The 71,447-nt window shown below is 41.5% G+C and overlaps 4 protein-coding genes across 5 annotated transcripts; 1 reads left to right on the top strand and 3 right to left on the bottom strand.

Annotated features, from left to right (window-relative positions):
- Window positions 1–33,483: 33,483 nt before the first annotated feature.
- On the bottom strand, window positions 33,484–40,513 carry cetn3 (centrin 3). The gene is made up of 5 exons (XM_088911330.1): window positions 40,379–40,513; window positions 39,304–39,439; window positions 38,644–38,758; window positions 38,081–38,272; window positions 33,484–34,457 (listed from the first exon to the last, which is right to left on the bottom strand). The coding sequence occupies exons 1-5, from the start codon at window positions 40,393–40,395 to the stop codon at window positions 34,414–34,416; spliced, it is 504 nt and encodes a 167-aa protein (XP_088767456.1). The 5' UTR covers window positions 40,396–40,513; the 3' UTR covers window positions 33,484–34,413.
- A 2,055-nt stretch (window positions 40,514–42,568) lies between these two features.
- mblac2 (metallo-beta-lactamase domain containing 2) lies at window positions 42,569–51,107 on the bottom strand. Its single transcript, XM_088911805.1, has 2 exons — window positions 50,549–51,107; window positions 42,569–47,238 (listed from the first exon to the last, which is right to left on the bottom strand). Exons 1-2 carry the CDS (start codon window positions 50,988–50,990, stop codon window positions 46,853–46,855), a joined length of 828 nt encoding a protein of 275 aa, XP_088767931.1. The 5' UTR covers window positions 50,991–51,107; the 3' UTR covers window positions 42,569–46,852.
- On the top strand, window positions 50,300–61,422 carry polr3g (polymerase (RNA) III (DNA directed) polypeptide G). The gene is made up of 8 exons (XM_088911806.1): window positions 50,300–50,432; window positions 55,421–55,547; window positions 57,116–57,245; window positions 57,748–57,804; window positions 58,544–58,600; window positions 59,653–59,717; window positions 59,834–59,956; window positions 60,646–61,422. The coding sequence occupies exons 2-8, from the start codon at window positions 55,428–55,430 to the stop codon at window positions 60,730–60,732; spliced, it is 639 nt and encodes a 212-aa protein (XP_088767932.1). The 5' UTR covers window positions 50,300–50,432; window positions 55,421–55,427; the 3' UTR covers window positions 60,733–61,422.
- A 1,771-nt stretch (window positions 61,423–63,193) lies between these two features.
- lysmd3 (LysM, putative peptidoglycan-binding, domain containing 3) lies at window positions 63,194–70,285 on the bottom strand. 2 transcript variants are annotated; one of them, XM_088911328.1, is made up of 3 exons: window positions 70,185–70,285; window positions 65,931–66,190; window positions 63,194–64,492 (listed from the first exon to the last, which is right to left on the bottom strand). In XM_088911328.1, exons 2-3 carry the CDS (start codon window positions 66,180–66,182, stop codon window positions 63,830–63,832), a joined length of 915 nt encoding a protein of 304 aa, XP_088767454.1. In that variant the 5' UTR covers window positions 66,183–66,190; window positions 70,185–70,285; the 3' UTR covers window positions 63,194–63,829. The 2 variants fall into 2 exon arrangements, with proteins under 2 accessions (XP_088767454.1, XP_088767455.1); XM_088911329.1 differs by lacking the exon at window positions 70,185–70,285 and adding an exon at window positions 69,893–69,953 and having other exon boundaries at window positions 63,201–64,492.
- Window positions 70,286–71,447: the final 1,162 nt, after the last annotated feature.

Here is a 71,447-nt window from a genome sequence, read left to right as displayed (position 1 = left end):
AGACAAGCTCCAAGACACCCTCCCGTCAAGCCAATCATCTATTTGATGTTTCAAAGAGGCCCTGTCTTTACATGAAGGCTTGTGTCTAGAGTAAGCCATGTTCTCGTTAGCTTGCTTCTTTCCCAAAATAGGAACAAATGGATTTTGCATGTTACCTTTCTTGAGTTCTTGTGTCGCTCTGTATTTCTGACAGAAAATTACAATTTGAAACAAATCAGACTAAGAGTCCAGCAGCACTGGTTCAGCAGACCCTGGTTAACTAGTTAGTGCACACTCCTATGGGCACATGTAATTCAAATAAAGATATATTCTGGCTAATTAAATAAGACTTATGGTGTGTGAACAAACCTAATGACATTTTTGTAGTGTTATAACTCTATATCATAACCAAAGCCTATCCGCATCCCAGAGGTGCTTTATTGCAACACCCCATACTAAAGATTAATGACATCTTCTTCACAGAGATTAATATCTACAGCTCACAGCTGCAATAAAATAGTGGAGAGCTCAACGCGCACAGTGGTGCGAACTGTGGGAAGCCCAAGGAGGTTTTTGGAAGATTACAGAAGAAAGAGCAATAACACTTATATTTTCTATGTGTTAAATATTAAAGAAGAACTTTGTATTGGCTCCACAGTCTTCTCCACTAAGTGAAATATCAAGACTGAAGAAATGCAAGACCGGATCATAGTTAGAGCTATGCAACAGCCATTAAAAATAATAATAATTAATAACTCCTTACACTTCTATAGCGCTTTTCTGGACACTCCACTCAAAGCAGAGGATCCCCTCCACCACCACCGGTGTGCAGCCCCAGCTGTCACGGAAGCCGTGGAGAGACCGCAAAGCGGCAGGAACGGAGCAAACGCGGGGGGTTGCTCCAGGCTCAAGGTATCAGGCGGAGTCGGGGACGAGACCAGAGCCCTCAGGACGTGGGGCGACCTGGTGAGGCGAGCCTCTCGACATCCGATCCCAATGCCGAGCGAGGAAGAAAGGACAAACCGGAAATAAATAGCAAGACCCCCCACCAGACGCACCGGAAGCACATGATCAGGCACAGGGAGGCTAGGAACAGGACAGAAAGGTGGGGCGCCCTCTAGGGATAGGAACAGGGTTGTGACACCACCTGGATGATGTGACGGCAGCCAAAGCGCTCCAGTACGCTCACCACACACCAGCTCTCAGTGGGGAGGAGAGCAGAGTGATGGAGCCAGTTCAGAGATGGGGATTATTAGGAGGCCATGATTGGTAAAGGCCAAGGGGAAACGTGGTCAGGAGTCTGGGGTAACACCCCTACTCTTTTCGAGAAACACCCTGGGATTTTTAATGACCACAGAGAGTCAAGACCTTTTTTTAGGTCTCATCCAAAGGATGGTGCCTCTTTTGACAGTGTAGTGTGCCCGTCACTATACTAGGACATTAGGACCCACACAGACCGCAGGGTGAGCACCCCCTGCTGGCCCCACTAACACCTCTTCCAGCAGCAACCTTAATTTTCCCAGGAGTCTCCCATCCAGGTACTGGCCAGGCTCACACCTGCTGAGCTTCAGTGGGCTGCCATCTGGGAGTTGCAGGGTGATATGGCTGCTGGCCATAAAGTGCAGACATCATGGCAAGCTGAATGATGATGTGGTTTCCTGGTTCCATGGTTCTGGGTTCGACTCCTGCCTCAAGGGTCTGTCTCTGGAGAGAAGTACTCTGGTTTCCTCCCACCTTGCAAAACATGCTGGCTAGGTTTACTTTTTTACTCGAAATGGTGTCTTTCTCCCCTGGCGTCCTGACCAGGGGGGTCGGTCATGTGCAGTCCCATCTTGTTTCCAGTGCTGGAAAAGAATGTGTGGTTACAATGGCACCGTTATCCACAATTTCACGTGGTCCTTTAAGAATACAAGAATGGTTACCAATGAGACCCATCCAGCCATTGATCATTAGTAATTAACTGACCTGAGCCTCTCATCCAGCAGTTTCTTGAAAGAAGTCAGAGCTTCAACAACATGATATGTATTTTAGTATTGGGGTACTGGTTTCAACTACTCTGCATGGCTGGGTTCATTGTTTCCTCTGGTGTAGATAACCTTTTTAATTTCTAGTCTGGGATAATTGTTTCATTTTTTTTACTTACATGATTAATCCATATAAGCACACGTAATGATGCCTATTAAATCTTTTTTCAAGTTAAATTATATTCAGTGCTGGAAAAATAAGTGTGCTTTACTTCATCACAATTTAGTTTTCCCCACATACTGTAAAACATTTAGCTTTCTTGCAGTTTTGCAATTTACCAAACTCAGCATTGTAGTCTGTCAGCTGCTGGGAAATTAAAAGTATATGCCATTGCAAGAAGCACAGTTACAGTAAGTGTGAAAGCCAAGAAGTGAATCTTCCTGTATACAGTAGATCTTACCTGAAATAACAATTGAGATCCTTAAATGTGGAGCCCAGGTCCCCTTGTTTGCACACTCCCAGTCATGCTCTCTCATCCACATTGCCCTGGGATTAGCATGGGAAGAACAGGGAAGACAGCCTGCCTTGTGAAATGTGCTCGTGGCTGTCTTACAACATTGCACCAGCAGAAACACACTCACAAACCTGAAATGCAAGCATCTGGGATTCCCTGCCCAAACACCGTCAGTGTGTTGATATAAAAGGTACACTGTTCCTGTCTGACCAGTGGACAGCATTGCCAGTGAGCTGCAAGGTCAGCTGAGAGCTACGTTAATACAGTATATCAAGAGGCCCTGAGAGCCCCACTTAGAAGATAGGAATTAAAAAATATATATGGAAGCAGCAAGAAGTATTGAAAATTTAAAGAACACATTTCTTTGTTTTCTTTTTTTCCGTTATCTATTCGAGCCTGTGATAAACCCACCTGCTTGTTAATTCAGTGGTGATCACCGGAGTCATAAAAACATAGGCCCAACAAAGAGATGAAGCAAAAAAGCGTCTGTTAACTAAAATGCTTTGTGCAGAAAAATATTTACTGCATCTGTACTAGCCCTTTGTCACAGACCCATTTGAATTAATATTAGTACTAGTGAAAGAAGCATGAAAAGTGGAAAACGTGGGAAGGATCTTCTATGAAACAGATAATTTAAGTAGGAATCGTTATCTTCTGTATAGATATCAGATTTTTAAATTAAATGCATTGTCACTGATTCATTTGATTCAATATTGTGTGAAACAACCAAAATTTCCTTATTTCCCATTTTAGTTTCCTCTGACTAGCATTTTACTGTTCTTCCCAGAATGGCCAGTAACTGCATGGATTTTAACAAGTTGACCCTTTCTTCTACGGAGTTTGTTAGTTTGCTTGTTAAAGAGGGTCACTCTTAGCCCAGCACTGTTCAGGGGACATTCCTCCCCAATACACTCTAAAGAATGGCGCGTTCTTACTCGGTGACAATGGTTTAAAACACAGCAGCAATACCAGAATTTTCTGATTTAAAAACTGGAGCCATTGCTGATGACTTCTTCTACCATTTAATTTCAGCTCGTCGCGATCACTTGAGCACGGCCGTGGGAAAGGGGTCTCTGAAGACCGTGTGACACACTGTGAGCCCCACTGTGCCACGCAGGAGATGTGTGATTAAATGATTGGAGGACCACTGTTTTTCTCACTGCAATTGAGCACAGAAATGTAACTTTGGGGGCACATTTATATGGGATCCTAAAAGAGCATCGTGTGGCGCCAACACCAGCAGCCAAACCAATCAAGACACAGCATGGTCAGGGATTGCAACAGCTAGGAGCAGGCAGTGGCGTTTCCCTTTAAGAGTGTCTCTGCCACAGTGCTGGTGATAAAAGAGCTTTGCATCTGCACTGGGCATTGTGCCCACTGCTAAATTGTCACTTTATGTTTTCTGGTAGAAGAGGTTAGTTGGACCTCAGCAGCTAGTTATATTTACAGATGTTACAACGCCTGACTGATTGCCGCTTCATTATTCTTAGTAGAAATTCATAGCCAGGAAACAGACATCATGTTAAGTCTATTAACCTCAGTCCGCTGCAAAATAAGTGTTTTGTGATGATTGTGAATAATGCAGTCTAGAAAAAGGTAACATACTGCATTTCTCAAACACTTGCTAAGTGCAATTAACTTCCCTTTCTCACAGAAAAAAAAATCTGTGCGTTTCCTCTGACTTACATCTTTATCAAAATCACTAGGAGACTGAATACTATCAACAAAAGTTTAAAAAACCTGCACAGTGCTATTGTAAGTATCTCATTTTCGTTCCAATTGAATCAAAGTATAATCATTTTCATTATTAGTTTTGCAGCTTCCTAATGAGGGTAATTATAAAATAATCTGACTTTTGTTATCAGTGATTCAAAGATCTAGAGGTACAATTTGGCTTCCAACTTCAAATGCAGTGTAGGTCTCTGTTATCTTCCGCCTTTCAAATGCCACCCTTGCTTTAGAAACACACAGTTCTGAAAGCATAATAATCCTTCCAAAATTACATTAGCAACAGATTTTTTATCTCTCATTGAGTAGGTGGAATCTATTTCCACTAAATCAGAAGTCTCGGTAGGGTGCTAAGAACATTGTGGGAAATATGTGTGACAGTAATACTGTATGTAATTTGATTAAAGGAAGTTTAAATATGTGCTTCTTATGGATGTACCACAAAGGCAGTTAAAAACTGTAAGTTCTACTGTACATGTGGTATATTGTCTGTGAGCTCCAGAACATCCAAAAGGTAATAAAGCATTTTCATTTCACAGCCACATTATTATTCCATTTTCAGACTGTACATTTCAGTGCATCACACTAAAAATCCTGCTTATGTCAGCAGAGATCATGACAAGAACTCTTGCCAATCGCAGATCTCAATGTGGTGCTTGATGACAGCTTCACACTTGACACAGGCTTGTTGCTTGTTCTTCACTGAAGGTTGCTGTCAAGTCTTGGGTTCAGGATAGGCAACTGGTAGTAAAACTCCAGGCATGAAGAGAGTCTCTCCCTTTCAACAGGGTGGCATGATTGCACAGAACTCATAGGTGTCTGCAACTGGATTATTTCTATCTCCATGTGTGATGAGAGAGCCTGCCCCGACTGTCGCTTCGTTGTTACACTGCTGGTACCCTCAGGACTAAGAGAGAAGGACAACTGCAACCAGACAGTGGGAGTGAACAGAAGAGCAGGTGTCTTACTTGTCTGCAAATTTCGGGACTTGCTTGGCGATTGCAATGTGCTTTACAGGAGCTGAATTGCAGAGAACAGAGAACGCAGAAGCAAAATATTCCAGCCTCCAGTGCTTTCCCTCTCCTCCAATTGTCTATCCAGTTTTCTGCTTGTTTGACTCCATAACTGGGACATCTTTCAGCGTTTTCCTTTTCTGTACTTTTCAATGTAGTCTATCGCATCTTTTTGATGAAGGGGCCAACTTGCTGAATACTTGAAGACTTATTATATTGTACTGCTTATATTATATATTATATATTATATATTAAAATCTGCCTTGTAGAAGTTTATAAAGCACAGTGTATCTCCTTTCTTTTGTTTATTGGGTGTGCTGTATGAATTATTCTTATTTCTGCTGGAGTGGATGAAAATATAACCTCAGAAGTGTTGCTGATTTAGCCTAGGGTTTGCATAACAGCCTGCATCAAATCTTGAGCGTTTGAATATAAGAACTTATAGTATTTTTTCTTGTGTGTATTGATTACATGTCCCGCTACAGCAAAGTTATTTAGAATATGAGGCATTATGATAAGTGCATTTAAAAAGTGTTTACAGCTGAAAGCAGAGGCTCTGTATCTCATTTTTTATCTCTGGCAACAACATCAATCTTCTGTAAGAAAAGAAACCTTTGACCTATGATTTACAATTTTTTTCTGCATGGAATTTCTAATATTTCACATGAGGGAAACTAAGACTTATTGTTTTGAGTAAAGCATCTTAATAATGCCGCATTTAAACTGTGCTTGGCCAAGATGAAAAATTTAAAACTAATGAGAAACATCACAAATTATAAGAGAAACATAAACAAATCCTTCATTAACCCTTAACAGATAATGAATACTTGATATATTAACTATCAATAAACTAGTTATTAACACAGTTCTTAACATCTAATCATGTAACCTCCATATTGTGTCACTTATCATCAGGATTTATACAATTTTAACATAGCATCTCTCATTTAATGTCTCAATCATTGTCTTTTTATTGCTTCCTTATCTTGTACAGAAGATTTAAGTGCTGTGTTATTATAGAAGATGTAAATGTTGTGTCATCATAAACACCCTAGTCTTCCTCATTAATAGCCTCTTCCCATTTTTTATGTTTCCCATTTTGTATTTAGAATTTGCATTTTGCTACCTGCGTACGATGCTTTTCACTTGTCTACTTTAATTGACATCTGCCAGGTGTTTGCCCAGTCTTGAATTGAGGGTAAAACACTTCAATGATTTTAGTTTCTGCATCTATTTGCTCAGCCTTCAAATTAGGTACTGTATCATCTGCAAACCTCACTAGTTTCTAGATAGAAACTAATTGTTCCAGACTACAAATTAAGAATAGCAGTGGTCTTAGTACAGATCCCTGCAGAACTCCACTAATTCCAACACACCAATTTGGGTATTCATCCCTTATCTGTACCCTCTGTTTTCTACTAAATAATGAATTCTCAGTCCAGACATTCATTGTTTCCCTACTTACCTCTTGTAGTTTAAGAATTAATCATTTCTGAGGAACATTATCAGTTAATATATTTCTATAAAACCTGTATAAATCATATCGTAATCCATTTCTGTTGCTGTTTTGCTCAAAGAACTCTAACAAGCTGTTAGATTCAAACAGTTCCACTAAGCATCAATTACAGGAATTTCTATACACTGTGTATATGCATTTTATTGTGTTTTTTTTAAGTAGTAGAGTTAACTTGTACAGCCTTTAAACATTAAATTAAGATTTTTTGTTTGTTGAAATGGAACTAAATGCCTATTCTTAAGACAGTTTTTGATATACAGTACAGTATAAACCAACAAGCAGTTATTCTTTCTTTCTTATTTTTAAATATACTGTACAGTTTTGTTTCTTTTCCTTTTCATCACTCTGCCTTTTCAGCAAAATCATCTGAAATGATTTTATTTGTACACGCAACCCATAGCTGTTACCAACAATCAATGATTTTTTGAGCAGCATTTTGCAATTTGTCTTCTGTGTTGCTGGGGGGTTCAACCCACCATTTTCCACAGGAGAAAAAATACTCAAAAGCCTCACCGTTTACAGAACCACTGCCGCTGAGCCAGATTAAACAAAAGAAGAAAATCAAATCAAGTTTGAGTAAATGCTCTTTGGAAGCAGACATGACATTTATGACATGCATCTCTGTCTGGAGCAGAAGAGATTGCGAGGGGACTGGGCTCATATGTCCCGGGTCCTGCAGGGCAGTAACACAGCCAGCCTAGTGCACTTGTTCAGAGTGTGCACCGAAACACAAGCCAGAAGACACAGGCGGAGGTGAATTTAAAACAGAGCACAGGAGGGGCTTCTTTTCACAGCACAGAACAAGTTTCCCTGCCACTTTGTTGAACCCAGTAACTTGGCTTCTTTCATCCAACGGCTGGATGAGATCTCCAGATTTCATGGGCAGCTTATTATCAAATGAGTGGGAAAGCTAAATGGCCTCTGATTTGTCACTGTCCTTCTGTTCTTCTTTATGTTCACGTTTCATCTGATTTATCCATTACCATTACCTGATGAGGGTCACAGCAGTCCTGCAACACGGGGTTCACGGCAGGACCAGGGAAAAAGGGCCAATTTAGAGCAGCAATTACATACTTGACCAGCAAGTGGTGGAAAAGGCTCTATTGAAAGTCCACATGCAGGCACTGCAAGAACTGCCCCCTGGTTCAGAAGAAATGGTAGGAACAGGAATGCTTGGTGCTCTGTTTGCTGCACTCAGCATATCAGACGTCCCTCCACATGGTGCTGTGGGGTTAGCACCTTCACGCTGCAAATTTATTTTTTGTCTCTTTAGAGGTGGAAGGATACAAATGAACACTAATGCACCTAAAGCCATTTTCTGTAAAGAAGCTCGCAGAAGCCTTTCTTTTGCCAGAGCCTTGTGAAAAAAACCTTAAGTCTCATTCTGTAGCTTTGATTCTTCCTTTTCCAGCTTCACATTGAATGTGACAGTAGGCAATGAAAAGGAGCCACTTGTATTTTCCTCTTGTAAGAACAGCGTTATTCACTGTGCTAAAACATCAAAAGCACTCAAGTCTTGAAACTTTTTTCCCCCCCTGTGGCTATAATGAAAGGGTATGCAGTCAATTCTGTGAAACTGGTACACAAAATTTAAGAAATGTATTTTCTTGTTACTTTGCCAGCCATTAAAATAACACCGAAAGAGAAAGGCTCCTATTGCGACTTCCTACTTGCTCAGCGGGGTATCCCTGCCGGATTGTCAGAGTGGAGAACGTCTGGTGAAAGGGGGCCTGTTTCTCAGCTGCAGAGAGTTTGTGTTAACAAGATGTAATGCCTCTATAGGCTCGCCCGTTATTAATATATATTAACAGATAATTCATCTAGGCTTTTAACTTTATGAACTGCACCCATAAGACGGGTTACCAACGAGAGCATTCAAACCATCTGGCTCATTTGGTGGTTAGTAGTTACTTGATCCAAGGATTGTATCCAGGTGTCTCTTGAAAAAGGTCTTGGTGTCTGTTTCAACATGGCTGGGCAGTTTGTTCCACACTCCCACAGCTCTCTGTGTGCAGAAGTGCCTCCCATTCTCAACTTTACATGCACTCCCATTCACTTTTCATCTGCATTGTCTAGTTCGTGTCTCACAGTTCATTCAGAAGAAATCCACTGGGTTTCCTTTGTCAGTGCCTTTGAGGATTTGAATACTTGAAGCAGGTCCCCTCTATCCTTCTCTGTTCAAGACCAAAATGGTTCAGTTTCTTCATCTTGTCAGTGGCCATCTTGCTCAAACAATGCACCTTTTTTCAGCACATTCTTCCTTTGCTACTTTCCCCATTCCTGCCAGGGGTCTGGTCTTGTGTCTGGTTGGGGGCAGCCAATGGAAGATTGGGCTTTAAGAAAACAGTTCTATTTGAATAACATCTGCCCATGACAGCATGGAATTAATGCTAGGCTGATGCCATTCTGTTACAGTAATCTTGTAAAAACAATGTATCCTTTAAGAGGGCAGCACAGTGGACCAGTGGGTAGCATTGCTGTCTCATAGGGGCCCTGGGTTCATCCCAGTTCATCCCAGGTAGCTTTTTGCATGGAGTCAGCATGTTCTCCCCTTGCTCAAGGGGTGTCCTCTCACACGTCAAAGACATACTGCTAGGTTGATTGGCGTCTGTAAAATTGACCCTGGTATAAGTGTGTGTGCGTTTCTGTCCGTGTGTGTCCTGCGATGAACTGGCATCTCATCCCACCTTGCTCCTGTTGCTGCTGGGCAGGATAGGCTTTGGCTCCCCTGCAGTCCTGTACTGGATAAAGCAGCTAGAAGATGGGTGGAGATTCTTCAAGGATCATTCACTCAGACATTTGCTACAAATTTGAAATCCACTCTTCTTCCTCTGGGATTTCCGTCCTAGATGCACATTCCAGTAGGATACCTTGCATACCTTTGAAACGTTACAAAAAAAATTACTGACTGTAATTTGTGTTTCTGTTTTCTTCTTAATTTTTGTATTCCTATTTTAGGACAGACTCCAAAGATCTATTAAGATTTTGTACATGTTTACAAACAGTTCTGTGTGTCAAGGCTATTGCTCTGGAGAAATATGGAAGTTTGAATTGTCATTGCACTCTGCTGAAATATTTACATTTTTGAGCTGTGTGTTTTCGCTCCAGTTTTGCAAGCTATTGACACAAGCATAATCAATATAAAATCACAAATCTGTGCATATTTGGTAGTACAGAAAATGTTTCCCTTTGGCCACATTCGGCAAGGATCGGTTAGCTGAGAGGCTCCAATGGAAGATGTCTGCTTTGCAATGATACTTTAATTAACCCTTTATATACATATTCACCAACCACTGTCTCTCTCAATGCATTACAACACATACACATTGGCATGTTTTGGGAAAAAGTGAGATCAGATTATAAGGAGGACAATTAAGGTATGAACATGAACAAATAGTTCTTGAAACTATAATTTTCTGACAGAAATACAGGATTCTGTATTGCTAACTGTAACCACATCTTTCTGATGTTCCTCGTTTTTCTACTAAAATAGCTGTTCCCTTCCTTGGCTAATTATACAAGTAATTATTTAAATAAGTACTTTAAGATTATTTGATTTTGTTTTTTGTTCACTCCCACCAGCTTTCTTTTTGATAATATTTAAATATATTTCAGAATCACACATCCACACTTCAGAATTAAACAGACTTTTGACACAGACAGCTTTAAGCCCAAGGCCTTGTTCTGTTATTAAGAATCTGAGACTTTGCAGCACTGTATCACTTAAAATTCAAAATCATTTAAATACTTAACTTTATTACTGAGGCAGCAAAACTAAGATGATCTTTTGCTTTTACAGTATTTCTGTTTTTATAAAATGAGTTTTCAAATGCTACATCATTTTACCTCTTTAATCAGTTCTATATTATATTTCCTGTATTGCAGTCTATATAGTCTCAGTTTTGTAGAGCACAGTGCCTGTGTGATTTGAAATGAGTGATTACAAGAAGCTGCAGACTGGGCCTTATTTCATATATACACATAAATTAATTGAATCTTCCTTTTTTTAACTTGGATCATTAAACCAATTTTTTTAAGCAAAACATTTCACAAATTTAAAATACTTAACCAGATCACTTGTTAAAATACACTGCATTAGCAAAATATGTAACTTAACTAGTTCACTTAAACAGTTGCTTTAGCAACTCCCAAATAGGAGAGAGTTTGTTCATGAGTAAAAGAAAATAATAAAAGAGAGCTGCCATGCATCTGCTGTTTAGCGTGCAGCGCTTAAGGAAGGAAACTGAATGTGCGCTGTTGCCAACTGGCTTGTCTAATAATACACAGACTAAGCTATTTAACTCCCACTTGAAGCCAACTTCAGGCTGGAATAGGCAACACAAAGCATTACGTGGGAGAGTTTCTCCCAGCTATGTGTTTGAAAATTACAGACAGAGCAGCAAAGTGCTTATGTCTGGTCCACTAAATAGAGAGGCTGGAGGGCCTGATTTGAGTGCGATGTTTAGCCTCTCCAAACTCTGACAAGTTATTTCTCTCTCTTATACTGAAGCTTTCAGTTTCAGGAGAGCTCCATGGCTGTGACACTGCCTAAGGTTGAGAGAGTAAAACCCAGTGCTGATCGCTTACCTAAGTGATTCTGGTATTCAAGGAAATGCTTGTCTTCTGTTTTTTCTGCTTTTCGTTAATTCCTTCATGAGCCATTTCTTTTTTAAAAAAAAGAAGCACCAGGAGCAGTCTTTCCAATAACATATGCTAGTTCTAAATTAAATACATTGAATGGATCAGTTATCATCATGTATCATTGCATAAAGATCGAAAGAAATCATTCGGATGGTTTTAATTGTGTATTCTGCAAAAAACAAACCGGGGCCAGCATGGAATCAGTGCTCCCAATATGGTTTGGACTCGTTTTAAGTCTTCTTGTACTTAATTTCCATCTTGTAGTCCGTGTGTTTAATTTGATGGACGCAACTTGTCCAGTTGGTTATTTGTAAGCAAAAGTTTGAATTTCCGAAAAGTCGCCTTTGCTCCAGATCTGACTGATTTTAGTGGAAGGACTGCAGGTGTGGCCAACAGGAAGCAGAGATGGAAGAAACTGTGCCTCAGTGGCCCTGATACAGGGCAGGGACACTGCAAATGACTGAGACAGATCAACACCTTGGTGTTATGAAGATAAAATGACAAACGTTTCTCTCTGAACAGCTGCAAAATGTTCAGTATAAGGAATCCTTTTCATTGAGAATGATCTAGATTTCACCCTAGGACTGGAGGGACATTTGCAACAGCGACCCCTACAGGCCAATAGTGTAACTGCTCCAAGCATGGTGTGACAATTTAAAGAACAAGTGATCCTCTGCCAAGGTGGCTGCTGTCTTCCTGGTTGAGTGAGAGAGCCCAGTTTCAAATCAATGCTGTGTGGTCACTCCATCATGTGCCTGCATAGGAACTCACTTCAACACAGCCTCAAGACATTGCCTTTCACCTCTCGAACAGGAACGTGACGAAAAGCCACGTTTCTTGTACATACAAGTGCATACCTTTTACAACATTTTTTTTTTTTACAAATCACCTGGGTCACTGTACTAATCCTCATTTCTACGGATTTCTGTGTTGAGTCTTGTAAGGAGATGGAGGAGAAATGGATTCACGGCATGGAAGAGACAGGGAACCGAGTCTCTTTAATCAGCCCGTTTCTCCACAAGACCGAAGCTGTTGCCTGGCCGGGGCCAGGAAAGCACAGGGGAGGTTAAACAGTCCCAGACAGCTATTCTTTCCAGTCTCTGGTGGGACCACAAAGGAAACCCAGCGTTCGTCTCGATGTGTTAAAAAGCATTTCAGCACTATCAAGATTGCACTCTTGCCTGCCAGATTTTAATTTAGTTTCATTCTTACATTTCACTTTCTACCATACCCATCAGCGAGCTAAACATCAGCGCAAACTTTTCTAATTAAAGCTGAATGGGACTGCGTCATTATCAGCCTCTGGCGGGCTTGCCTTTTCAGGACTTTGAGGAAACCTGTAGAGTCCAGCTGCCGAAGAGCCCGTTTCAGGGGGAGCCGTCAAACTCTGCCACCAAAACGGCTGGCGAGGGACTAAGTCCATTGGAAAGCACTAACCCTTGAGCTGTGCAAGTGTCACTCAGGAGCAAATGAACTCCCACTGACCTCCTGCGACGGGGGGCTCGTGGGTTTCTCGAGACAGCGATTCTCGGAATGAAGGCCTGGCAGCTCCCTAACAGCTCGCGCTCCAGAATCCGGTCTGCTCCGAGAGCGGCACAGATAATCCGCGGCCTTATCAGCGCAGGGGCAGCACCAGCACTGCTCTCGAGTGACAGGTCAGAAAGTCCAGGAGGAGACGCGGCAGTGATAACCGGCTGGAGCAGAGGAAGGGGCCTGAGGAAGGAGGGGTGGTGGGGGGGGAGGACAAGTGGAGAAGCCTGATCACTGTGTGGTGGAAGCAACTGCTCCGGCCTATCAGCACCGCCAGGAGCCCCCCGCTGAGCAACAGCATAAATTCACATGACAAACGCGGCTCGCGAGGCAGGGACCCCCTTCCATTTGCTAAGGCTCGAGTGCTGTAGTTAGACTAAAAACCGGCAGTGTCACAGTGCAGGGTGTTAGTCTGAACAACTGATGGGGGGGGCGAAAATAAAAAAAAAAGATTGCAGCCATCTTCTGCGCGTGTTTATTTTGTTTCATGGCTGTTGTTTTCATCTGCTCCTCGCAGCGCGGTGGGGTGACTGCGCACTCCTATTATACTGTATGATCAAATGGAACAATAGCGTGAGTCAGCCAGCCTATAGACAAGGCTTGGCATGTGTTCTCCTGTTTTACACCGTAGTGTCAGGCCAGCAGAGCCCTCTGTCATGTGCTCCTCCACAGAAAGCTCATATGTCAGCAAGTCTGTGAAAGGCTAAGGGTGCCTCCTAGTGGCATAAAGAAGAAATGCACTTCAACAGTAACGCACCTTTTATTCCGAGGCTGAAACAGCAGTAAGTACTGTATAAGGGTTGTGTTCTTGAGCTTATAAGGAGACAAAGAGAAGAATGGCACTTTGGTAAAAAAAGTATTATGAAAATGGTGAATGCTAGACATTCTCCATATTCCTGTGCAGATGTTTATAAATGTGTCTTTGCCTTAGATTGAGTTAGCCACTAGTTCTGGAAAGTTTGGTGAAAAATATTTATCCTGTGAGAACCTTTCCTCACAAAAAGTCTTTTGCATTCTTGTTTTTCATTACAAAAAAAAACTTCCTATCCATGTCTTTGATGAGTTTATTCACAACTTTGTAGAGCAAAAGCCAGGATATCAGTGCATTGAAGACTTCTGATATACCACACGCCATTATTTGTTTTATAATGGTGCTAAAAACGGACTTTAACAGAGAGTATTGTGGATATAATGACAGTGCGCGTGAAGCTGCATACAATAAAGAATTTTAATCCCAGGGCGCATCTAGAAAACAGTTAAGAGAGTTATTTTGGGAAAAGGCTAAATAAAGCTCAGAATATATGTGTGTGCTTGATGGAAGAAAGAGGCTGGAAATGGAAGCTAAAGGAAATAAGAGGGAATCCTTAAGATCCCGACTTTTCTTCCTACTCAGACTGGGTGGAACAGCCCAGCCCATCTAAAATCCTGCAGCACCTGGAATAGAACTTACTTATTTTCGTCACAGCGTGCAGATCTTTTCTGGGGACTTTTTGTCCAGGCTCTGGAGTCTGCAGGGTAAAAAGCTCCACTGTGAGGTTTTCTTCATTCCGCAGGAAAGCACAGAAAGCTGTACCTTTGCAGTCTAACCTCTCACAGAGTTATTGCTCAATTACAAAATGTAGTATTGTTCTACTGTATCTCAATCAGAAAGCCATCTTACTACATCTTTGTTTTACTGTCGGTATGATTCAAAATTCTGACAGTCTCTGGCATTTTCTTCCTAGTTGTTCATGGAGCTTGGACGTTCGGGGTACTCTCCTCATCTGAAGAAAGCTCTCTGGCAGTAGGTGCTACTCAGGTGCATTGCTTCCCTGTTTCAGCTGATGTTATGGTAGGGAAGATGTAGCAAGATGTGCAGATTGGCCGAATGGCCTCCTGTTGTCTGTAGCCATCTTTGTGTTCTTATGTTCTAACCTTGCACATTCAAAAATTCATTCTTTGTTCTCTTTTAGTCTTATACCAATATTATTTTTGTCTTGACCACTTTTGTTTGCCTGGCTACCGGTGTTTTTCTTTCTCATGTTTTCAGCACACAGACAGGATCCTGTCCACCTTTCCTTGGAGTCCTGGCAGCTCGCTGACTGTGCAGCCAGCATTCTGCTCTCTCTCTCGGGCTCCTTTAAAAAGATTCGCCATCAGTCTGTCCCCTCTGACCCAGACTGCTGGCTTCTCCCAGGTCGTCACGTGGCTGTGTTGTTTTCAATAGTTCAAGTTCTGAAAGTTGCCTGAAGTTCCATTTATACACTCTATGGCATAAGAACAAATTTCGATAGCAAACCAGAGAACCTCATTCATCCCCTTCCTTCTCAGTTTGGTTGCCAGTAATTTATACATCTGAAGATCTCATCCTGCTGTTTCTTGACATTTCCTAGAGAATTGTCTTCAATGACATGACTTACCCTGTTTGTTCCAGACACCCACCACCCTCTGTGTAAAGAAGTGCCTCCTATTCTCAAGCCTTCAGCTGATTTGTTGCTGAAATTAAAAGTAATCTATTGAGTTGACTTTCTTGATACCTTTCAGGATTTTCAATGCTTCTTTCAAGTGCTCTCAAAGTCTCAAAGTCACTCTGCTCAAGACTAAAGTTCTTTTACCCTTTGTTTACATTGGGAATATTTTCTTTGATTTTTTTAGCTCGTTTTAGGGCTGCCATGTTCTTTTTATAGTGGTAACCAGAACTGTGCGTGTATACTCTACGTTGTATGCTAGATAAGGGTTAATTGTTTCAGGAGAACAGGAGCATGTAAAACACAACAGTCATTTCATTTTCTTTCGAAAGGGATTTTAGATTGAATCATCAGCATGTGCACCAGATTGATAACTTACTATAATCATAGAACAATTCATATTTTCCACAAAGCTTTGACCAAAAGGGTTACTGTACATATTGAAGGCATATTGTTTTAAATTAAAATTATTCCCAAATTTGATAAAGTAAATGAAACGTTCCTGTAAGGAACTGCAAGAATATTGTGTAACAGGGTGGAATTCTGGAAAGTGGTGACTATGAATTGAACTGGGACATCTGTCTGTTCTAAAGCAGGCAGGCTGTCACTTCAGTCAAAAGCATTTGGCTGACAGACCTACATGTTGTCATCTAGCTGACTTCTGAAGTATTCTGCTGTATTATAATGTAACAAACAACACGTAGGAGGGGAAGATTAGATTAGTAGTTTATATACTGAACTGCTGATGAAGTTTTAACCAGAAAAGCAAGTCTTTCTTGTTAATGAAGAAAAATGATTTGAATTTGTTTGCGGCTTTGTCCTCCTATTTCACTTATTACCTGTTCCTTTTTTAACAAAAGTGTGGTCAAGTAAATGAGCTTATTTGAAGTGCCAGATACATCTTATTTTAGTCTGATTTAGTCTGATAGTTTTTTTAATCAGACCCCTGGCCATGGATTGCTTTGATAGCCTTCATGAACAATGTGAATGAAACTGTGGATAAACCTGCTGTTTCATGTTCTTGTTTTCATTTCTTGTTTTCAACATCTGTGAGGTTTTCTGTCATCTATGGGTTTCACTACCCTAAACATCTGGTCTCAGTCTCTCCCAGGTGTTCTGCTACAAGACATCATAAAAATATTAGCCTATTTGCTGAATGTCTTCAAGGGTTTAATCGTTTTAAGCAGGTGGCTTCCTAATTGACAAGGCTTTCAAGACAGATTTAATAAAATATCAAACTAAAACCCCCTTCGTTGTGCATTTCAGCTAAAATTAGTGATTTGCAACAAAGTAAATGGATTATCCTCTACAAAATTCCATGTTTTAAAAAGATTTTGCTATTCGTCCAATACAATCTGGGCAGGGATTATTAATCCCCGTTTCTATCCCTTCAAGGTCCACTACTTTCAGACACGAAGTAGCTACACATAATTACCCTGCTGAGAGACCAGGAATGGAATTGAAACAGGATTTTCCATTAAGAAATCCCTTCCTACACATGCAAAATGCTTCCCATACTGCACATTCCTTCATCTTTCGATCCAGGTAGTAAAATGATACTAAATGGTAAATGGTAGTAAATTTTGGTATGGTGATCCAGAAGTTGCAGCTTTGAGTCTACTGTATATCCCCGACCCATCGTCAGTTCCTGGGCGCTCCAAGCAGTGCGGGCACGGCCGGTTTGCACTGCCAAAGGCAGGACTGGCGCAGAGAAGACTGCGGTCTGTGCTCTCAGTGAATCAGCGCCCCCCTGTGGCTTTCTGGGGCCCCTGCAGGCTCTTGGAGACCTCGGAGAGGAATTGTGCCTCTCCTCCAACGGGCGTTGAACCTCCTGAGCATCAGAGGGACTGCAGCGTGTCCGAATGGGAGCGGCTCAATGCGTGGGCGGGTCTCGGAAGCGAGGCCGCCTCTCCGCGATGTCTTACCGGGGTCGTCGCCGGGAGATGACGTGAGGAAGTGCGGCGACGCAAGAAGTGATTGAAACGGACGCGAGGTGTGTGAGATTAAAAAAAAAAGCCACCGGCCATTTGCAAAGGAACAGAAACTTACGATCTTCACAGGTGGAGTCGCACTACTTTCTACTTTCATTCTGGAAAACGGTTCACATGGATGTGAGTCATTTCGCTCCTTCTGTCAGTCTCGGACAAGAAGGAACGTGCCTCCACAATCAAAAAATACTTCCATATAATGATCCATGAAGCGCTTGAGAATGACAACATCAGGACTTCTGCAAGTCGTTTACCAGTGAAATCGTTAGGGAACATCCGGCTGGCACACCCCATTGGAATAAAAGGCGTGAGAATCTAAATCACAGCATCTCTCCTCCAACCTACTACATTAGGTCATTCAGTTTTTCATTACACGTTCAAAGCTTGTAGACTCAGTCTGGAGGCAGTTCTTTAACTCTTCCCTTAAAGCACTATTTCCCGATGCCTAAAACTTGGTGTTACACAGGTGACCTAACTGGGGCTTCAGAGGAAAATCATGTTGCTGCCTGTGTTGCTCTGGCGTACCTGTAGGTGGCGCTTGCCCTCCTGCACCATAGTTTCCAAACTCATGCTTCTGTTTGGTGACCCACAACATTGTGCCGTCCTTTAGCAAGAGCACACGGAGGCCCTGACTAATTGACCATTATTGATTCCCATGAGCACTGTTCTTAAGAGCAGGAGTCTGAGCCCTGATACCATCACAGCCTGGACTCCCTGAAGGTCCACTTTAATTCAACTGGTGAATCAGCTTCTCACTTCTGTGCCTGATACTGTAGGCTCTGTACTGAGACTGCTGGGGTATAATAGCTGCCATTTGTCACCCAAATGCGAACTGCCCCTCAGGTGGAGGATGGGGTTGGTCCACTCCTTTATGCAAAGCACTCTGGGAATCTAGAGACAAAAATGTTTTTTCAATACAGTTGATTAGTACTCTAAACCTTCACCCAAATAGCACTCTCCTCTGCGAGATACACAGTACAGTATACCTAAGAATCATGTTTTAAAAGGGATGAAACCTAACACCAAGAGGTTTCTTTTAATACAACAATGATTGCTACCTGATCGATTTTCTCTTATGAGTTTTGATGGTTTATGATTGAGCACTCACGATGAAACCATTATTGCTTAATCACAAGGTTTATTACACTGAAGACTTAACTGTAATATCACTTCTCAAATGCATCAGTATTTTAAGGGGAGATGTGTTTAAAAACTGAGAACAGGAGGAAGTAGTTTACACAAAGGGTGGTGGGAGTATGGAACACAGTACTCAGCTAAGCTGTCAGAGCTGGTTTCGGAAAACGGTTTCATGGGATCCTCAGATAAACGTTTTTTGTGTATCAATTCCTTACATAAAGCTTTAAAATGATTCTTTATCATAATGCATTAAAACCCAAACTATATCCTCAAAAACTTGTATTAAAGACAGAAGTGAATTCAAACTGCGTCACAAAGTGCCAAAGAGAGAGGCCTGTAACATTGCTACTTTATAAAAAGCCATCAAATTCTTTCCCCACTTGTTTAATGTATTTTGAAGATATTTACTTGAGATCCAGAGGGAACCTGCATGCAGAGGGATGTGCACACAATCATTTCATTCAAATCAAGGGAGATCAGTAGCAAATAAAATCTTTTTGACTTATGTTGACATTAAAGGTGGGAGAGTGTTCTTAAGAAATGATGAAGCAATGCCGTGATCACCAATTTGAAATAATTTGATGCCCGTTGTGGGCCTGTTATTCAACCATTTTTTATTTGCCTTTAAACACATCAAGATTTCCATCTGTATATGATTTTACCCAGATCTGGAGTGGCAGGCATTTAATAAGTACATTTCTTCTTCTCACAATGTTCCAAATTCTAATGGGCAATTATAGTGTGGTCAGTGTTTCGTGTTTTTGTTATTATTGCCTTGTGAAGGGTTCATTTGAGCACACAAATAAATTGGCTTTTAGCAACAGCTCTCTTCTCTACCTGCAGCTCATTAAGGCAAAATAAAAGCTACTCAACGCCTGCTGATGGCAGTCAAAAATATACAGTGCACATTTTGTGTATTTCCTCCAACACAGTTGTGCCACATCTTGTGAAAAAGACATTTTTTAAAATTTCCTTGTGACTTACAGAATGCAGCAGCCTCCTGAATAGCAGATACCATGCCAATTTAAACACATTTCCATATTTAAATACCAGTAAGAGCTGGCGCCATTGAGGGAGAAGTCCTGCAGACAAATAGAAGAGTCAGCACTTTTGTTACAAGGGACTGCCATTGTCTCCCATAAAAAGACTCAGACAAATACAAACAAACAAAAGAAATTCAGATGGTAGAATTGAAGAGGTACATGTATGTCCTTCGGCTCTCTTAATTGCTTTTGAAAATAATTTATTGTCAGTGCAGTGAACCACTTTAACCACCAAATTAAAAAGCCCTGGCTGTAGATCTTTCCAGTAGTTTTTCCAAAAACTAAAAGAACCACAAGAGTGGCAAAAATGTTCAGATAATAATAATTTCCTGTTAAGGTACTGTAAGTGGACAGCTTCTGCATTTCAGCTATAATTTCAAACTTTGTCGAATGCCTGAGTCGACTGGCTGAATTTGTAGTTGTAAAAATATAACTAGATTTTCAGATAAATACACAGGTCCTAAAGACTGTTAGAATTAGATGAAATTTATGAAATGATTGTTTTGTTTTCTTTCTTCAAGGTATCTATGCAATCAATCTTAGCAATGTTCAGTACTGTTCCACACAACCCACTCACTGCTGGAGTGTCTTGCTATTCTCAGGTCCTAACAGAGCTGTATTTCGTATCCTCTCATGCTGTGCTTTAAGGAATAAAGTTGACTTTGTTCAGATCTATCAAGCTTTTTTTCTACCACATTCAAATCTCCCTGAAACCCTCTGTAAATAAAATGACTGTTAGACTGTTGAAACAATTTTCTCATTATCAGATTATAAGATTAACATTTGCTGTTTGCAAAGGTGAATTCAAGATATTCAGCTCTTTAGTAGCAAAAAATAATTTAAGCTTTCTCTATTTTAAACATTTATCAATTTTGTATTTTTTTTCATTGATATTTGCATCCTTTTTATGTAAGGTATTTAGTTGTATAGTTTAAAAGTGTATGTACATTTTATTCTATAATTGAAGACTTATTAAATATGTTTATCATATTTAAATTAGTGCACCCACATATTCATATGAAGTTGTACTTTCATGGTATGTCACTTTACATTTTGCTGTTTGGATTAATATGACAGGTAATAAAATGTTGTGGATCAGGAACTTTGGCTATATAATACCTGCACTGGCATAATGTGCCTCTCTATTTCCCAGGTATTGAGATAAAAATGCCCTTTTCCTACAAGAAAATACATGAATTATCAGTTTGCAGGTGTCCTTTTTGGTTAATTTAGTGTAATACTCCCATATACATCTGGCATTTAACTGCTAGAGCTTTCATAAATTGCTCAATGTTATGTCGATTCTTTTTTCAAGTATTCATACAGTTTACCAAACTAGACATAGCTGTTACATTCTGACCTGCCTACATATGTAGTTGTGTATTAGCTAAGGCATACTGTATATTAAAAAAAACAACCTGTTAGGTAAACCCAATAAAATTAGAGTTGCACGTTCCTATTTTGAAAAAAAACTCCTGTTTATCAGCTCTCTGGAAATATCGTGGAAGCCATGTAATGTTTACTAAGGTGCTTTGGTTTTCATTGTGAAGTTTCAGGATTTGGGCTTATTTAAAAGGCTTTTTCTAGGCTTTGGTACTTGAGCGATGCATAGCTGTACTGTAATTTAAATTTGAAGGCTGAAGCGGAGAAGTTAAATTTAAGGGATTAGATTAAGCCAATTCTGACCGCATTGCTTCTTGTGTACATCATGCACTAGTACAGTATATAATTTCAACTTTTTAAGTTCTAATATAGCTGAGCTCTTATATTAATGTCTCCATTTTGTCAAAAAGGGAATGGCATGTTTTTGAAATAATGCCTTTAGATGGCAAATTGGTGTCAAACGAGAGAAAATCACATACTGTAGTATCTTTAAACATCATTTCACACTTATATACCAAGAGTAGTGGAAAAGTACAGAGCGTCATCTACATGAGATGAAAATTTTATATTTTATGAGTATTTTTTATATTTATCTTTCCAGGGCATTAAAAGATATGCGCCATCTGGACTTTACATTTCAGAACTTAAAATCACCAATTATTCCTTCACTTGTCATCCTGTCTTACTGCTTACCTGGACAATTTAACCATTCTCCATGGGCCTTGAGCTGCTGTTGACTTTAAAACGCCCTAGAAAAACGAATTCATCAATGCTTCCGAATATAATAGTAGAAGAGTTCAGGGATGAATCCCATGTTGCCTGAGTCACTCTTGTCAAGCTGCCATCTTTTGGGTTAGAGGCCTGGCACACCAGTGTGCCAACAGACCACACAACAGCTTCTGCTGTCCGTTCCAAACAGTAATGGAAACTGTGGGATTGTGGAGGAAGTGGAATTTAACTGAGGCACTGCAGCTGGCATCCCTCTCTTTGAGAGCTGCCTGAAATTGAACAGGGGACTCTATAAAACAACCTTCAAGATAAACCTTTAAGTCTTCAAATGTTAGGACATCGTGTTTATGCGGAATGTCTAGGACACATCTACGCGGCATATTGAAGTTTTCAGTTCACCAATGAGTAAAGTAATGCGACCACATGGAAATCTAAAATAAAGATTCCTGCACAAAGCATCCCAGCTAAGGGATATGTAGTGTAACGCAGATCCGAATCATTCTCATATTAAGTTTAAATCTCGCAAGTGTGCGCTGCAGGCGTCTTAACAAAACCGTATACAACAAGCTGATATGCGCAGACAAAACTTCCACATTCAAACACCCTGAGTTTTGTTGCAGATACATTCTTTTTTAGTCTCCACGAAATTTCCTTGCCATGAAGTGCATCCGCATTTCGAGAGCAATTAGATGTCTGAGGCTTATTATGAAGGAAAGACATGGGTTTATTCAGAAGTTGCAAAAGCTGTTTTGGGTTTACAGTATGCTCATATGCTTCTATACGGCACACAGCACGAGTCATTGTTATTCCTACTTCATCCCCCGGGGTGTCAGTACAAAGTACATTTGTGTCTTTTTACATCCCTAGAGACCAATGCAGTGCCGGGTTTGTGGTGTTTTCTAGCAGCCTTGATGTAGTTATGCTTAGACCTGCGCGCAAAAGTGAAAAAGTACAGAACAGGCTAGAACTAATCAAGGACCGGTGGTATGTGATGGATTTATCTTCCTGCTTTTTGCTCTTAGACCTGTCCTTGGGTTCACTTAGCTTCTTCTCAAATGCTGTGGTAGTTCGCATGCTCTGAGCTTATCCCACAGAGACTGGTGCTTCTTCGGAACACTAAACTGTACTGTCTGATGTACCTAATTGTTCGTGCCAATTTTATACTACTTTTCCCACAGGACTATAAAGCATTTCACAAACAAACCAAAACCTTTGTATCACTTCTGTTGTAGGAGATATCCCCCAACGATAAGCCATGTAGACAGGGTTATGCATTGCCAGGCTATAAATTATTCTTATTTATTAGCCTAGTCCACTGCTGTGACTTGCAACTTTCTCAAAATGAATTTGGAAGTGGGTTGTTGTATGTTATCTGTCTTTACAACAGCATTATCAGTCTCTGTCAGACACAGGCTTCTCCACAAGGTCATCCCTTTTGTTTTCCTGCCATGTAATCACAGGATTAATTATCTGTTGTTTGCTCTTTATTATCTCTCCTACTACTGTGTGCAGAGCCAAATGTTGTCATAGTTACACCATGCGCGCGTCTAAAATACCATAAATCTGAAGAGTAAACATCACGAGCAGGCAGCACAGGTGACCAGGCCTGGGAACAGCAGCGTTTAGGAAATGCAACGGAGAGCTTCAGTTTGAGTTTTGTTTCTCTTTGCTATCTCATAAATGTGGAAAAACGTACATTTGGAGACTATAAAAGTGTGGGAACAAGGCGACGCCCTTCTCTAAAGTGGAGCTCTGCCTCGCGAGCGACAGGCGTTGGTGGTGTCGCTCATTTGGGTGGGCGGGCTGAGTCACCCTGCCGAGGGGCCACACAGAAGAGAACATGCCCACTCACACAGGCCAGGAAGGAAAAAAACATCCAGAAGATTCTCTCCATCTGAATGATGACATCTCTGTTGAAGATACACCTTGTCAGTCTCACTGCAAACTCAGAGTGTGTAGCCGGGTTCTCTGCTCTGCGATAGCTTGTTAACATGTCCTGGAAGAACAGCCAGCAACACTTTTAGTGTTTTTAACAATTTCTGAGGCCTTTCAGTTGCTGTGGTTTGATTTCCTTTGTACAGACCTTCAAGACAGCTAAAGAAACACAGTGTGACTCTTGCACTATTGAATATACGTTTCTGTAAGAAAATCGGCATAAATATTCTAATAAAAAAAGGAGAATCTGTCAAACTAGAGAGAGATCCTGGGAGTTCTCTCTATTTGTTTACTTGAGACTTTGCAGAGAGGAGATTTTAACTGGACTGGATACTATAAACTAGAAAGAACTGGATACAGTGGTGAGAGAATGAAAGCAAAATAGTAACTATGCAGAACAGTACACCACATGCAGGAACCATTCTTTTGTAAATTACTATTTTTACTCCCTTTTGTAAAAGCCAGCATTTATTGAAACATTTATTGAGCTGGAACTTACAAGAGACGGTATGTGCAAACAATCAATTACATTCACATACAGTAAAGTCCTAGATTTATTAAGTGGGCCAGCGCTGCTTCATTCTTCATGCCCACCCCAGTCTCTGCCAGCATGTAGGCTGACACCAAAGGGCTTAATTAGTTCCAGTCGTGAAATTTGTCTTTTCATGGGGAGCCTAAGCATATGGTGGTAAAACTGATGCCAAAGGCCACATTAGTGTATCATGGGTAAACTGCCCCTATGGGTCAGCTTTTCTGTTTGCCCCTGAATTTCAATGGTTGCGGAAACTTTTTTCTGACCTTAACTTGTATGAAACAGCTCGAATTCTCTCCTTCACCAGTGGCACTAAACTGACGTTCGGGGCCTTTCGTCTAGTTTGATCAAGAATCTAACTCAATAGCTTTTTACGATAACATGCAGGTTTACTGCTATTATTGCGACTACTTGCAAAATGACTTCTGTACAGTGCTTTGAAAGGGTGCACACCATGAGAGTGTGCATCACAAAGTAAAATGTGATCCACTGATAGAGAAGGTAGCAGAGCATCCTGATATCACAAACAGCTGCGTTAAAACTGCACAAGAAGAAAAAATGTAGAAATGGCAAACATGGTCTCCTCTCATTCGTAAGCATTCTTAAAAATTAGGGTTTAAATCCCTAATAATAAATTGGGGTATTTCAATCCCCAAGTCTAAAAAGTAATGTTTCAAATTATCATTGAATTGTTAAACAGCAGATCCTAAAATATTCTTAAATGTCTTTCTTTCAAACCCTAATTCACTTTGTGCCTGAAGACTCCACCCCAGTTTAATAACTCCGCAATCAGTTATTGCTCTTACTTCAGCTTTTCAGATTTTGTAGTCTTCAGAAACATCTCCCGTGCTTCTCCTGCTCTGTACCGAACTGCAGCAGCTGGAGACTTGTAATGAAGGAAGCACCTTCACAGCTGCATTAGCAAAATTAAATGCCTTTTCTATTCAGAGCATCAATGGCCCTGGGCTCTGCCTCTCGAGATTAATGACAGAGAACATTATCTGCTGCCGGATTCTTGTTTTGTTGGTGATTTAGAGTTTTGTAGGGGAAAGGAGGGGTCAGTGAGTCTGACCCTCGCATGCTGCACTCAGCCCTCAGGATGTCGGTGTTTTGTGAATCCAAGGACTGAAGCTTAAACGTAAGAACAGGACACTCGAACCTCAAACAAGTAGTGAAGGCACAAAGCTGTGCTCACTGAGTTGCTATGAGGATCTCTAGGGATATTAAAATGGCACAGAAATATACTATGTATCAGATATACAAATAGTTCAGGTGGGCAGCTGCGTCAGCATGTGTAGTCTGCAAAGGAACAAGTAATAGGTTTATTCCATGCTGAAAAGAGAAGAGAGAAAACGCAACGTTTCGACTGTGAAGCCTTCTTCAGGCACCTGAAGAAGGCTTCACAGCCAAAACGTTGCGTTTTCTCTCTTTTCTTTTCATCAGATATACACATATATGTTTTTAAATAGAACGATGCCTATGTGCAGTTCTGCATTCTAGTTCATCTCTTCATGTACACTTCTTCATGCAGCTCTGAGCATCAGGGAAAGGACAGGACAAACTTTGCCAGTCCTGTGTAGGAAGTGTGAAGCACAATCAAATCCCCCTTCAAGATTCGTTAAATTTAATTAATTTGTTAAATTACAGTCATTTTTATTTTTGCCTCCTGGTAGGAGGAAGTGGCACAGTAAACAAAATCGAAGTCGTTTTTTTTTTTATCCACCAAGCAAAGCAATCCAACCTTTTTCTAATCTCGTTTTCTTAACAGGGCCAGGGGGGAGACGGAGCCTAACCCAGCGAGCAGGTGCCAGGAAGGACACACCCTGGCCAGGATGCCAGTCCATCGCAGGGCACAAACACGCACACACACTCACACCAGGGCCAGTTTTCCCAGAGGATAATTAACCTGCCAGTATGAAACCCAAGCGAACGTGGAGGAAAGCATCCAAACTCCATGCAGAGAGCAGCCCTGGACTGATCCCAGAGCCCCAGCAGTGTGAGGTACAGTAGCAATGATAACCACCAGCGGGGATGGACTATGTTCTCTTTAAAATATTAGCAAAGTCTGTCTAATATCCAAACGAGCTGTGGCATACATATGCAGTAGTCACAGCAGAGCGCAAGTGAACATACCGTATGTCACTACAAGGCATACTTAAAGCATAAGTAATTCTTAAATAGGTCCTGTTTTTTTTAAAAGATACAGATTACTTCAGCATATCTCATCCCATTGTCCCCAATATTATTAACTTCAATAATCTGGAATCTTATATGTAAATATAAGTCATGTAAATATACACAGATAATAGTATCTTCATGAACAGAAACATTCTATTCTGTTACAGGTCGTAAAAACATAAATGATAAATTATAAACACAATATGGGAAACACTGAGCTAGGAGAGACTATGTCTGAAAAACACTTTGGTGTTTATGTTCATACAGCATTTACATTTTCTATACAATTTGAGGAAGCAAATACAAAGGCAAAACAAAATGGTTCGATTTAAAAGTTAGAAGTGTGGAAAATGAAGGAATGCATCAAGGAATGTTGTGTTAAAATTTCTCACACACTAGTAAGGCCTCATTTAGAGTATGGTGCAAAATTATGATCACACCCAGATGCGTTCCGGGGCTTAAGGAGTTGTCCAACACCTTTCTGGTTTTCAACAGAGAAGAGCATTCAAAGTTCTCAAAGCTACTGGGAAAGGCAAACCAGTGAAGTCCTTCAGAATTAACAGTGAAACACGAATCAGATGGCACAAGTGGAAACCATGTGGAAGTGCATTTAACAACATAAACTGTAGGCAGCTCTTTACCCAAAGGGTTGTTGGAGTAGGGAACTGGCTGTCCAGCCAGATTGCTGAAGCAGATGCACTGGCTTACAGGAAACAACTATATCCTTGGATCACTGAGCTGCTAATTACCAAACAGACTGGATGGGCTGAATGTTTATAACCTTGTTTATAACCTTTTCTATGTCCTCATGTTCTTGTGTTCTTAAAGATAAATGGAACAGAGCTATTCCGCTCTCCTTGTTCTTGTGACTTAATACATAGTATTGTCTCTAACATGCTACCATGTATACCAAGGGCTCACAGTGGACAGCCTAGGGTAAAAAAAATTGTGCACTGTTACACACATCTCCCTGGGAGGTGCTTGATGCTGTCATTTGCAGGCATGAACAGACATAAGCATTGTGCTTTTCATAGGCAGCAGTGTAAATTGCATGTTGCAATGTTGTAACTGTGTTCGTTAACTACTTGGATGCTACACATGTAAATGATTCAAAAATGCCACAGCTTGGTTATTGCTCAGAATGTCATTCAAAAGTGTTAATCAAGAAGTTGATTAACTTCTTAAAATTAAAATCAGAAAGCCAGGCACATGCAAAACACTATTTGCTGTACAAGACACTTAATCATCTTTAATTTGGACGAAAGGATGAGTTTGCTTGAATGAACTCTTATATCATGTACCATTAAATGCTGAGATATTTCTTCTCTATACTCTCTATTTGTAGCCTGCTTCTTTACACTCATTTAAAGAAAATCATACCCTTTAAAAGGCCAGGTGAGCCTCTCTGTTCCATTTATCTTTAAGCCACAAAAAAAATGATGCTCGCTTTATTTTGTAGTATTAGTCAGCAAATCAAGAAATCTTAAATCTTTAACTTAATTGCTAAAAATCACCCTCATTTAGGAGTATCTATTGGTACAAAGAGTATGACTAATTCTAATGTCTGTCACCAAATTTGTAAGTTTTGTATCGGAAATACAGGCCATGATCATGATGCAGAATATTGCATCCATGGCAACTAGTAAAATTCATTTCAGCAAATGAAATTCCACATAAATTGACATGAGTGCAACTGCAAACCAGCAGAAATGCAAAGGGACAGAGAAAAAAAATCAGATCAAGAATCACTCTGCAATTAAATCAATAATTCAGAACGGCTGACTTGTTCCAGTTCCAGAAAGTTTGGAATGACCGTTAAATAATAAATTAATAATATATTAACAAAAATCCACAAATCCACAGTATATTTCTGGAGGTTTCTTTCCAGCCTTATTATTCAGGAGAGGGACTCATTAGGCAATGCCCATAATCTTTGCCTCATGAGATTTTTCCCAGGTTTGTCTTGTCTGCTACTATTTACACCTTCTTAACTCGTCATTTGCAAAGGTTTTAGTTGTTCTATTTTTTCATATTCATTAATTTGTATACTGTAAGTGCCCTCAGCGAAATGCTATCGATACTCATAAAAGCAAATGTTAGGCTGTGTGGAGCTCATAGGATAAAGATTATTCATAACAATAAAAGAAATAAAATGTATTGTATGTGAGTAGTCCTTTTTTCTTGTTTGTCTATTTCTCTAACACAGATCATAATTCCTCCTTTTTTATTGTCATTGTCAGGATTCATACAAAAAATGAATTTTTGATGGTAACAGCTGTTCAAAAACTGATTTGCTGGAAAAAGTTTCAGAAGATATTGTCCTGATTGGTCACTAGTCTGAGCAGGGGACATTTTCTGATGTCTGTTTCACACTGTGTTTAAGATTAACTAATGTCTTTAGAAAAAAAACATGATTTGATGAGAATGTTTAGTTCATGTGAATAGTTTGAAAAGGCTTAATCAAGACTTCTGCAAGTTGTAATTTCCATTATTTAAAGCTGGCATGAATGCTCAGTTTTGAACTTGTAATTCTGACTTCAGGAAACCCCATTAAGTCAGAATCTGACATACACTTCTAATGCTTTCATGTGTTTCTACTGTATACTCCTTTGTAGCAAGATCTTTGAATTTTTCTTTTGCAGGAAATTTACATCAAGCAAACCACACACCAGTTTGTGCAACATACAGAAACTGATAATTTCCTTATTTGTAACAACTACTTGTTCCTTGTAATACCAGAAGCAAAATAACTACATACTGTATGTATGTCAAACCTATTGAATGACATTTCTATGTTTTAATTAATACTGAACTGGTGACAAAATTAACATATACACTACAATAAATTACCAGTACTTCATGCAAAAACTTTATCCTGGAGCTGTGGCAAGAGTCATATTGGCAATTGTCATTTCTCTGTATTTGATACATTATGGAACAAGTAATAGGTTTATTCTATGCTGAAAAGAGAAGAACGAAAACACAACGTTTCGGCCGTGGAGCCTTCTTCAGGTGTCATGATACATTACTGTATATTTTGACAAAAATACAAAAGAATGAGAAAAGAGAAGGAACAGTCAGACTGCTCAATTTCTGTGATCATGTTTAAATAGTACTTGAATGTACCAGTATAAGGCATCACGGTAGAGTACTGGGTACCACTGACCCTGGGATCGATTCCTGGGGTGATGTCTGTGTGGAGTTTGCATGTTCTCCCCATGTTCCTGTGGGTTTCTTCCAAATGCACTGATTTCCTCCCACAGTCCAAAAACATACCAGCAGGTTAATTGTCTTCTTGGAAGAATTGGCCCTGGTGTGAGTGCATGTGACTGTGTGTGATGGACTGGCATCCTGTCCAGGGTGTACCCTGCCTTGCACCTGTTGCTTGCTGGGATAGACTGCAGCTCCCCTTTGACCCTGAGTAGGAAGACGTGGTTAGAAAATTAATAGATGTGCTGACAAAAATAATTAAATAGCAGTCTGTTGTAACAAGGTGTTAAAACTTATGGTTTTTAAACGTGCAGTTTTTATATCAATATATGCTTCAAAACAGCATCTTAAACTCCAGTGGCTTCTGAAACATACAGTACATATTGATATGATGAGCAGAGCTAGGGCAGGCCAAAAGCACACTGACTGGAGAGTTTCTATCAGTAGCTATAAGATGTAACTTGAGCTGCCTGTGTCTTTCTCAGGCTGCCGATGAAGGCAAGATTTCAGTTTCCAGCAAGTCTGACACCTCTCGCAAGTACTTAATTAATCACTCAAAGTTGTCACCCAGCATTAGAATGAAACAAAGGAACTAATGTGGAAGAGGCTGTTGAAACAGAAACAAAGTGAACCACAAGCAAGCTGAACCCAGGTCAGATTACTGGTGTGTCGTTGGCCTTAGAGCAGATAGTCCAGCCATGATTGGCATTTTCCCCCTTAACTTCGCCCCAAACTCCTCACACTTGTCAGCTTTTCCATCCACAAGGCAGATACAGGCTGTCAATTAGCACATAATGTGAAGTATGCTTGGACGTCAAATAATGCTGTTATCCAAGAAGAAAAACATCCAATCTCCTCCCCCCCTCCCCCTCCCAGGGCTACAATGTCATGTTATTATAAAAAAAAACAACCACTGGAAACAGAACCTGACAATTGCTGGAGCATTACTCAGAGCCACTGCTTTCTTCTTAATGCAAAGCGACACAACACTTAAATTGTTTCAAAGGGCTCCGGACCGATCCGTGCAAGTGGTTCGCTTGTGCATTGCAGGGCAAACAAACTTCCATCTTTGTTTGGAGCTTTGTCTTTCCGAATTGTGCTAAATGGAGATACAGTATAAAGGATTTTGAGGTTATATGTGAAAGAAATAAGGGATGCAAAATGCCTTAAGCAACTGACTGCGAGTAACTTCAATAAAAGCTTGAGAGAACAATGATCTCAAAACAAAACGCATGTTTAACTATGGAAGAATGTCTTTAAAGCAGGTTTTCCAAATAGGAAAAACGATGAGTTTTATTGCAGATTATTGTCCACTTAAATAAACTGTACACACACAGCCTCCCTGGGAGAAAATACACCATGTTTTGTTTGGTGTTTTGTAGAAACATGTCAGAACTGACATTCCAAATATCTTGGATAAAAACAACGGGTAATGCTTTATATTTTCGTTGAAAATGTTTAATATTTTATTAGTGATCACTTTACCATAAAATGAGTTTCTTTGAAATCTTATCTATTTGAACATAGTCCTACTAACCTAAAACCTTACCCTAACATTATCAGCACTGAATATCTATCCATACTTTGCTAATATTTTACAGAATCTCAACTGATGATAAATTATCAATAGCATACCAATTAAATCTTCATTAATGCAAGATAATCTAAAGCAGGAACAAACTTTGGTATTCAGTGTTAGTAAAATGATCACTCATTTGACTGGCTATCCCTCATGGTCCACAGAGGTCTTGCTTCATGAAGCCGACTAACACATTGCCTGGCAGGTGAAGCAGGGCTGTCCGGGTTGTCTCAGATATAGCTGCCGAAACGTTCCACCACTGCCGAAGTGACTGAAAACACTCTGAAAACAGCCCCCAACCCCACCATGTGGCAACGCCACTGGTATCTTGCAGACATTATCCTGCACTTATTACCATTAGCCGGTCACCAAAATCTTACGACACCCTGATCTGATGACACGGAGACCCATCTGCTGCAGCCTTCGGCCACCAGGACAGCCATCAACATATCCCATGTGGTATATACAGTATAAATGCCACCAGCTCCATCACCCTGCAACTCACAGCTGGCAGCCCACTGAAGCTCAGCAGGTGTGAGCCTGGCCAGTACCTGGATGGGAGACCTCCCGGGAAAACTAAGGTTGCTGCTGGAAGAGGTGTTAGTGGAGCCAGTAGGGGGCGCTCACCCTGCGGTCCATGTGGGTCCTAATGCCCTGGTATAGTGGCTGGGACACTAGACTGTAAAAAGACACTGTCCTTTGGATGAAATGTAAAACTGAGGTCCTGACTCTCTGTGGTCATTAAAAATCCCTGGGTGTTTCTGGAAAAGAGTAGGGGTGTTAACCTGGTTGTCCTGGCCACATTTCCCCCTTGCCTTTACCAGTTATGGCCTCCTAATAAAGTCCCCATCTCTGAACTGGCTTCATCACTCTGTTCTCCTCCCCACTGAGAGCTGATGGGTGGTGAGAGTACTGGTGCACTCTGGCTGCTGTCGCATCATCCAGGTGGGGCTGCACACCAGTGGTAGTGGAGGGGATCCCCATTACCTGTAAAGCGCTTTGAGTGGAGTGTCCAGAGAAAGCGCTCTATTAAGTGTAAAGCCTCCATCCTCTCTGCCACATTCAGCCAGGACGTGACTGCTAGAGCCCCAGTCTGCAGGGGAAAGGACACCTGAAGCAGCTCTGAGATGGAAAGAGCCCATCCTCGCTTCCATCAAAAACGACACAGAACTCCTCATGGCCCAGGTTTGACTGAGGCCAAGAGGGTGAAGTTGGGAACCCAGTAAAGCAATTTTGTGTAGTATAATATATAACAAATATGCGCTCAACAATGTACCACTTATGTCAGTTTAATGTCTTAATTTCTTCAAGCAGGGACTGTGGTTTTACATGACTTTAAGAATTTGTCCTAAAAAGTAACAGATTCCTTCAACATGACCCATCTACTACCAATCCAGACAAAACTGGTAAAACATGCCTTGTATATTTAAGATAGAAATGTGACTGCCAAAACAGGTCAGTTTCAATTTACTGTCGAGTCACTCCTTAGCCAAAATATTATTTTAAAAGATTATATAAAGAAATAAATGTCAAAATCAATCACTCATTATTAACATCAAGGCAATCATACATGAGGTTATTACTACACTTATTTTAGCAATGAAAATGTAGAAAATTACTTTTAAAATGTCTGTAACAGTAAGTTTGTTCTTTGACTGCCAAAACAATTTTGTGTCTTACGGTCACTTCTCATGCACATTCCCCTACAAAACCTTAATGTACTTTTTCCACCAATAAAAGTTTTTTGCCTGCACCAAACCTCAAAGAGCAATAGCTCCCTCTAGTGGTTATTATTGGAAATGACCTGGAGTTTTATTCAGCTTTAAAAATACTTGCAAATACAGTACTATACACTGCAAACGGTAGTAGTTCAGGTGAGTAGCTGCGTCAGCATGCATAGGCTGTAAAGGAACAAGTAATAGGTTTATTCCATGCTGAAAAAAAGAAGAAAGAGAACACAACGTTTCGGCCGTGGAGCCTTCTTCAGGTGTGAATAACCTGGAAATTTCAAAATCAAAATCACACCTGAAGAAGGCTCCACGGCCGAAACGTGTTCTCCTTATTCTTTTTTTCAGCATGGAATAAACCTATTACTTGTTCCTATACACTGCAAAGATTATTTCAAATCTTCTATTTGATGATTCAATGAAAACACTTCTCAGATCAGATTCCTACTGCTAGATTCTGAATACCACACTGCTTATGGTGCTATAATGCTCTCAAGCTTTCCTTTTCTATTATAAAGCTTTTATGACATCAAGTCTTCAGAACATTGCCTATTTCACACTGATTTGATGTTAATTTTTCATTAGAAATCTTAGAATAAAGAAAAAGCACCATAATGTGTTAAGTGTACACCTTTAAAAGAAGGCGTTTTAAATTGTACACTCATTTGACCACTAATTGTTATTCAATTCAACTCAGGAAACAAAGACATTAATATAAAGATTCAGTTTTATTGCATTCTCCTTTTGATCTATTCATAAATATTTCATTCAAACATATAGAAAAAATACAAAATATTATAATGAATACAAAAAATAATTCACATTTCAAAGCGCTTACTTTGAATTCCAAACAGTAAAGTAAAAATACATTCTACCAGTCTCCATGTCAAATGGTTACTATTAGGTCTGTGACCTATGTTTTTAATGTCCACATACAATGGGTAAGGTGATCTACTGGAGAATTGAATAATAACTAATTTAAGTAAAATTAAATACAATGACAGTTTTGGAATTAAAGAGATATAAACAATGTAAAGCCTTTTAAAGGTAAGAAATTTAACCTTGTCAGCCGTTCCCAATAGCACATAACAGTGTATCTGCCCGTCTTAAAAATCATGGACCGCATCCCAGTTGTGCATGCTAAGAAACCGAACATTTTCAACGCACTGAGGCTTGGAAGCACTTGGTGAACTTATACCATGCCAAGGAGCAATCTACACAGTGAATCTATTTAAATACTCTCTCATTACATTAGCTGACCAGGGCCACGGTGAGATTTGAAATCCGACTGATCTTCTAATCGCAAATTACAAATCCAATGTAAATGACGGGTTTTCATCTTGGCGGGCAAAAACTCTTTATTAGTGGGGGGTTGAAAATCTGATTAAATACAAGCCTATATTTTTAAATGGCATATTTACTTGTAACACTGTACATGTATATTTCCTTCACTTATGGTTTAGTGCTGATGAACAGCTGTCAGACTGTTTAAAAGCAACACGATCATGGTGTATTATCCACTTTTAAACTTATTTTAAAATGCCGAAAGAGTTAATTTTTACACACAACAATAACTTTAAGAAGGGGGCATGAACAGCAACTCAGGATAAACCTCCTGTCCTGCAAGGTCTGGGTTCTTCTATGTGTCTCCCGTCATGATGGAAATAAATTCTTCTTGATTTACTGTAAAAATAAGAAACATTTCCACACACATTTAAAATACCAGTTATAACACACTGGGTTGACATGACATTTCTCTTAACACTCAAATAGGAACAAAATAAGAGAATAAAATGTATAAGAGAATGAAATGTAGAATATACTGTAGCTTAGGAACATTCAACAAATGTGCTGGTCAAACTATGCTCAAAACAAAGAATTAAAAGAACTTCTTTAACCATTTTGTTTATTCTTTCAAAAAATTGATAAATTAACAATATCGTGGTATAAGTCAACCTGCTCTTTCCAGATATTTTAAAATCAAAATTTAAAAATCTTAACTTAAGCAGATGTACACACATTAAAATATGTAGTTCCAATTACCCTGGACAAATAGGCAAAATGCATTTCTACTGACATCTTCATTGGAACCTAAAATCATCCGGAAAACTAAGCAACATTAGGACTGATGTGGCATTATGTTTTTGACCTTTGTCCTATGTTGAAAAGGGAGCATAAAAGCTGCTGGTGATTCGTAAATCACCTAAAACCATTGCCTTTTATTGCTGTTCAGTGTCACATTTCATATTTCTTCAAGGACTTACAATTTAGAACAAAAAACTCCTTTGTTTTATTAAGGAAGTGTTAATTTGTAAACTACCACACAGACAACATGCCTTAAAGCCCTGCAGTTTGTTTCCACACTTGCTGGAGGACGTAACTGTGCAATAGTCCATCATCATAACTGGTGAGGATCCACATAAATAGTGGTTAATAATAAGATTACATATAAGGCCATAAAGAGTGATAGAGTTTCAGGCAGTGGGATTTAGGGATATTTATGCATTCCTTAACCCAGTTACTTCTGCCAAGAAACATCTCTGTCTGTTTCATTGACAAATTTTCAAAACACAAGGAAATTGCTAAATCTTATGTGGTTTTTCTGTGTGAAGACTACCAAAATCCAGGATAATCACCACCTCAAACACTTTTATTCTGCACAGTGAAACACAGATCAGAAATAAAACACAGCAAAATATTTAAGCCCAATGATGATTTGATAAGATGCATACCGTTTTGTATAAGTGGTGTGGTGTGTTGTAGTCATAGTTACAATTCTCCCTCATTTTTGAAGTGTTATTGAGGATCAAAAAGATCAGTATCCTAAGGATTCTTCCTCATAAACATAAGGTCTTTTATAGAATTCATTCAAAATAAGTACCACTGCTTTAGTATTTATATTGTTTGCAAGCTTAAAAACGAAAAGTGCCCACTTGTCAATTCCTGAGTAATTTCCAATTCCATAGATTTGTCAATCGCAACAGTAAAGATAGAAGATATCAACAATATTACTGTAGCTCTATGGGAACCTACCTACAGGATCACAAACATGTATGTTTTACAGATTCATACAAGTCTTAAGATTGCCTCCCAATTTAAACATTTGCTAATATAGTACATTAAAACCCAAACCAAATGTTTTGCATGCTTATACGAGCAATAATGTATAATAATACAATTACACAGACACCTCCAAAATTACTGGCACACTCGATAGAGATGAGCAAAAAAGGCTGTATAAACTAAACACGGGTAATGAGCTGTATTATTATTTTCCAACACTGAATATATTTTACGTAATGATTCAATGGAATCAACCAAAACCAAAAATTTCCAAAAAACTCAGTGCACAATTATTGGCACCCCCGTTTTCAGTACGTTGTCCGACCGCTGTCACACTGCGAGTATCTGCAGCACAGTGCCCCAGGACAGAAGGGATCGCTAAAATCCAGAAGCGGGGCTTTGGGATTCTCCGAGGAGAGCCAGGGAAAACGAGTGCATGAATCAAGCAGGGCTGCCTGGGGTGTGCAGGCAGACCAGCTGCCAGGAGCAGGGCTGCTCTGGCTTTCACATGGACAGACTGCCGGCTTTATCTGCGCACAGGCAGAGGTCTGCACTGATGAGGTCGGGCATGGAGCACCGCTGAAGCCATGATGCCGGCAGAGGAATCCTACTCCGTTGGGCCCCTGAGCAAGGCCCTTAACCCAACTGCTTCAGGGACGCTGTACAATAGCTGACCCTGCGCTCTGACCCCAGGCTTTTCTCCCTGTCTGTGTGTCTCATGGAGAGCAAGCTGGGGTCTGCGAAAAGACAAATTCCTAATGCAAGAAATTGTATATGCCTAATAAAGTGATGTTATGTTATACCGTGGTTAATTGGCAGCTTGATTAGATAATTGCCTGCCTGACTGACAGGCAGCCAGCTGGACAGACAAGCAGCACGATCTTGTCACAGTCTCAGCTGGAGGGAAGGCACTAACGAGAATCGTGGCAGCGATCTGCTTACAGCCTGGGTATAACACCCTCCCCCTCCCAAAGAGAACAGCACTGAGCCTTTTTGATAGTGGTTTATGAGACATAGGAACATATTTGGAGGGATCGTACGTCATTCCTCCATACAGGATCATTCCAGATTCTTGATATCCTTCAGAGTGTGTTGACGGACTACCCTCTTCAATTCAAACCACGGGTTTTCCAATGGGTATCAACTCTAGAGACTGAGATGGCTGCTACAAAACGTTGATTTTGAAGTATCCTTGGAGTTGATGTCTAGCTAGAAGATCCGCTCCAGGAAGACACTGGTTTTTGAGCAAAATGTCCTTGTACCTGGTCGAATTTGTGACCCCAATGACCTTAACAGGGCCACAAGGCCAGCAAAAGCAAAACAGGCCCATAACATCACAGACTCATCAACATATTTTACATTTGATACAGGAGGCAATTATTATTATTGAGACCACAGCCACAGGACAGAGAAGAGACACTGTTCTGAAGAACCTTCCTTCAAAGAACACAACCCTCTTTCAACGCCACCCCCACGCTGGTGTGTGTGGCCAAACAACTCAATTTTCATCTTATAAGACCACAGCATTCCATCGGATTGGCATGGAGGTGGCGTCTAGTTGTATGTTTGAACACTTGTAACCCCAAGATGCAACCAAGCTCTTTAATTCTTCAAATATGTGGAGGATCTTGAATTTTTCTTTGCCTCTCAAACCATCCTCCTCACTCTCTTTTAAGTTCTAAAGCAGTTCTACTTATTGTAAATTAATCCTACAGAACACCTACCTGGATATAGAGAAACACTCATAGGGCTACTGACATTGCAAATATGTTCACATTTTCAAAAAAAGATCTATTTCAAGCATGACTGCTCCCTACCACCACTTCAAAAGAAAGTGCACCTCAAGTCATCACTGAGCTTAAATATCTGGCCTTGATTCATACCTGACCTCTACATAAAACAAACAAAATCAGACTCCTGCTGTGGGAAGCTCTGGTCAAGTTGATATAAAAAGATCCTATGTTCTTACAATGGTGAGCAAGACTAAATAAACCGATCCCGTTTCTAAGAAAAAATATCAAGGTTCAGTGTAAGTCAAAGCTAAAATTATTTTAAGTTTAGAAGAGTTCAAAGCATTTCATTATACATCTTCAATTGTTTTCAAAACCAAATGTTCTTTTTTTTAAAAAAAATCAGTCTTTCTTACTAGAATTAGTGTTAATATTTACAAAATACAGCCTATTACTACACTGCTTGGAAATAGGCGTGATAATTTAAAATCTTCTACCAAAGATCTGCCTTACTTTCCCCATCCCCGTCTTTGTCGAATTCATCAATCATGGCCCGCAATTCCTCATCGGTCATATTCTCCCCAAGTTCTCTGGCCACACGGCGCAGGTTTCTGAGACTGATCTTCCCAGAATCGTCATCGTCAAAAAGCTTGAAGGCCTTCAGAATCTCTTCCTGGGGATCTCGATCCAGCATCCAGTCTGTTACTGAAAATTGTACAAATCTCCACATGTAATAACAAAACAGGTCCTGTATAGGTGTGGACATGTAATACTGGAAACCTACCCAGCCATTTTCGCTTATACATTTACATTTTAACCCAGAACATGATGATGGTTTTTTGTCTAAAGCCTTATTCTCTGACTCGCCCAAAACAACTCCCTGGCTTCAAATTTGCATCAGCCAGAATGGTCTAAGTTGTGGTTCAATCTGAAACTTTGTTCATTTCACAACAGCTCTGTATTCAACATTCACTTTTATTATGGAAAAGTAAATTAAAGGATGTATTTAGTTTTGTTTTTACAGCCACAATAATAAGGCAAAACAACGTGTGGTATTTTAGAGACAGGTTTCTTACCCACTTCATTAAAATCTTCAAATGAAATCTTCCCAGTTCCTTCGCGATCATAATCTTTCAGTATTTTTAAAACATCTGCTTTCTTCACATCAAAGCCTAAAGCTCTCATTGCAACCTTTAAGAAACAATGGGTGTTGCGTTAGTGAGATTACCTTATAGTTGAGGATAGTTTAATGATCTAGGGATTAATTCCAGAGGTGCACACCCTTTGCCTGTGTACCACAGATCCATTTAAGCATCACTCAATTGAAAACAAAGGGGCGTCTAACTAGATATTCCCTTCTTTTCTCCAAAAGCTTTGTTTTTCTGAATGAGGATTAAAACCTATAGGAGCCCTTCAGTCCAATTAACTTTTCTAAGTTCTACCTCCATATAAACATCTAGAAAGAAAAACATTTTCATGCTTGCTACCCATGCTCAACTGAACTCCGGGGCCTTAAAAAAAACTGCATTAGGACAACTCCAAATATATTTCTAGTTTCTCTAGGATGATCATAATGCAAATCCCAGTCTACATGAGAATTTCATTCCAAAGTTGAAAAAAACCCCAACAATTTACAGTTATCATTTCCCTTTAACCAAAGCTAAGCCCCCAACAGTGCAGAAGACCGTTTCCATAAAGCAATGCCCTGTGAACATCTCTCATTGCTCCATACACACCTTCAATTCGTGATAATCGATTTCTTTGTCTTTGTCAGTATCAAAGAGTTCAAACGCCTCTTTTATTTCTTGTTTCTGCTCCTCTGTCAGCTCTCTCCTCTTCTTTTTTCTGTTTTTGTCAGCTGCAATCTCTGTCCTGAAAGGGGGAATTTGCAAAAAATCACAGACATCTGGCGAGCCATGTGTTAGAGCTGCGGGAATCTTTAAATCCTCATTGAATTCAGCCCATAATTGGGCTCAGAATTCCTTTGCCTGGAAAAACGTATCCATTTTAATGCATCATCGTGATTAGGGATAACGGATAGAAATTTCTCCTTTTCACATGCAGATGGTTGTATGTGTAATGGCTTTTGTGTTGTTGTGTATAGACTGAAAAGCTTTCAGGGTGTTCTATAAAATGAGCCCAGAGGCATAATTCTTATATTACATGTTGTTATACTACGAAACGAGATTCGATCCACCTACAGACTTGACACCCATTTAAAAATGACGGATGGGTGATAGATGATGGCTGTTATCTATGTTGTGTTATCTGTTAAAATGACAGTATACAACTAGGTAAAAATATATTTTGTCAAGTGAAATATAAAAGTAACTGATCGTCAATGTTAATATATTTTTGTTTATAGTCTTTCAATGCCGAGCCATTCTTATATTTATACAAAAATTAAAATAATCCATTTGTCGAACAGATTTGCCTTCTTGGGTAACATTAAATATTATACCAAATACAACAACGCACATTATCATCATCTTTTTTTCCGCCTCATTACATATGGGTAGGTGAAATAATGGATAAATTATCATTTTTCTCTGTCTTTGGTGACAACATAAAGGCGACCACAAAGTTTTATGAACACTACCGTAACTCCCTGGCAAGAGCCGTGAACATCAGTATTGCTTAATCTCTACAATCCCTCACTCAAAACGCTTTACATAACCGAACACTGCAAAAACTATTCTGTTAATTAAAAATACATCTGACATTTATCTCTTCGAAGCCTTTAGACATTTCCACTACCCAGCTAAATAAAGGAAGACACACTGAAAAGCTGAAAGGTTAATGTTTACATACCTCAACGACAAACTCATTGTTTATTTTTGAATGTCCCTAAAAGCCGAAATACATTTAAAAAACAGATAACTCTCAACCAACTGTAATCTCTACCGCCAGATGTCGATTTCAATACAATACAAAGACCCAAACAAATCCTTCAACGCCTGCCCACAAACTGATTTGTTATTGGAAGAAACTGTTATGGGGGCGTGTCAAGGAAGACAACTTATATCATGATTGGTCCTATACCCGTCAATCAAGACGCTTTGGTTGTAGGTTTGGTTGTACAGCAACGGTTTTACCCAGGGGCCTTTGGGAGGGACTGAAGTTTGAGTGACTGGAGTAGAGGTTTGCTGGCAGTATTATCTTAAACGTGCTGATTGATTAGTCGAGATTAGTGTCTCAACACGGTGTTTTTATATAAGAAATCTAGCAAGATACTCATAAAATGACACTTGAACTAAATTATGAAAATTAACGTTGTCATTTTTTTGCATTACTTACTACTGAGTAAAACGGCCACAACATCATCACAAGATAATTAAGGTTAATCATGATTTTTAAATTAAAATTTGTTTCTCTATCGTTGCTTTGCAACTTTTGCAAATAAATCCACGTGCTGCACAAGCACCATCATCCTGATCATCCCGTATTGCAGTTTCCCCAGGCAGGAATCACCTGATATCTTCTCTGGCAATCATTTGATTTGCTGAGGCTCTCTCAGTTCACTTGTGGCTCCTGAGGTGACCACAGCCCCCCATACAGAAGCTCAAAATGTTTCCCAGCGGGAGAGAAGTATTCCTGTCCCTTTAGTAGTTCAAGCAGGGAGCTGCGTCAGCAGGTGTAGGCTGCAAAGGAACAGGCAAAGGTTTATTCCCTGCTGAAAAGAAACAACGTTTCGGCCTCCTTCAGGTGTGTCTTCTTCCTGTCCCTTTGCTTCCTTCTGTCTTTATCTCCTCTCGGCTTTGGCTTCAAGGACAAGGCGAGCCCCCACATCAATTCTGCACGCTTAGGGTCGGTGTTGGCCATACTTAACTTTGTCATTGAATGAGTCACCACGAAGCAAAGCCACCAGAGAAATTTAAATTTCTTAAATTTACATTTCTGATGCACTGTAGTATGTATAGTGACTTCATGAAGAAGGCAGTTTCTTGCTTCACTCGCCTTAATGTCCCTGTTCTGTGCTTTGGCAATTTCTCCCAAACCCCTGGCACTACTGACTGAGGAATCTGCAGAAACAGTTCCCAGTCGCTGTAATTGACACAAAGTGATATCTGTTAAATATAACATCAACAGCTCTACTGCTGCGGCTTGAAGACTGGCCTTGACAGACACTACCCTGGCTGCAAAGTGCTTCGCCTGGACAGTGCTTAATTGGCTGGGACAGATCGGAGGAAAATCAGGTTGCTCCTGGAAGTGGTGGTGGTTTGCCAGTAAGGAGGCACTCCTCCTTGAACCAAACAAGAAATTACTGCTCAAGAAGGTTGCACTGTGTTATGCTCCTAGTATGCTACGGTTATTTCATAATTTCATATTTCATTGCCATACTGACAAAAGGGGGTTTGACGTGCCTGGTGCCCTGGCTATATTTCACGTCATTTTTTTTTCTAGATTTCTCCCGTGTCGCTAAACTGGATCGGTCAGCAGATTGTCGCTTCTTCAGCGCGTCTGCCTTGCAACAGGTGCAAAACTAGCTGCTACCCATCAACACCAGGGGGCGCTACACTTTCATGTTTGTCCTCGGCTGCCCGCACGGCTCTCTGGGACACACCAACATTAAAAGCGCTGGGCAAATCCAAGGTACTTCAAGTAGGTACGCAGGCTTCAAAGGAACAAGTAAAGGTTTATTCCCTGCTGAAAAGAGAAGAAATGAAAGACAACGTTTCGGCTGCGGAGCCTTCTTTGGGTGTGGAAGGCTCAAAGAAGCTGAAGAAGGCTCCACAGCCGAAAACATGTTTCTTTCCTTCTCTTTTCAGCATGGAATAGACCTTTACTTGTTCCTCCAAACCCAAGGTACTGTAGTTAATGGCAGCTGTATCAGAAAGAATGAAAGTATACCATTCCTGTTGCTTCTGGTAATTCCTGCTTCTCACCTGTCACTCTGAATATGAATGAATGCAGTTAACCTTGGTCCCTTTTCTACCCAATGCCCACGATATAATGGGATTATACTTTGGTAACCACATAAAAAATAACACTGGAGGAACATTTTTCTTATCCTCTTTTTATTACAGTGGAATAAAAAGCAGTTCATTTCACAAGTTGAAAACATGGGAAATTACACTCGTATCATCTGGTATCACCACGAATCTCCCTATTCCAGAACACGTTTTAGGTTACTGGCTTTCTTTTAATTTCTTTTAATTGACATTTCCCCAAACACATCACACAATTTACAATTCAAGGCCTTATATAATTAACATATTCATATTGTCTCTTCTTGCAAATGGAATGGAAGCACAATGCTTGTTCAGCAGATTATTTTCTCAATCAATATTTCATTTAATGTGCAATTTCTATTGGACATAAAACACAATTCTTGTAAAGTTCACATTATCAGATTTCGGAGCATGTTCCATTGCAACATAGTGTTTAAAATACTTTGTCAACATTCAGCTCTCTACCACACATTAGCTTCACTGAACTTTCTGCCATGGAAGAGTATGTTTTTTGTATTGAGATTAATAAATTATTACCTGAATTGAATGTTAGGGAAATGACAAAGTGTGAACAAAACAAACCTTTATAGACTGCCAATCCTACAATTCAATTTGTTTCATTTTACTTGAATTGGAAATTATGGTCTGTAGTTAGGTAGTGTAGTAGGTAGGTTTTTGCTTTACATGTAGGTAACACTTATACGTAAAGCAAAAAAAGAGGTATTCCAGGAAGCTATGGCACATAAAATAGGTGATGATGTAATGCCAGCATTATTTTGGTACAAAGAACACAGCCCTGAAATATTTCTACCATTTTCCAATGCCAATTCCTTAAACAATAATCCTCTAACCAGACATTATAGTTGAGAACAGATTCTCATCTACGGGGATGACCTGGCCAAGAGTTTATTCCAACCAACCAGGACAATCATTCGATAAAAAAATTACAAAAAGGAAAGAAGAGATGAGAACTGGCTAACAAGAGCAAGTGTGAAGACTGAGCAGCCAGTCGCATAGTCCAGGTCTGGAGTACGTGTCTGCATTTTCAGAACTGCCATATTTAGTGGACCAGACCAAGTGTCTACTTGTTAAAGCTGGACTGCGAGTGAAGAAAAGGCTGGAATAAAACCCAACCCAACCCAGGGGCAGAAAATGTCTTGGGTGTTAGGTTTCCTCGTCTCTCTGATTTCTGATAGGTTGTGGCAACACCTGAGCACAGGAACCCATCAACGCTTGTACAAATTCCAAGCTTTCCGTGTTTTGTAAGGTTAAGCAATGGAAAATGTTAAATGCAGAGATAAGGGAACTTGGCCAAATACCACTGAAGCTCAAGCGTGGTAGGAAAACCTCCAATTAAAGATGTAGGAGAAAGCAAAGCCGCTACTTGTCTTTGCAACTATTTTTCGTGAGTTATATTGAACTTTCGATCAGTAAACTGCCAATTCAGTATCAAGCCACAATCATGTTTAAATGTTAACATATCCTCAATACAATAACCTAAATAATACAATTTCATTCATTCAATGCCCACTTGCTATATGTCTGTACCTTAACCAACCAGTTTTCAAATTTAAGAGCTTAATTTAAATAAGCATGGTTCTACTTACAACACCTGCTTGGTATCAGGCAATGACAATTAACAAATTACAATTTAATAGCTGTTTCACATTACACGGAACATTAAATGTTTGGTTTTAAGGCAGGCTTTATAGCTCATAACCTCAGAAATTTTAGAGCACAAAACTAAGCCTGCGACATAAAAATATTTTAAAATACTATATATATGTTCATAAAACCATACAGGAGGCAGCTGTCTTTCAGACAGAGAAAGCATTGGTTTCTTTTAAGCAAGCTACAGTACATCACATTTGACAGGATACTGTGCAAATTGATTACTTCAATAAGAGAAACTTTCATTAGCAGACTAAGGCAAAAGTACAACAAAAGAATAGCTGGGATAAAACCACCCATGTCTTTCAAAAAGATACTGCAGAATTGGTTTCTGGCACCCTCTCTTACATTTTCCCTTTTTTTCCCCAACATCTGTCACCTTTTCCTATTTTTATTCTATTCTCCAATAATTTTCTCTGACCCATGTAGAATCTCTGATTATTTTTGTGATGCATTTGGAAAAGCCCACTGTGGGTTTATGGTGTGTCTGTCCACAATAACGAACCCCACCACCGCACACAGGGGAGAGTGAGGAAAATTAGAGGGACTCCCCCACCCCGCCCACCATCCAGCTTTATCTGATGTCACATGTGACACTACTGCCTACTGGAGAATCAGTGTTGATTGGAGGTCGCCTACAGGACTGCATGCCTGTATGAACCCAGAAGGCCACATAGGTCGCCAAGAGCCAAAAGTGTCCTGGCCAAGTAACCCCACCCTTCCCTTGGTGGTGCTCAGCTGAGCCAGTAGTGTGCTGAAACTCTGTCGGGCTTGAACCCGTGTTCACAGAGCAACACCTGCCCTAGGGCAAGAGCCTTTACCAGCTGAACCTCTCAACTGGCCACAATACATGAAAGTATATTTAGCAGTCTGCATAAAAACTTTGGTCAAAGCTCAAGAAAGGTATTTACTAACACCAAGATGGTGACTTAGAAAGTTAAATTCAGACGGTTGTTGAGAGAAGTGTCAGCACAAAAACAGGCGGCCAGTAAGAATAAATGTGATTTTGCAACAAATATGCATGATCTTTGCATGCTACTGAATTCCAGATCTAAAAAAACAAATATTGCAATGCTCCAAACTGTCCTCTGCTGTATAATTAAGTGTGTGACAGTGTTCTTGACACATCTCAGAAGCTAAGTGAGCATGGGCCAGGTCAGTATGGGTATGCCCTCTAAAAGAAAAACAGCTGCTCTAAGAGATGTTAGAAGACCAGTAGGTGGTGCAGATTCCTCTGGACCTGAATTTTCAAACCGGTTCCTCAGTTTGGGGGGACACCGTGCTATAGATGGTGTTGTTTGAATTAAACAATTAAACTGAGGTTCAGACTACACGGTCATTAAAGATCCCATAGCACTGCTTGAGAGAGTAGGGGCATTAACCCTGGTGTCCTTCCTAAACTCCACGCTGAGTTTACACAACATGTCCTCCTTAAGTCAGTTCTCTCATTAGTAAAGTACTGTGGGATTCTTCTGAATGGTAAGAAATACTGTTTTAATGTTTTAAAGTCATCTACTAAAAATCAGTGCCTTCTTATGAGAAGAATTAAAAATTCCCTTTAACTAACCTACATTCAAAAACAAGAGGGGTGAAGCTCTACTTTAAGTGGAAAAAAGGCAAAAGTAAGCTCAGGGGTCAGGTGTCCAAGTGTCCAAGTTTACCCCCACCACAGCACAGGACGGGTTTGCTAGCAATTATGACTGCCTGCCTTCTCACGTCGTCCAGGGAAACACAAGTTAAGCTGAAGTTAAACACTCAAAATTTGAAACTCAGCATCAAGATTGCACAGAGATACAAAACAGAAAGAATCTGAAAGAATCATTCTTAACTGAATAAAATTGGGTTGGTAAACCACCCTGAATTGCCACTAAGCTAGTCAAAAGCCTACAAGTGCTTTAAAAAAGTCCTTGTCTTTGCTTATTATGATACTGTGATACGAGTGGCAGCATGCTGGAGCAGTGGACTGTGCCCTCACTTCACAGCTCCAAGGCCCTGGGTTCAAATCTGGCTTTGTGTGAGTGAACAGCCCACCTGTGGGGCCTGTTGTCGTGTTCTCTGAACACTTTCCTCTCCACCCCCAGTAAACATCCTGCCCAGGTAAATTATCATCTCTAAACTGCCCCATGTGAATGAACGTGAGCCCAGAGGCACACCAGGGTCCTGTCCGGCGTCATGGAGCCTGCTGGGTCTGCTCCAGCGCACCGTGGCTCTCTGGACACACAGCAGCCACGGAGACCAGATGACGGACGCGTCAGTGGGATCATTCCATCTTCCACAACAGCAAACCAACATCAGCCAAAATAAAAACGTTCTTCTCCATGTCTCACGTCAAGACAAAATTCCCAGCAAATGATTTGTGCTCCCCCACTCCTCGTTTCATGCTTTGGAAAGCTACAGAAAAGAAATGCAAACGTGCTTCAAGTATGTTTCTTTGTACCTCGAGGCTTAAAGCTATACACTCATCCATGTACAAACCCAAATCATTGCACTTGCAACACGCACACATTTAAGAATCAAAACTAGTGCAATAATTACCATTTAAAAGTCAAAATTAGTGCATTTGCAGTACTGGGCTAAATTTTACTAACATATTTCTTCAATTGAGACAGTTAGCATAAACAAAATACTGTAAACGTATAAAGCAGCTGTTTGCCTTTCCCAGTCAACATCCGTGTCTAGAATTGCAGGCACGGAGAACGAGGCTTGCGACGGATTTCAGGGCACACATGGAAAACCGGTGGCACCCTCCCGCGCTGGCGATGTAGCTGGAGGCGATGCGGTACAGCCGCTCGGCCCCAAAGGTGTTGAAGTGGCCAGGCAGCACCTGCTCCACGTGGCCCCCATCCACCAGCTCGACCAGCCGCTCGCAGCTGGAGACGTAGTCACCGACCCTGCTGTACGGCAGCCAGTCGATCATGGAGCCGTCGTACACCACGTCCCCGCTGAAGAGCATCTTGCGGTCCTTGTCGTGCAGGCAGATGCTGCCTCGGGAGTGGCCGGGCATGTGCAGCACCGACAGCTGCCTGTCACCCAGGTTAATGACGTCTCCTGAGGAAACAGCAAGAGCACCTTCTTCAAGGAGAACTGCAGTCCCAATTTCTCAGACCTCTAGAACAAAACGGAGCTCTGGTACCTGATGGCATGGGAGTCTAGCTCCTGACCAGAAGGTCCCGGGTTCAATCCCAGGTAGGGTTAAGCGATGTAGCATGCCCTAATTCCTTCCAGACGGCTCCCAGGTCTGCTCAGCGTGCTTTCCAAATGAGTACCGGGGGTTAATCCTTCTGGGGCTATTGGGCCAGCCGGAGAGTGATGCTGACCACATCACCTCCAGTGTCGGATGGTCAAAAAAAATGGTGGCCCTTGCCCCCCATTCCCCAATGGGCCTTTATGGCCTGAAAAAGGGCCTACCTACCTGTAACAAAATAAATCCATCGACAGTACACGATAAAATTCACAAATTTCAAATTAAGCACAAAATCGTGCATTTTGAGTCGCCGTGTTGTGGCAGACCCCTGGGAACTTATTCGACTTCCCAAGAATTGCAATGTGAAGCGGCCCTTCCTGCTCACTAGTCCCTGTAGTGACCAGTGCAATGCGATGTACGAGCGAATGAGTACAGGTTGTGCAGCCGACGTTTCACCGCAGAATTATTCCAGCGTGATCTGCATGCAGAGCTAACAAGCAGTATTTGTCTGCAAAACTGCCTCAAAGTTGAGAAAATTTCTATCGGATGAAAAGAGCTTAATGCACAAGCCGGCTTATTTACAACGTAATAGGGCCACATCATCTCACCACAAGTTTTGTTGCCTCGTTGTGAATGGCAGAACAGGGCACTGCACATACCTGGAAATTTCATGTATTTTGTGATGTAAACTGGAGGTCTTACCAGTTACTGTGTACATCAATGCTGACCCCGAAATATGAAAATAACTTTACAGTCCCCCTCTAATATAACTGGTGGGCTGTGAAACTTCTCACGGACATGCTGGAAGAAAATCCCTGGGAAAGTTTGAGTCAACACAGGGAAAATGGAGGCTGCTTAAGGCTAGGAACTATGGATGGTTATTCTATGGATAATCAATATCCCTCAGTTTTCCCTATTTATGTCAATAAAACATGATGTCACTTTTCCTTTCCATCTAAAGCAGGGATATTTTTTCCACATCTCAGGTTCCACAATCTAGTAGAGCAGCCGTAGGCTCTGTCTGTTTTTCTACAAACAGGAGAAGCTATTTTGAGTGGGTCCCAGCCAAGGCATGTATTTCAGATGTGTTAGTTCATTAAGAGAAAGGACTTTTACAGCAACTGCTGCTTTGAAGATGTGCAATACTGATGTCACAGTATCACAGCTGGGCACTATCATCATTCACACTCTCTCATGTTGTGAATAAAAGGTACAGGAAGAACAGCTTACTATCCACAGTAAAGAATTTCCATTTTACTGGTTATTTTACCAGCTACTTGCATGCAAACTTAATTTTCACTTACAGTTCATTTTCTTAAAATCCTAATTACTGCCTACTTGTCCACTTTAATTTTGTTTTGAGGATTTGTAAACACTGCATGTGAAATTAATGAATTAATGAATTACTGAAGACAGTACGTGGGTTGCAAGGTAGTAGACATCTCAGAATGAACCTTGCTGAAAGTATTTTCAAAATGTCCAAGTCTTTCACTATAGTTTTCTACTTAAAAGATGGGCAGAATGGTCAAGGCATGAGAGACTGACCTCAAGCCTAAAGTCTGAATATGTGTTAAGGTTAGCGCACTCTTTCGTGTATCACCCAAAAGCTTTATAAAACTGTCACTTGTATACAAACCCATAGTCACATTGCAAACTGTACTGGTTTTGACAATGACTCTTGTCATTTTGTACCTTTCCCGTTGTAAGTGAAATAAACTCGTGTAGGCTCCCCGTATACCAGAAATAATTTCTGATATATATCAGAAATATCAGCGCTTGCAGATTTGTCTCTTTCAGCAGGAACTTTGGTGTCCTGCAACTGGGTGTGAGAAGTGCAGAGCTGTGCTGAATCGTGCTGTGCCAACAGTGGGATCACTGAAGTATCAGTGAGAGGACAGAACAAAAGCGCTGCTGTGAAGGTCATGTGCAAAAATATCAGGCCAGAGTCTCCCAGGTCCAGTTATTCTGTTACCGGAACTGGCTGAAATCGATCCACAGCGGCACTTCGGATTTCTACACAACGGCCCGACATCGCCTGTCCCGGTCTGCCCGGACGACGGACGAAACGGAACTTGCGCAGTCCCGCCGGGACACCCCCCAAAACACCCCACTCCCACGGCGCGATCACCTGTTCATTGCGCAATAACCAGCTCCTGGTTAGGAATAATAAAGACAGACGTGCAGTTATTCCAGTAATATTCCCCCGTAATCACAGAGATATAGTTCTCTCGGAGAGTCTCTAGGATGTTTAATTGGGAACGTGTTTTTTTTTCTGCACCGCAGTGCTTTGACAAACTTTTGGGCTACAGTGCTGCGTGGAGCCAGCAGCAGAGCGAAGAGGCTTCGTTTCAAACCCCCGAGCGCTGCTAGTTGGAGATACAGTATTATTCCCTCTCTGGTGTCTTCCGGGGGGTGGAAGATTGTGACTATAGTGCAGGCAGTCTGCCATCCTTCTTGTAACGAATCAAGGAGGCGGATGAATCTGTAGAGATGCAGTTCATCAGATTTGGGACCGATTACGCTCCTTAACGCAATTTTCTCATTGCTCGTCTAGAATAGCAGTGTGTGGTACCGGAGTACTTCGAACCGGTACCGATTCTTTTATTTGCTTCGTGGCTATCAGCCCTAAACGTCCAAATCAATCGGAAAGGCACAGATGGCATAAATTCATCGAGTGCAAGATTGTGTTCTGGATATCTTTTCCATTTACAAAAAAATACCCCCAAGCAACAACGTTAATGAAATAGTTTATTACAGATATAACGCCGCACGTCTGTGGAAACCTATGTTTAGTTTTTGATAATACTCAAGCTCGTCTTCTCGATGCGACACCGGAAAAACGAGAGCGCAGACTGCGCCCTCCCCCAGCTTCCTCGCCGTATGGCGTCTTTAAAGCTCACTCCGTCTGGCCGAGAGACGCTGAACGTACCTCAGCAGGGCGGCACTGAAATCAGATTAGCCCTGCTAATGCGAGACGACCCCCTGTGTAACACTGCTGTTAATTAAGCAGATGCCACGAGTATTTTTCGCCACTTGTTGAAAGCCGGTGTCCGGAACGGTAAGGCATTAGTTTACCTTATCATAACGCGCAATATGACCACGCACCGCACTGTCGCCGTCACTTTCACGCACAAGCGGCTCTGGTGCATGCCTATATGTGCTAGAGATATTCACCTTCTTGCAGTACGTGAGTGGGTCGCACAGCCTGCACTCTGAACTCGCTGGCCCGCCAGCCGGGTGTCGGAGCCCGGACGATCTCGCCGTCCGACAGCCAGGTCACCGTCTCAAAGTTATCCCCCGTGGCGAGCGCGTCGGCCTCGGCTCTGTGAACCCCCACCTGGCGAAACTGGTGCAGCCCGCCCGAGTGGTCAAAGTGGACATGGGTCCCGATCGCCAGCGGGGGGTTCTTCCGGCCGGACTCCTCGTCCAGCAGCCCCTTGGCGCGCAGGTAGTCCGGCAGGCTCCTGAGGCCCAGGCCGGCGTCGATCACCACGTCTCGGTGCGACCCGCGGACCAGCCAGATGTTCGCTCTGTTGCCCGACTCGTAGAACCTCTCCTGGATCCAAAACACGCCGTCGCCCAGGCACTTGTGAGCGTACCACTCCGTCGCAGACATCCCGACGCCCGCCTCCCACCCACGCGTAATAATATAAATAAAGACACCGAGCTGTCAGGGACGTGGAGCCCCGAATCCAGACTCGGTCCGGTCCGGTGAGGAGGCGCAATGCAAGCCGGGGTTAGCTTGTGCAGAACAGGAGGAGACCGCGACAGGCGCTCACCCTGCAGGGGGGGAAAAGCAGCTGAGTGGATAAACAAGGTCCGAGGGGCTCGTGATTGGCTCGGACCTGCGACTGCGCCCCTCCGACACGCTCCGGCCACACCCGGCGGCTTAAAGGCGCAGCCCTCTCCTGCTCAGTGCGGACTGCTGTCCCTGAACCAAAACCAGCCAGCCTCCCGCCTCCTCGGTGTTGGCTTTGCGGAGGTTTCCTGCTTTCAGGACCTCTGAAACGCCTGACAGACGGGAATATAGTTGCGCTTTTGTTTCTAGTTGGTGTGAACGAGAAGCCCGAAAATATCATTCTCTCCAGAAGACATGTAGTAATACACAGCATATAATGGCATATGACTGATAAGGAGAATATATGTCCTGTAGTCAGAGGGCAAAGAAAATGAAACGTTAATAAATTGAGTTATAGTGAAGACCTGCTCATTTCCTATTAAAGACCTTGTAAAAGCTGCTGATTTTATTTGAAAGTGAGGTGGGTCGCTCCAGAATAAATACCGAATGTAATGTAGCAAAAACAGGCTCGCACTCGGCTTCTGAGCTCCACGACACATTGTGAACCTGCTCAAATTATTATTATTATTATTATTATTATTATTATTACGGGGCCATGCTTAAAAATAATTTTAAATTATGTTGCACATGCGTCGTATTGTATCGCAATGTCTCAAGGGTATTTTCTTCAAGTTCTTTAAACGTGTGGTTTATTATCTGAAATGTTTATGTCACGCCGGTATTTTTTCCCCCTTAATTTCAAGTAGATTTCTAGGTGAAAAATGTTTTACTGTATTAATTATGAATAGTTCGTTAGTTTTAGTTAAATAATATGGGTAGGTTTTCATACAGAGAAGTGTTTATCACCCGTCTCCGAATTAACAAAAGTTAATCTCTTTAAATTCTGCTGAGCAAGGGAAACACAGTACTAAGGAATCTCTTCACAAGGCACCTGTGGCCTCTCAGCTATGTGTTTCAATACCCTTACAAAATCTGACTTTTTTAATCCTCAGACTGGTAAAGTAACGTGCTAATTGCCCTTACTATGAATAAAACTTACCTATGGGGTGTTTACCTGACACCTCGGTATTCACGCTCTGTATACTGTTTTAGGTCTACCGTTTTATTTCTTTGCTTGACTCCAGCATTGCTTGTCCAGCTTCTGCTAGCTGCACTTCCATGCTATCAAATTAATTTACCTGCCCTGGGAGGCTATAAGAAAGGATCCGTTTTAGTCTTGAACAGAGAAACGTTCAAAGCAGGAGGCTATTCGACCCACCTAGTATTGAGAACTTGATTCATTTGAATTTGACACATTGGGAACCATTGATCAAAATCAACAGCAAAACACCAGTGCAAATTAAGTGCGTCTATGGGGGGATGTTTACAGAAAGGGCTGTGGGGTCTGGAATAAGCCGCCCAGTCATGTTGCCAGAGCCGACAACCCGACTTCCTTCGCGAAAAGGGTGGACCTTTGTATCAATTACTGACGAGCCAACGAACTTGTCATCAGAAAGGCCGAGTCGCCTCCTCCCGTCTGTAACCCGTCTTATTTTCTTACCTGCATGCTCCCGCACGAGTGCTCTCTGCAGGTACACTTTAAAAAAAAATTAAATTAGATGTATAGTTAAGGGCGTCGGGTAAATTATGCATTTGTTCATGATGACGAACGGCTTATTCCCGGGAAAGTCGCGGCAGACTGGAGCCATCCCGGCAGTAAAAGGACTCCGAGTGGCCATACAGTATATCCATCGTGCACCGGCGCACACAGACACTGGAGGACAACTGGGAGACGCAAATTAACCCTATCAGCATGTCCGCGGAAGGTGAGAGGAGGTCAGGCCCCCGATGCAAACTCCACGCCCAGGTCAGCCAGACCAACAGCTGTCAGACTGCAGCGCCAGCTGCGAGAGCACTACCCTACCCTACTCTCTCGCACCAGTTTTGTTGTGATCAAAAGTAAGAAAAAAAAATCCGACTTTGATTTTAAATTTTAAAAGATAATAATCATTAAAAATCTTTGCGTGGTGCCAGGTAGCGTTCTCCACTGTAGCGCTTTCACGACTCGTGTTCAGTGAGCTACCACGCTACACTTCGCTGACAGGGCTGGAAATGTCCCAGGATTGTAAGAGCAGGTATTGATCGCTGTTTCAGAAGGCGTGCTGACCCTGACTGGCAACTGGCTTCTCAGACCTCATCTGAAAATGCCTGAAGAATACCCGCTGCTGGCGAGCGGAAAAGACTAAATATCCCAGTTATTACTTTGGTAGGTAGCGCCGCAGATTAGTGTTTTTACTCATTACGGTTAATGTCAGCTTTAATAGTATTTTGAATTCAATGCTTTTAATTTAACTGAAGTTACATGCATGTTTGGCTATCCGTATACGCCCATATCACAGAAAATCATTGATCATTAGATGAGAAGATTTCTAAGTCAGCCTCCACTCCACTTTGAAGATCGATTTTTCTGGAATTTTCACGAAATGCTTTTACTGTATAATATTATAAAAGTCTATTTTTTAAGCGTAAATTTGGTTAAATTAACGATCGCAGTCTGTCACTGCTGATAAACGGTTTTAAGGATCTTACACCTGCTAACTGGAGTCTAGGCACACCACACCTCTTGTAGCCGCTGTACAATCTGAGTTTGCGGCATATCAGTGATCTGAGCAATATTTCCCTCCTATTGTAAACATATACCGTAGCCTGGACAGTGAAACAAACATTGATCTAATCTTAGAGGACAGATTTTCAGCAGAAACAGCTATCGCAGGTACTGGTTTTCCTTAAGTGCTCATATTGATTGGTTATTCCTAAAATGTGTCTATATTAAAGATCATGGTGGTCTCTATAATATGCTGAATCATGGTGTTATGTGAATTTGTGAGCTTTATGATCAGAGGAGGACCACTTTAAAATGTTACTTTGCATTTAGTTTAGTCAAATTAAAAGTGCTAGTAACTTTTTTGACGTTGTTTATAGACATAACTGTGAAACATAACTGTATGAAATGTAGTAGGAATTAAAGGGTACACAGGTTGTGGTTTATTTGGGTCATATTTTAGGCTTGCTCTGCTATATGAAATGAAAACTTAGATGTTAGCCTGTTGGCCATGGTCTGTTACAATTTCACAATCGGGTTGGTCAGGACTTGTGGCGAAGTTTCTGTTCCAGGATCACCATGGGCTTCAGCATTCACCTTTAGAGACTGTTTGCAGTGAAACATTAAAGTATAACAAATAATATTGTAATAAAGGTTTAGACATGCAGTATAACATTAAGCATATCACCCTGTTTTTACATTTATCAGAAAAGACAAAAAGCAGTGGGTCAAATGGAAAATCAAAATGACAGCTGAATTTGACTTGTTCTACGAGTTTCTGATTGGCTGCTGCATTTTTCTTACTTCCCTATTACTGAGAAAGGGATCCTACATATCTTTCACATTTCAACTGTCTTTTTACAAATGGCTATCGTTGAGGACTAAATCTATAGCTGTTTATCTCCATTGTACATATTTCACTGATTGAAACACTTGGTCTGTCCGGATTCAGCCATGTTGTAGCGATTTGCTTCGTGGCTGCAGCTGAGAGGGTTATTCTTGGTTGGACTGCACAACCTTCCTTCTAATACAGAATCGTTCGGGTCCAAGCCAAGACCACACTGGGACACCAATAGCTGTCAGGAGTGACGGGTTTACGTTGGTCTTCCAAGGGGCTCAGCTGGTTGAGATGCTTGCCCATGTGCAGGCTGAGTTCTGTGATCACGGGTTCAAGCCTGGGTCGTGCAATAAGCTGCCTGTAACTTGAATTTCCTAAGCAGCAGCGTTGTGTGGGCTGCGCTCAGTGTGGGCTTGTCTCTCAGGGACCCCTGTGGCCCTCTGGTTTGCTGATAGAACTGCGTGCAGAGACGCACCTTTTCTCCGAACAGCACTGGCCCCCCTATGGGGGGGGGGTAGCTTTGTCTTTCAGAAACCCTGCCGTAACCGCAGGCCTGCAGAACGCTTGCAGTGGGAAGCTGTGTCAGTGTGGTGTTATTTGCCAGGGAAGCAGTAGAGGTTACATCCACGCCGAAAAGCAGAACGAAGACACACAGATTTTCAGCGGCCAAGCCACCCTCAGGCGCGAGCCTCCTCATCCAGTACTAGGACAGAGTTCGACACTCCGTGGGGGACAGGAAAATTGGGCAGCTGGGGATAACGCCGATATGTTCATGGGCGGAGACTCGTCCCAGCTGCGACTTTCCACTAAGCGGCGTCTCTGTTGCAGGGTGAAGATGGCGGGAAGAGGCCGTGGACGGGGACTGGCCGCCTTGACTTTCAATATCGAAGCTCTCGGCCTCACCAGAGGGGAAGCGCTACCAGAGACCTCGTTCAGGCCGAAGCCCCTGTTCCCGGTGAGTAGCACGTCCTGGAACCTGGGGCTGCACGAAAAACCTCGAATGGCGAGCAGCATGTGCTCTTAAAGGAGCAGGTTATCACGGCCATGAACTGTGCTAACACATCCAAGGCCATCAGGCAAGACTGTATCTGGTCTCTGGTAGGTTTCTAATGCTTGTGATTGAAGATTTAACAGTTGGAATTAAAAAAATATGGTATATAAGAATCTGGTGCAAAACTTGAGACCTTTATAATAACTGTACTATAGGCAAAGAATGGAAGGTACTATTACATTTGCCTTCAGAACAGATGTTCAGTTACTTTTATAGCCTCAAATTACTATACCCCTCCCCATTCACAAAACAATAATCACATTAAATTGGACGCTAACATGCTTTCTGCACTTACTTAATGAGGTTAATCCATCTTCTTTTGTGGAAGTGGGCCAGAGTATAATGAAATAAGGGAAAAGACATACACTGCACAGCGAGGAAGACATGTACAGTACTGAACACAGGAGGAATTACAAACGAGAGGCCATGTAGCCCATCTAACCTCTGTGGGTGCTAGGAGTGAATTGTTTTGAGGATCTCATTCAGCCATTTCTTGATAGAAGCCAGGATATCAATTTCAACAACATGGCTGGGTAGCATGTTCCATACTCCTACAACCCTTTGGGTAAAGAGCTGTGTTCTGTTCTTAGATCTAATATCACTTCCCACTTGTGTCCTTAGATTAGTGTTTCACTGTTGATTCAGAGGAAGCACATTAAGTTGACTCTGTCAGTGCCCTAGGGGATTTTGAATACTTGATTCAGGTCCCCTCTCATCTAATTATCCACGTGGTACTAATATTGCTAATTAAATCAAATTATAATTGACCTCTTACCTGTATCTTGTGGGTCATCGTCATATTGCGTGGTGAAGCGCTGTCCAATTAGTATGGAAACATTTTCTTCTACACAATGTTCATGAAAACTCCAGAATTAATTCTAATGCTGCTGTGTTTAGTTACAGAGTCACTAAAGAAGAGCGAGCCAATGGCATGCATGCCCAGGCCACGCTAACAGCCGTCAAACCCGTCTTGTCACAGTTTCAAATGTAAATGACTTTATGTTCCCCATGGGATACTGGATGCATGTAGAACAGACTGCTGCAGCTCCAGCTTCAAGCTGAAGGGCTGATGATTGCACAGTTTCAACAGAAGCCATCAAGCTCTGTTTTACTTAAGTTCATTTGAGAATATACTCTTCAAGGCTAATTTGGGGCATCCTTCTGTTTCCCTCGGCTTTGCTCCCAAATAAGGCTCAGAGGTCATCAAAGCTGTAGGCATACTGTACACATCTAGCTTACTGTGCAGTTGAGCGTGGTGCACCACCCCAGGCATGTGAAGTGTCTGATTACCAACTTGTGCAACAAAAAAGTCAGTCAGATAAAAGTACGTCAGTGAATACCCGTGTCTCTTTGCACACTTTTTGGCGTATGTGGTTTTGTGGAAGGAGGATGTCGGTGACGAGGTCCAGATTTATTTTTTTTGCCTGTTGTGACCTTGACGGAAAATCCGTTGAAACCGTTGCTGGTGACAGGATGTGGACTTCAAGCCGGTGCCCTTGAAAATGGGAGAAGACCAAGATTATATGCTGGCCCTGAAACAGGAGATGAGGGCTGCAGTGAAACTCCTGCCTTACAACATACCTTTGCCAGCTGAAAAGAAAGGTGAGAGAGAGGAGCTTCACTGAACAGAATGCGCTTTTCAGATCCTTCAGGTTTCTAATGCTTGTGACTGAAGATTTAACAATTGGAATTAAAAAAATATGGTATATAAGAATCTGGTGCAAAACTTGAGACCTTTATAATAACTGTACTATAGGCAAAGAATGGAATGTACTATTACATTTGCCTTCAGAACAGATGTTCAGTTACTTTTATAGCCTCAAATTACTATACCCCTCCCCATTCACAAAACAATAATCACATTAAATTGGACGCTAACATGCTTTCTGCACTTACTTAATGAGGTTAATCCATCTTCTTTTGTGGAAGTGGCCAGAGTATAATGAAATAAGGGAAAAGACATACACTGTACAGCGAGGAAGACCATCACAATGGCCTCTTTCTAATGTGTTTTGAAAAGTATTACACTTAACCTGAAGCACTTCCTGCAGTGCATGAAAAGGAGATCGACAAGAAATGCATCACTGTTTTTTTTTCGGTTTAGATGTGGAAAAATACACAAAGGAAAGAAACAGAGAAGGGGACAACACCTGGAAACCAGGTATGTCTGAGGACAAGTGGACGGCTGTGTGGAGCTCTGTCATTTGATTAAGCTATCAGTCTCTTTGAATCTCAAAGCCAATTTAGCAACAGAGTTGTTGTTATTACAGAAAATGCACATTTTAGTTGAATGAATATTTTTGATGAGCTTTTAAATCTATTAAACTTTCAAGTTGGCACAGTTTAGCTGATGCTCAGCTCTTGGGTCAGACTTTTACATTTCTGTAATCTCCTAAAGCCTATTCTGATCCTGTCATGGTGTTCTGCATTGAGCTGGATTATCTTTCTGGGCAATTTAAAGAGCCGCCACTGATGGAGGGAGTGTTTCATCGTTTTTGTTCAGCTGTGACAGGAGGCCGATTCCCATGTGGGTGACATAAGGGGGTTTGTAGAGGTAGATTCTGGGGAGTTACCTGGGGCGAATCTAATTCCTCTTGAGCGGCATTTGAGACTGTTACTATGATGGTATTTTCAGTTCCAAAAAAGGGAAGATGATGTCTGCTCTGACTTTTAAATTGACCTCTTCCATTAGCTGTTATTTACAGCCCTTTACTGCAACACCTTCCACCTTTTCTGCATTTATTTGCTTTTTATTTATTTTTTTGCTATTTTACAAGCCAGAACAAATCCTGAAGGAGAAAAGGCACTGGAGTGGTCCATTAGGAGGACTAGCAGAAAAACATGAACCTCCTGCGTGCGGTTTTAGGTTACTGAAGAGTCTTGCTGGTTTGAATTTGCAGACTGGCGACGCCTTCCGAAAGAACTAATGCCACAGAGGAAGAAGCAAACAAAACCCAGTAAGTAAAGAGGGAGCTGGGAACTACTCTTATTTTTTTAAAAGCTAAATTTAGGACAGGAAGTTAGTTTTGCTTTTTTTCTCAACCCACACATGGAACCGTCAGCTGCTTTTCAAATATCCAGCTCAAGATTCTGAAAAGGCAGTGCACTCAAAAGGCAGTGTCATGTCGGCACACAGTGTTAGTTCATGGTTACGACGCTGTTTGGTATACCGTGTTACGGCACAAAGGAGTCTTGACGGCTCACAGGCTCTTTGTTACAGTTCTGTGAAATGCACAATAAATGGCAGATGTGTCCGTACGGTCTTCGCCTATTTTGTGATATAAGACACAGATCCCTGTCTTGTTTGGTCCATGCCTTGTTTTCACTCTTATACTTGTGCTAAACTGGCAAACAGAAGGCATAAACACGCCCTGTTAATATTGCAGTCCTAGCTCGGAGTCAATGGGATCCATCAGTTCAGAGCTCTGCATCCCTGGACCTGCAAATCTTGTAGGAACATCAAGTAGTCAGTGAGGAGAGACCTGGAAAAGATGTTGTAATTTCTACTAATTGAAGGAAATAATTGGGTCCGATTAAGTTGGTTCTAGCTCATCTGGAATATAAACCAGAAGTCCAGGATCAGAGCTTCAGTCCTCTAACTGAATGTACTGTATAGTGCCTCAATGTCCTCCTTCCCCACCACAAACTCTCTGGCTCCCTGGTCCAGAACCAGCTAGAGTTCGGCCAGTCTAGCCTGTTCACTGTGGACGTCTAATAATAATGGCAATGGGATCCCAGCGAGGTGAACCACATGGAACACACCCTTCGGCATTCGTTAAGAAACAATCATAATAAAACGCCACAGGGGCCAGGATCATAGCAATGTAGAATTAACATTGCTTGGAGGGAACTAAGATGAAAAACATAATTATCTGTATGAGTTCACCGTCATGGTATCATGGTGGTGCCTTTTCAATTCCTCAGGTATATAAAGGGATTTTAGTGGGATGTCCAGCACTTAAACTTTATGTATCTTATGCAGAAACTAATATGTATTTGGTATTCCCAGAGGCTAACAAGAAATCTAAGCCGAAACCAAGTGCAGGAAAAGAAGACGTTTTGAGTAAGTTAGAGGTAAGTGTATCTATTGCACACAACACCAGAGAGATGTACTTCTTGATCACAGCTCTGTGCATTGTGGACGTGCATCTCTGTAGGGTGATTACTCAAGAGAACTGTCATTGGTGCAGGACCTGGAGAAGAAAGATGAAGAGAGGAAATCTGACGAAGAAGAGGCAGAGAAGAAGAAAGAAGAGGAAGAGGAAGAGGAAGGTGTACAGGGAGAGGAGTACGATGAGGAAGAGTTGGAGGAGGTAATGAATATGAAGTGAAAGTCATTTTAAATACTTAGAAATTGTATTGTGCAAAAAATGTGTTTCTGTTTTCTGGGTAAAAGCTTATTCTCTGGAGTGTCTCTCTAGATCCCTGGTTTCATTATCAAAATTTAGTGAGAGTGTATATACTGCTCAATGAATGAATTGGTTATTTCCACTAAATTCATATCAAGGGAAGACACAAGATGGTGCTAGTTCCCAAGAATTGTAGTTGCTGCCAAGCTTCAGAAACTAACAAAAAAATCATTACATGAAATTTAATGCTAAATTGGCAGAATTTCTGTGTTCTCTTGCGGTTTGTGAATGAGCAGCTTACAAACCAAAAACTAGACCTTAAAAATGGCATATTTTTCTGACAGCACTGTATTTTGTGCTTGTTAGAAGTTGTAAATCATTTTTATCTTAGTGAAATAATACTTAAACTAAATGACTAAATACTATATTAATCTCACATTTGAAAACATTTGGGAAATGTTTTAAAATCTCACAGATTTTTTTTTTTACGCTGTTTAAAGGCAGAGTAAGCAAAAACAAACTCCGAAAATAGCCATGGTGAATGAGCAGGCTCACACACCTCCACTGACATCAGCGCAAAATCTAAAAAAAACATTTTGTCTGGGCTTGATAATAATGCCATTGTTCAATGTCTGATTGTGATCTGTGCACAGGAGAATGACTACATCGCCTCCTACTTCGAAGACGGGGATGATTATGGTGCTGGCAGCGATGACAACATGGATGAAGCCACTTACTAACCTGCTCTGCTCTTAAACTATGTGCTTGTGAAGCATCACACCTGTGTCATGTAAAGGACAGTGTCCTTAAAACTTCATGGGGCAAAGGTTTACAGACAATCCTGTCAGATGCACTTTAAATTATAGTTTTGACTATCTACTTTTAGTTACATACAGTATTTATTATTATGGTGCAATAAGGTCCTGCTGTTATAGCTTAGTATTTATATCCAGATTAGTTTGTTTCAATTTTAGACAGGAAATGTGCCTTTAAAATATAATTTTATAGAACTTAAATCTATTGCATTTAATGGCAATATAAAAACAGCTGACTGTACAATTGCAAGGTACAGTAGGTCACAGGAGTGTCTAAAAATAGGTGTTTTTAGGGAGAGTTGAACGATTCTTCATCTTTATGGCATCTAAAAATGTTCATTCATTACCTATTCAGATGATGTGAATTGTTTGAGGGGAGTAAGCTACTTCCAACAAAGTCTTACGTAGCCTAAAATACATTTGCTCCTCCTGAAAGAACTAGGTTAGAAAGGAGAATTCCAAGAATAAAAAACATGAATTTGTGGTTAAGCTTTATTTATACTTTTGCTTTTCACAAACTTTATGTTGCCTTCAATACTGAAGGGAAAATAATAGCTTGTACCGTTCAAGGATATAAGCTTTACTTTCTGAGAAATAAAGTTCCGTGCACATCTCAGTCTAGTGTTTTATCCTGTTGTAGCCACAGCTTATTTCATTGAACCAAGTAGCCATTGTTCATACTGTATATACAGTGTATCCAGACACCCTTCACAGACATAATCAAAACAATGAAACCACAGAGATTTCAGAATTTATTCTGCTGCTGCCATTCTAGTTCCTTCGTCAGAGAAGAGGGGTGAGCCAGTTCCAGAGGCAGTCATGCATGGCCAGGCTGTGACATAACCGCCACCATGATTCACAGACGAGGTGATGTTCTTTTGAGCACCTGCAGTTCCTGTCAAAAAAAAAATCTGCACATTTCAGAATTCAGTCTCCTTACAGTATGTAGAAGAAAATGCTTCCACATTGTATATATTGTGTGGCGTTTTGCCAGTGACCCAAACCGCACAAGCACTGCAATCATCATGGTGTTCATCAGGAGAAAAGATGTGTCAAGTTATAGATTGGCATAGCTGATATCTAGATTTAAATCATTTCTCTATTAAACCTTAACTAGTTTACCAACTATACCAGAATCTATATCATTTATATCAATTAAGAACATGAATCTCTGCTAGGACCACTGATCATCTGTACTAGTTACATCTCCTCAGTTTAAGGATTTATCACTCATCTGTACTGTTTGCAGTCAACCAATTCTCAGTCCAAACATGCATTTCCCTGAATTCCTACCAGCTGTCGTGGACATTGGAGTTCTGTGGGATAACCAGCACAAACAGCACCACAATTTCCTTATTAGCAGTTATATTCTGTACCGTAATTGTGACGTTTAACCTAGTTTTGGAGCTCAATTTAAATGGGAAATCTGAAAACGCTCTCCACTCAAGGGGGTGCATTCAGACGATGCATGCCATAGCAACTCTCAGCATCAGCTGTACCCACTAACATTAGAGAGAAAACAACAGGCACAAATGACAAACAGACATGGACAAAAAATGTAGGTAAAAGTGTTGCTCTGTGGTATCGTAAAACGGCCGATCCAAGTCCAAAAAAGATGAAAAACCCAAACCACGGAATTGTAAAAACGAGTAGGTACATAAGTAAGAATTGACCACGAATCGTCGCCATCTCTGCCGGCGCCGATGTTCGCTTTTATCAGGAGAAGAATGTATCAGTGCTTCTGCTACTGTATGTCTTATTGAAGCAAGAAATAGTATACAAGTGGTGTACAGTGACAAGTGTAGAGTTGTTTCTGGGGAGAGTCCAAATCCAACATCTTTCAAAAACTCAGAAGCCCCTTACTGCGATCACAACATTTTCATTAGTAAGCATTGCAAATCGGTTCACACCATGAGACAAAGCAAACACGGGATATTACGATTAAAGAAATAAATTTTAGTCATGATAAGCTTAAGAATGATTTGCTTAAATGTTTCACACAATCCTGTAAACTTGTTACACAAACCATAGTGCCTACATAAATGCAAATGGTTAAGTAGTCAAAATCATTTCTTTCCCAATCCATTTTCTGTGTTTTTAAAACATTACTGTATGTAGTGAAGGATTCAGAAGTGGAACGGTCATCATGGAAAAGGGGGATACTCATTTTTTCTTCCAATTGATATCTAAATTACTTAACTTAACGTGCTGTTTCATAAATCATAAACTATTCAACCACTTGGACTTAAGAAAAAAACAGATTAACTGTGGGAGCTGTTCGATACAGGGTAAGAACAAGAAATGTGTTCTAAATAAAGAATCATGAGGTTATTATTAATTTCATGCTATACAGTGGCATCACTAAGAAACAACACTAAAGCACTGCTGCGTATCCAAAATATATTTATTATTTCTTTCAAATATTAACTTGAAATGTTTCCAAAAAGAGAAGGCACACAAGTATACTGTAGGTGACCTTGTTTTTATCCAATGGACAAGTTTACAGATAACAGGAAAAAAAAACTTAATGTAGGTTTAAAGTAACAATTCTGCATTATTAAAATGCATTATTATTATGCACTTATTGGACTAAAACCACTCTTAACAGAGAGAAGCCTAATAATGCTTCCATTTCCTGGAAAAACTCACAAACCCATGTGTTACGGACCTGAAGAAAAAGTTCAGTTACAATGCATTCTCCTCATTAAAACATGAAAAAAATACTGGTTTACACTTATAAATTACGAGGCATTCACCCAAAACGACTTACAGTACCAAAAATATTCCTTATCATATAATATAGTGGCAGTTTTGCAAAACACTTTAAAGAAAACAAGAAATCTGCAACACAAGGGGAATTTTCTCTCTCATAAAATAGCAGTATCGCTGACCATCGCGTGCTCTTCTTCGCTCTCGATGGTCTTTCCACGCGGTCTGAAAAACCGCGAGCACGGTCCTGTTGAGTACTCTAAAGATTGCACAGAATCTCGCGAGCGCGCTCCCCGCTTCAAGCGAGCCGGTCTCACCCGCGGGGGGAAAGGGCCGCGGCCCCCTTCTGCCCCAGCGCCTCCGGCTGGCCCCCTTGCTTCGCTGTCGGGGGCCCGTGCGGCGGGCTCTGAGCCTGCGTGGGGGCCGGGCTGGTGGCGTGCAGGGACTCCGTGGTGGAATGATGGCCGACGCCGGCCTTCGCCAGCACCTCGTAGTACAGGAGGTAGAAGACGGGCGTTACGATGCCCACGACCAGCATGATCGCCACCGCCGTCCACCACCTCATGCCCCAGTCGGCCCCGTAGTAGGGGTCCTTCCGGCCGGCCGGCTTGCGCCTGGCCTCGCCCAATCGCCGCGGGGACGCGCTCAGCGAGGACACCACCTCGCTCAGGCCGCCCCGCGAGCTGTCTGTCGACTTCACCAGCTGCTCGATGTCCTTGTCCACCCCCTGAAGGAAGCTGCCGGCGCTCTCCGCCGCCGCCGAGGAGGAGGAGGAGGAAGAGGAGGAGGAGTCAGGCGCGGCCTCAGGGCTGGGGGCTTCCGAGCAGTGCCGTGGTGCCGGGGAGGCCAGCGGGGGCGCCGCCGAGCCGTGGGTCTCAGTCAGGACGCTGAACCGCTTCACAGGGATCCTGACAGACCTCAGGGCGAAAAAGTCCTGCTCGTTCAGGAGATTGTTGGCTCTCTTGAGGTCTGCGACCTGAAACACAGCAGGAATTGCGATCTTGCAGTTTCAATTCAGAATTTAAATATTCAGAATATTGAGGAATGAATTAGCTGAATTACGTCTGAAATCATGAGATACTCAGATCCTGTTCACAGGAACTGAAATCGGCAATACAACTGCTTATGTTTAAACACACTGGGCTTCAGTTTGCAACCGAACACAGGTGGGGACTAATTAGCTGGTTGCGTGCTTTGGCAATTTGGTAAAGGCAGGAGCTAATTTAGTTATGCAAATACAACCCACTTTTCAGGGTTTTTATTTTTAATTACTTGAGAGTACTTGAGATTTTTTTTTTCATTTGGAGGTTGTGTGTTACAATGTGTAAATAAAAGTAAAATACATTCTGATTTAATGCGTCTTGATTTCAGGCTGTTAGGCCATAAAATGTGTTACTTGGGAAAGGGTGTGTAGACTTTCTAAAGGCACTGTATATGCAAACGAATCCATCTAAAGAGGTACGGTTCAGGTATCACCTCTGTTCTGGTGGAGCAGCATGGAATTCAGGACACAGCAGAGGTGTTTTACTGCTTTGTATTATGAAACACATCAGGAAGATGCATCTGAAAGTGAATCTTCTCAAGTATTCAAAACTACTGTACATAACCAACACAGGACACAAACAACTCAGGCAAAAAATACCTCAGCGGGAGTGTTTTTTAATGCCATTTATTCACTTACTTTTCCTTTCCCCTCAAAGAGCCACAGCTTCCCTGCTGAGTGTCTGCAGCAAGCGCTGACATTAAACACCAACGCACTCAGGTACTGATACATTCTAGACACTGGTAGCCGTTTCCTTCTTTAACAAGACCTGAGGTGTGACTGCTGCAAAACTGAGATGCAATCAAGCAAAACCGGACCCTAATATAGGTGCCTATTAATGGCTACGCCAGAGGTGGCCTAGTGTCTGCTGGATTCCAAGCATCAGTACAGATGCAGAAAAGAGTAGGACCCAGGATAGAACACTGTGGGACTTTCTTAGTACTGGAAGGCATGAAACATATCGATCAGATTTTAGACACTGTAAGCGGTTTTGTAAATAATTACGAAAGCACGCAAGTGCTTTATATCAACACCAATACTACAGCTTTTCTCAGAAGGATTGAGTAATCCAGACTCCAGAGCCTTAATTCATCATTCTTATAATAATCATAAATTTATAGACAAACACCCATGTGAGATGGTCAAGAGCCATTATTATGTTGGGAACTTCCAAGGCTGCTGAAAACTCATCCATGTCCAGCATGAAAACCTGTTGCAGAAGACAGGTGCTGTCTGAAGAAACAAAAGAGCTTGTTATTGCTTGCTTGTTATTGTTTGTAACGAGCTTAGAAACACGGCACAAAACGGGTGTTGGTCCAGTAAATACACACGAACACACAGCCCCCTAAAAGGGAAAACTGAGAAGACCCACCGAGCAGAAATACTGCAGAGCGATGGCGTTCAACGTGTCCCCCTCCCTGACGTCGCGGACCAGGTACACGATGTCGTCCATCCTGTCCCGGGACGTGCTCCTCCGCGCCCGCTCCCGGCCGCGGGCTCGCAGCTCGTAGCACTCGCCGTCTTCTTCAGAGACCTCGCTCTCGCCGGCCAGGCTGTTTCCCAACACGTATGCATCTCCACCATTCACAGGCTGGAAACCACACGGCTGGCTCCTTCCCGTCATGCTTCTTTCTGAGCTCCGGTGAAGAGGGAAAGAGACCGGTTGGTCAAGCTGAAGCACTCCCGTGCTTGATTACTGTACAGGTGAATATATTACCACAGTCAAAAATCGAATTCAGTGACTTAGAAATTAACTACAGCCTCATATTAAATGGTCAGTATCTCTTGCTTTCTAAGGAGCTGGCAAAACTCAATCCCTGCTCAGAAGAAAGCAGGACATTAACATTAACATCACTTTATAAGCCCTATACAATTTCTTGCATTAGGAATTCATCTTTCCGCATCTTTCCCCAGCTTGCTCTCCATGAGACACACAAGCACACAGACAGGGAGAGAAGCTTGGGGTCAGAGCGCAGGGTCAGCCATTGTACAGCGCCCCTGGAGCAGTTGGGGTTAAGGGCCTTGCTCAGGGGCCCAACGGAGTAGGATTCCACTGCTGGCTGCGGGATCCTTAGCCACAGAGCCACCGCTCCGCCCAGGAAACAGCCTTGCTCATGCATGTACAGCGCCTTGCAAAATTACTGGCCCCCCTGCACTGCTTCCACCTGAGCTTGCACCCATGAGACTTCCAGCCTGGACTTCAGATTCTGAGTCATCACAAGCTGCCCCAAAACAATAATGCTAAAATTGATACAAGTGCGATACAATTTGAATAGAAAATTAGTTCCTCAATTGCATAAGTATTCAGCCCCTTTGCTATAGCAGCCCAAATCTGTTCAGGTGTAACAGGCCAGTTCCAGAGGTGGTCATGCCTACCCCAGCAATGCCATGAGCAATGAGCCTGGAGAGCTTTGGAACAAAGGTTTTTGGAAAGATGAACCAAGATAAACCTTTACCACATTAAAGGAAAGGAATTCAAAGGAGAGAAAAAAAGAGAAATATTGTTTGTGTAATAATTGAAAGCCACATGACACTGTTTTGTTCCAGATAGGAACAGTATATTTCAAGTGTCTCCACTATGGCGTTAACATTTGCATTTGAAAGGTTTAGGAGTACACATACAGATCAACATTGGCAAAAAGAGCAAGAAAGCAGTCTCACAATGAGCTCTTACATCAAATGAAGATGGAAAGTCATATACAGAGTCTAACCGCAAAATCTCTCCTGCAATTTTGGAAAAAAGATGAGGCCCAGGTACACTATGCAAGCAAGTAACTGAAGATAAAGCCTTATTTGTCTTCATAAAGCACTGTGGCACTACAGATGACCTTAACCTTTCATGGAGACAAAAACAGGAGTTAAAAAGTTAGATGACCGAATTAAACACTGTGGATCAATAATACCTGGTAAACCATTTCAGTCGATAAAGTCTTTAGCTCTGCATGACAGAACATAAACATGCTTCGATGTATCCCTATTTTAAAGCAGTTATATCCCTTTGATGGGAAAAGAATTTGAATAAAGTTATTGCTAAACGAGACACAGACCTATGTTCATAGATTCAGATATTTATTTATGGTGGTGGGCTACTCTTGACAATTGCCAAATATTCTTGATTTAAAAGTCAGGCTTTAATTGGTCCTAAAATAATTTCTAAAATAAATGCATTTAAAATTGTAAAGAGTTTTATGAATCAAGACTTACAAATCGATGCAGTAATTTTACAAGGAAAGGAAACCCTGCAAAGCTGCTAAACCGTTTCTGCCAGACACTATAAAGATAGCATCTGATAGGTTAATATCTACTGTCCAGATGTAGCAAGATTATTGATATTTATTGGAGCAAGGTTATTACATACACATTATGCATGACTCTCTACTTCCAAAATTATTCATGACCTAACTTCGGGTTTCTGTAGTGCAAAAGGAGATTTGCCTGCTTAGCCACATGACCCCAAACCAAAACGTCAATTTCGTTTACATTAGTTTACCAGGAAAGTCAATTGAAAACACATTCTTATTTGTAATGAGGACTGGGAACTGCACGGATACTGAAGGGCATTTAGTGGATACATAGGTGCAAGGCACTCAAAGATACAAAATCCACTGGGATTTAACTCCACAACCTTTCCATCCACAGTCCAGAGTCTAAACCGCTCCACACACTTCCTGTCCTTCCCAGAAACACTGTTTGATCTTTGCACCCACAACATTTTTGACAAACAATGCAGTGCAAGTACCATGTAGAGCAACAGACTGAAATGGTATTTGATTATTATTATTTATAGTACTAATTTTTTACGCTTATAGCATATAGCTATAGCTTATAGCTTATAGCTGGACACTCCACTCAAAGTACTTTATAGGTAATGGGGATCCCCTTCACCACCACCAATGTTTATCCCCCATCTTGATGATGTGACAGTGCACCAGTACTCTCCCCACACACCAGCTTTCAGTGGGGAGGAGAGCAGAGTGATGAAGCCAGTTCAGAGAGGGGGAGTATTAGGAAGCCATGATGGGTAAAGGGGATATTAGGTCAGGACACCAGGGTTTATTAATAAGATAAGATCACTTTATTGGCCATATACAATTTCTTGTATTAGGAATTTGCCTTTTCGCATACCCCAGCTTGCTCTCCATGAGACACACAGACAGGGAGAGAAGCTGGGGTCAGAGCTCAGGGTCAGCCATTTTACAGCTTCCCTGGAGCAGTTGGGGTTAAGGGCCTTGCTCAGGGGCCCAACGGAGTAGGATTCCTCTGCCAGCCACGGGATTTGAACCAGCAACCTTCCAGCCACAGGCGCAGATCCTGAGCCACAGAGCCAGCGCACCGCCCTTGCGGACGTCATATTGCAGACAAACACATTTGTGTTCTTATGATCCTCCTGTCAGCCAACAGTAATGATAAGACAGTATGACAGTAAAAGGGTGCTCGCCCTGGTAGTACAGACAATAAATTCTCCCTTACATAGATAAGCCAGTGCTCCACTGATTCAGCAGGGCTCCCACAGGACCAATCTGAGTGGGGAACCTTGCTCAAGAGCACAACACCAGCTCAGCCTAACCACAACTCCACACTCGCCGGGTATTTTAAGACCAAGCTCCAATTTTCATCTACTGCTAAAGACCTGAAACCATTCATTACCTAAGCCCGTCTTTTGGCCATTGACACTTGTACAGACTTGCCTCGCTGATTTCCAGAAGCAATAACAATTTTCCCATCATTCATCCAGAAGAAGGATGCCCGTCCAAGACCTCAGCCAAGACCAGCCCTACAGACTTGACTGTATTTTTCCCCAGTTGTGCGAATCTGTACACCATGGATTCAGATCGGGACCGGGGTTAAAGCAGGGACACATCTGTGACCGTACAGTGCTCTGAGGCTTAAATGCAGACTCTCACTGCATCGTCGACAAAACTGAAACCGGTAACATCTCAGTTCTGCTTGCGATCATTTTCTCGAAACCTCGGGGCTCGATTCAAATGATAATTGCATCAATGTCGCAGATTACTGTGCTAGTGTAACTCCAGCCCCAACCACCTGAGTAATCCTCTGTTAAATAAAGCACATTTGCCTAACCCGTCGAGCCGCGGTTTTGCATATTTTCAGGACTTGATCTAATCCAGCTCTCCGTGTCTTCTTACTCAACAATGTAGACGGTATGTTGCTGTAAGAGCTGTAAGAGCCTACATATTTGGCTAACCTACAGTAAAGCACATACTTTTTCGGATGTGGCGTTCAGTAACGTTTTGAACCCAGAAGTGATGCTCGGCTGAACTTTAGCGAGAGGAAAAAAACTATCCTACAGAAGTGCAAGCAAGAAAAACAAACGTCTGGTCGTCTTCTGTACGACACCGGTGCTCCAAACGCTATATAACGCTTGTAAAGCCATTATGGACTAGCAAAGCCCAGAAAGGACAGTGCTCCCCATCTTTAAAGGGGTCAGAAAACATTAAACCTCAGAGCAGACTGGAGTTGACACGCCAGCAAGATCTCCATTCGCTTCCTCACTTCAGCCTTGCTGAGCCACACAGTAAAGCGCCAAACCACGCTTAACAGCCTCCGCTGAAGCACCCTCGCCCCCTGGAAGCACTCAATAAAAGCCGCGTTGTCAAATATTTACCTTATATTCAGAGGCACAGACTTAATTTCACTCCTCCATCCCCCTGCAGCCCTGCACTAGGCGATTGTTTAGCCACGTCACCGGCGCACAGACGTAATGACGCAATTTGGCGTCCGGGGGCGTGGCTGAGTGGGGAAAGACCATCGATATTTTATCACTAGTGCTTAGATCTCCCCACCTGCGTTAAAGCTGCCATTTTGATACGGTCAGATAATCAACATAAACTGGAATGTTACAGAACCTTAAACAGACAATACACACTAGCTGAATATTTGACCAAAATAAAAAATAACAAACAGAAACAGACCCTGACGAAGTACAGGCTCAGTGACCACAGCCTGGCCATAGAAACTGGGCGACACAGGCAGACCTGGCTGCCCAGAGAGGACAGGCTGTGCTCCCACTGCCAGCTGGGAGAAATAGAGACAGAGGTGCACTTCCTACTGCACTGTGACAGATACTCTGGGATTAGAGAAACATTCTTCCCTAAATTCAGAAATCTAATCCCAGAGTTCCCACACCTGCCAGAATCACAACGGGTCCCAATCCTACTGGGAGAGGGAGGAGGGAACTCAGTTGAACTGGCAGCCCAGTATGTGATCTCCTGTCACAGCCTGAGGAACAGTGAATCTGTCTCCCAATAATGCTCCAGCCGCCTACAGAATATGTCAATATATTATAATATGTCTTTGTTGTAAATGTCTGTAATATGTCTGTAGATTTTATTTTACTTCTATTTTTGTTTTTGTTTCATGTAAATATCATTACTTTCATTTGCTTTGGCAACACTGATTGTACCCATCGGTTATGCTAATAAAGCACCTTGAATTGAATTGAATTGAATTAATCAGCGTCAGAGACGAGAGCTGCCTTAACATTCGTAGGCTGCGAAGGAACAGATCAAGGGTCATTCCAAGTTGAAAGGTAAAGAAAAGAAACAACTTTTGGATGTGGAGCCTTCTTCAAGTGCGAAGGAGAGAAAGAAAGGAGCAGATAAATAAGGCAAAGAAGAATAAGAGACGGAGTTGGTAAGAAGGGTTGGGGAGTGGGGAGGAAACGGGCATGAAGCAGGTGAGAATGAGTGTCCACACTCAGGGGGGAGGAGAGGTGAGGACAGTCGAGATCTGCAAATGAATAAAGAGGATTTAGAAGGAGAAGACCCTGTCAGCAAGAGAAGGGGGAGGTGTGATTCAAGTTTCAGGATAATTTTGTTAAAACGTACACTTTTCTTATGCAATCTATCATCATCTTTAGCATGGCAAT

This window comes from Atractosteus spatula, chromosome 3, assembly GCF_055471065.1.
Source record: "Atractosteus spatula isolate fAtrSpa1 chromosome 3, fAtrSpa1.hap1, whole genome shotgun sequence".
Classification (NCBI taxonomy): domain Eukaryota; kingdom Metazoa; phylum Chordata; class Actinopteri; order Semionotiformes; family Lepisosteidae; genus Atractosteus; species Atractosteus spatula.
This window is presented reverse-complemented; position numbering and strand designations above follow the sequence as displayed.

Bases quoted from the DNA above. Each gene is read 5' to 3' on its own strand.
- polr3g (XM_088911806.1), top strand. From the start codon at position 55,428: ATGGCGGGAAGAGGCCGTGGACGGGGACTGGCCGCCTTGACTTTCAAT. The intron at 58,601-59,652 runs GTAAGTAAAGAG...TGGTATTCCCAG, and splicing joins GAAGAAGCAAACAAAACCCA to AGGCTAACAAGAAATCTAAG. The intron at 59,718-59,833 runs GTAAGTGTATCT...TCATTGGTGCAG, and splicing joins ACGTTTTGAGTAAGTTAGAG to GACCTGGAGAAGAAAGATGA.
- mblac2 (XM_088911805.1), bottom strand. From the start codon at position 50,990: ATGTCTGCGACGGAGTGGTACGCTCACAAGTGCCTGGGCGACGGCGTG. The intron at 47,239-50,548 runs GTGAATATCTCT...CTGTTTCCTCAG, and splicing joins CACTCACGTACTGCAAGAAG to GAGACGTCATTAACCTGGGT.
- lysmd3 (XM_088911329.1), bottom strand. From the start codon at position 69,953: ATGGCTTTACAAGCGTTATATAGCGTTTGGAGCACCGGTGTCGTACAG. The intron at 66,191-69,892 runs GTTTGTTTTTCT...ACCGGAGCTCAG, and splicing joins CGTACAGAAGACGACCAGAC to AAAGAAGCATGACGGGAAGG. The intron at 64,493-65,930 runs GTGGGTCTTCTC...GCTGTGTTTCAG, and splicing joins CTCTGCAGTATTTCTGCTCG to GTCGCAGACCTCAAGAGAGC.
- cetn3 (XM_088911330.1), bottom strand. The intron at 38,273-38,643 runs GTAAGAAACCTG...TACAATTTTCAG, and splicing joins TGAAGATTTTAATGAAGTGG to TAACAGACTGGATGCTGGAT. The intron at 34,458-38,080 runs GTAAGGCAGATC...TTATTTTTACAG, and splicing joins CAAAGACGGGGATGGGGAAA to TAAATCAAGAAGAATTTATT.